Here is a 72089-nt window from a genome sequence, read left to right on the forward strand (position 1 = left end):
TGATGCTTGTTGAAGGACACCAGATGCCTGGTTAAAGAGACCTTTCATGGAAACCTTCAGACTTCCAAGCGAGCCACCTTGTTACCAGCCCAAGTGGAACCTCTGGCGGAGGAGTTGTGATTTGAGGATCCCTGAACACAGGCCCCTGAAATCCGGGAAACAAGCATGCGCTGCTGCATTCGAGCAGAGGCATTCCAATAATAGTTTCAGCTGGGGACCACAGTGCAGTGACTCACGTCCTCAGAGCACGTCTCCCAAGCAGAGAGGCGTGGGCGGGGACACTCACACTGCCCTTGGGGGATTACCTGGAGAGGCCAGGAAACCAGAGCTGAGTACAGACAGACTCGGGTGCACAAGGGCAGCCACGCTGACTCACACAGGAAAGCGACAAGGCTGTGACCAAATTTGAAAGAAGCGTCGCCTAGGTCAGGGAAGCTCTTAGAGAAACAGGAAGTGTGATCAGCAGGTACCAGGCTCAGAAAAGGAAAATTCAGCGTGCCTGCCTGCCTTTGTTCTCCCTGAAGTTTATCAAGATGAATGTCTACTGAGCACAGCGCTGCACTTCTGAGAAATGAGACGCAGCCACCCTCTTCGGCATGGGCCCCCACAGACACCTGCAAGGCCTGCCGGGCTCTTTTGGGTGGCTCCTCTGCCAGCCTCACTACCACGCTCACCTGTGATTGCTCTCCCTAACATCTGGTGACAGCCTCACCTGTTCAGTTGTATGGGTGGCCAGCTTTGAGTGGGTGCTGCTCTGCTCACCAGGAGGCCAGGCACCAGCTTGAACCACGCAGAGGAAGGGACATATTTTCTAATGCCTACCCCAAAGGAGGACAACACTTTTTTCTAATTGTCACAAAGACACTCTACATGCAATCCATGGCCCTGTTTACTGAGCACTTACTAAATGTCTAACTCTGTTAGGAATCTGATGCATATCTTCACGTTTCTTACAACAATCTCAAGAGGCAGATTCTTTTGGTATCCCTGTTTTATGGACTGAGGAGCTGGAAGCACGGAGAGGTAGAGCAATCTAACACCTCACAGTTATATGTATCAGATTTGGAATGTGAACACAAGCCATGCTCCCTCCCAGTATGATTTTGTTTAGTCCTAGTTGATAATGATGCTGATTTAAGTTCTGGGTAGTTGGGGTGCTTTTTTTTCTTTTTTTTGAATAGTCTGTACTCTGAGGGTTGTTTCCATCAGCCTCTAGAGTGAAGAGAGGATAGTGGGGTGTTGGGGAGTTCTTGGAGAGGTTGGCTCCATTATTCTGGGGCTAGGCTACCCCAAGGCCTACCTACAGGCAGGATGAGGCTTCAATGTCCCTGGCTGAGCAACAGGTTTGGGTAGGAGGTCCCCAGGCAGCACAAAGCCAGGTGCCCTCTTGATAAACATAGACTTGCCGCCACCCTGTTCCCCCAAGGCCCTGAGTGTGGTGGGCCTTTCTGTTATGCACAGTATTTATCATGGAACTCTCCAGGAAAGATAGCAGAATAACCTGCCACTCCAATGGAGTTGCCACTCTCAACAGCAAGCTTTACTCCAGAGGTTCCCAAGCATCGGTACCTTTAAAATCATATTCCTAGTCTGGGAATTAACATTCCGACATAGGCAGTGCCTGACTCTTCTTCTGAAACAACACTTTGGGACTTTCATTCTAGGGGATATAGGTCATCTTCCTAAGTTAAATAAAAGGAGGAAGGCTGACACTGGAAGTTCCCTTGGTCAAATGGAAGCCAACAAGCCGGTGTCCTAGCTGATCACCACATCTTTGTAGGATACTTTTATTTTTGTAAAGGACCTGGGACCAGTTTGCTCACAACCACAGCTGAAGGTTCCTGGAGGGGGGCCTCAGGCAGCCTGCAAGGGCATGAATCGTCCTAAAGAAAATCCCAGGAGAAGAACATATGAGTTTGAAGAGCCTAGAATGTACTTGGAAAGGATTTTTCCCAATGGTTCTGCAAAACCAAAGAGTTTCATGTATGAAAACAGAGATATAGAAAGCGAGAACAGAAAGAAGGGCGGCTTACGGCTCTGAAATTCAGGCATGGAGGGTTCTTTAGGCTGGAGACTGAGGCAATTCCTCTAATTTCACATCCAGCCTCCCTCCTCCTTACAAAAGGAACAGACTGGACCTGGGTTGTGATATGAAAAGCAACATGAAGCTTTGTGGCCCAGAAATTTCTCTCCAACCTGCCTGACACTTTATCCTTATATGGTTTCCCTTTGCCTCTGGAAGCACTGGGAACTGCAAGACTACCCACATGACAGTGCCTGGGGAACACCTTAATCCCTTCATCACCCGCCATCCTGGTACGTAGGGATAGCTTGAGGAGAAATCAGATGAATAATGGGATGGGAGGGGGCTAATGAGATAAGACAGGGCACCTAAAGGAGAGGAGTGGTCTCCCATGTCAAAGACCAGTCCTGCTCATGCCCTTTATCCTTATGGATAGAGTTGGAATTGTCCCTGTCCTCCCCACCAAGAACTAGGAGCATGCATTCCCCAACTTGCTCCATTCCTTAGATTCAATACTATAATTAAGAATCCAAACAGCTGGCCCCAGCTGGTGTGGCTCAGTGGATTGAGCACTGGCCTATGAACCAAAGGATCACTGGTTCGATTCCCAGTCAGGGCACATGCCTCGGTTGCCAGCCAGATCCCCAGTTGGGGGTGCGTGAGAGGCAACCACATGTTGATGTTTCTCTCCCTCTTGTTCTCTCTTCCTTCCCTTCTTTCTAAAAATAAATACATAAAATTAAAAAAAAAAAAAAAAAAAAAGAATCCAAACAGCTGGCCACATCATATATTCTGGCTTCTTCCTTTTTCAAAAGAATGGGGTAAGTGTGCCATGTGTGTGTGTGTGTGTGTGTGTGTGTGTGTGTGTGTGTGTGTGTGAGTGTGTGGTGTGTTGGACTCTGTAGCTACAGATTTCCTTCCCTTTATGCACCCCTTGGGCCCTTTCACAGGTTTGGACAATGCCAGGAACAGCACAGACAAGAGGCAGCTGACTGGGAATCTGTCTCCTGTGAGGAGACAGCTCTGAAGTAGAGCTGGAGCTACAACCAACAGCCCTATGAAAGGAGCTGTTACCTGTAAGATGTCAGAGCTAGAACTCAGCCACCTCTCACCGCTTGGCAGCTCCCTGCATTTCACACCAATCAGCAGGGCCACAATTGGCCGAAGGAAGAAGGAGCAGCTCCCCAATACTTTCTTCCCAGCTGTGAGCAGACACTCGGGTTCACAAAGCTTATTGGAACAAAGGTAGACAGTGATGCTGGGTGAAGGACAGCCTCTTGGGCCCTTTGTTCCTTCAAATGTAAAACAAATCAGGTGATCACAGAAGTTACTTTCTGGTTCTAAAGTTATGTAAAGATGTTACTACTGTTAATCTGCTACATGTTTAGAAGTGTGCATGTGTTGACACATCATATAGGTGTTTAACTTACATGAATTCAATTATGTAAGTTCTGTCTTTTTCACATACTTAAAAATAAAAATGCTGCTGTAAAATCACATTTTGCATACACATACATAGTATATATACAAACACAATGCTGGGAAGTATTACATGCCCAAAATCTTGTAAAATTATATTTTATGAATGATTTAAATATTTTTCTAACTTGCCTTTGATTGCACTTGACTTTAGAAGCTAACCCCACAGAAAGTGAGATTGCACTGTAATTATTATTGCATTGCAAGGGGGGCAGAGGAACATGAGGAAAAGGATATGGGTTTGAAGACAGATTGACATGTGTGAATACTCAATATGAATTTCAGTTATGCCACCTATTAATGGTATAATGCTGGACAAGTTACTTAAGTTTTCCTGTCCCAGTGCTTTCATCATCAAATAAGAATAATAATATCTACTACACAGGATCATTATGAAGATGAAAAGACATAGTATATGTGATATAGCGCCTGATATTCATCATTTAGTGTATACATGGTACAGCTCGCATATATCCATATACCCACCGTTATTTTACACAGCCAAAACAAGCACCTTAGCAGCCACTGATGCAGAGCAGAAAACTGCTCTGATGAATCTCTCAATACTCCTAGAACATGCTTTCCCAAAACGTGCTCCAAATTTAGCAAAGGATTCTGTAACCATATAAATCTGGGACATTCCACATGGTATATCATCGTCGTCGGCAGCCATCCGTCTCGAGAGACCATGGTGTAGCTTCTTAAGAGTCTATCTGCACCGCCGAAAATGGCTGTGCAGTCCGACTCGGGAGTGACACGGTATCTGTCTCCTCCCGTGTTGAATCGACATCTTGCGATGACGCTGGAGTGTCCTCTCCAGTGAAGCTGAAGCTACAGAGCCTGGGCAGGGTGATATGGAGGGTTTGCTGTTGCCCATGCAGCAGACCCCCCCTCTCTTCGCAGCTGAAGGGTCCAAGGGAAAGACGGAGTCGATACAGCTTGGGTTCAGGTGCGCCGCAGGAGTTGCCGGTGTTGACTACAACATCAAACCGCCTTAGGGACTCCGGCTCCGGATTTTCTGTCGGGGTTTACTCCCTTAGCCTTTCCCCTGAAGAGGTATGCTGCAAGGCAGCGGAGGTTTTTTGGAGTCAGAGTTTTCCTTCTCTGATGTGCCCTGACTGGAAGATCGAACCAGCGACACTTAGCTCGCAGGCCGACACTCAATCCACTGAGCCAATCCAGCCAGGGCTACATGGTATATACTCCTTGAGAATCATAATATACCAACATGTTGAAGGATTTGAGATGCTCTGCAGCAAAAATACTTGTTTAGCTTGGTTCAGCCCAGTTTTCTGATATGTTGTGTCCTCTAACACTTACTAATGTCCCTGGGACCAGGTCCATGTAGCCCAAATACACTTTGGTAAATGCTTCCCAAATGTACAATTTAAGAGGGCCTGGTCACTCTTGGCATGTGTTACCTTCCAGGAGCCCTTGGCTGGGCAGATAGGCTCATGCATAGCAGTTAGGCATTAGCACAATGAAAGTCAGTGTTTCTGGATACCACTAGCATCAAAATCACTCAAGATGCTTTATAAAAAGGTATACTCCCTGGCTCCACCTCAAAGCTGCTGAATTAGATAAGGAGGTCAGAAGCATGCATTTTAAGTAGGCTTCACAAATATAAAATTTATGTTTTAGATGCACTGGATAGGTATTAGGAGTTAAATTCAGGCCTGTGGTAGTAAAGAGTCTTCAGATACTTCTTCCTCTCATCTCCAAGATTCTAGAACTGATTTAATGCGTGATCCAGGGCAAAAAGGAGTACTTCCCTACTTCTTCACATTGGAACCTCTAGTGGGCAGGCTAAAGGGGTGTCATCAATCATAGCTTAGTGTGGGGTCATTTAATCACATTGCTTTCTTGTTCCTGGCTTGCTGAATCCCTGGCCCTCATAGAATAGGCATCTGGATCCCTACAGGAGCTATCTACCAAAAGGTGGTTCCACTTGGGGAAACTGTACTCTATGGCCTAGTTCCTAATCACAGACACTTCTCTGCAGAAGCACTCAGGTGATATTGATGGAGAAAAGCATGCAGCCTCTGGGATGGAGGTGTGAAAAGGAGCAGGATGCTCTTTAGTTATAAGAGAGGTTATGTTAGAGGTTGATTCCATGCATTAGAGTCTTTCTGTTATTACTATTAGCAGTAAGTAGTAAGGGCATCCTGGAAAGCATAACAGGCCAGAGTCTTGGCTCTAACCTTTTGGAACACAAATGAGTCTCTCCAGGAACTAGATAAACCCAGTCTCCAATTTTACAATGCAGAGATGTCTTCTAGGTTATGGACCTCATAACCCCTTAAAATGTAACTACATACCTCTGAAGTTAACCTAGGAGCTTATCTCAAGATGGAACTCTTAAGAAGATAGGAGAAATTCTGTTGTTTATTTTTTACACTGTACTGTATAAGTTGTGTGAAATTTCATCCTGGCTCTGGGAGCTCTCTGGGGGGGCAGGGTGGGGGGGGGGTGGGGAGGAAGGAAGAAGAGACTTTGGCCCCTGAAGCACACTGAGCAAAGGACATTTTGGGTCATGGAGAAAGGGGCACAAAGACCCTCCCAATGTTGGCCATGCTCCTATCTCTTTTTCGCTGAGGTGCTTCATTGAACTTTTTTGAGTCTTTCTTCAATTGAGGACCACTTTCAGCTCTTTCTCAAACTCTATCTTCTTTTTCTTCTTCCTGGCAAGAGGGATGAAACAATACAAGAAACCCATTAGGACTGAGGGCCATGAGGGAAAGCATGCTCCCAGAGGTAGCTTAACACAGTGTTGAGACAGTACATAGGGCAGGCGACTGGCACTCCCTGTGACTGTGTACCAGGTAGCCCTTTGAGCATCCCCTACCTGATGTTCCACTTCTTTCCATCACTGCCAACGCCAAGCAGTGAGTATAAAAAAATCCAGAAAAGTTAATGGTGATTCATAGGAGTTTGAGTTTGTCCAGGAACTATCTGCTTTGTACAATACAGAGGGAAAGGGACAGTGATGGGGACTAGGGACTTCAGACCATTCCCCTGCTGTTCATCTGTAGACTCTTCAAATGTTTGTTGAACAGAATTTCTAGTTGAATCATATACATAGTTTTGGATGAGAAAAAGGAGGTTGATACATGGGGGGAAGGGCAAAGTAATTTTATAATGGCATCACTGTAATCTGACAAATACACGAGCAAATAACCTTCCCTTCTACATGTAGCTAACTGTCTTATGACACTACTCTCAATTCTTCCTCTACCTCACTCTACACCACACATGCCAGCTATTACTCTTCTTTATTTTGCAATGCACAGGATAACTGGACAGCTTCTCACATAAGGGAAGGACATTTTTTTTCTCTTTTAGCTAACATTTCCCTTTAAGGAGCAGAAAGAAAGAAACATCAGTGTCTCGTTCCCATTACTCTGATTACATGTTCCTATGACTCATATCCATTGGATACCCCAGGCACCTGCTAAGCAGAGCTGAAGAGACACATTCTGCCCACAATTGTGTATCAGCTGCCTCCCATTTGGAGAGTTTTGTCCTGAGTTTCTCTCTGTTCCTAAGCTATCTTTGACATAGTGACCCATTTTACCTCTTTCTGCCCAGAGGTGGCTGTTCCTGGAGGGTAAGGGTAGATGAATCACTGTGTATCCATAATAATGCAAGCGATCCCTAAACATCAGACACTTTGCACTCATTCAAAGTCCTTGAACAGGCTTTGAAAGAGCCTTAATGGAGCAGTTACCCCTGGGTTAACACCTGGTATGAGGCTGCACTGCCTGAAATATAACTTCACAAAACACTTCAAAGCCACTGGAGATACAGGTTTGGAACAGAAAGACCATTTCCCTCTAACCACTCTAGCATAATTCCTTTCAGTCCAGCAATAAGTCCAATGTACCAGCAGAACTCCAGCATCTTTCTGGGTTAGCACAAAGCTGCCATTTTGTCATGGCTCCATCTGAGGCCTCTCATTATTTGGCCTAATGTTACCTTATCTAATAAATCAAGTAGAGGCTGGTTGCCTCCCCAAAGATGGATTTGCTTTGCACATGCAATTGAGCAGTAATTTATACATTGCCTGGAAACCAGCAACACAAACACTATTAAGTAAATGTTCTATTGAAGCCAAATTCTCCCTACTGTTCATGAAAAGAACTTGGATGCCCACTCTCAAATGTCAATCATTTTGAATCATGCTGCTGTCAAATTTAGCTAATTTTTTTTCAAAGTAGCATCTGCCATTAAGCCAATTGATGCCTTTGGGCATATTATTCCTTTAAAATGTTGTACTGCATTTGAATAGAAAATAAATGTGAAAAAAAATGTAAGTCTATTTGGCCGGTTGGTTATACAAGATCCAGGGTTAAGTGTTTGCATTTCAAGTTACTATTTTTAATCAAGAGTTTTCAAATAATTACAGCCTAAAGGAAACCACAGTAAAAATTTTAACCAGAAATTTACTCACAGTAATGGATAATTACCAAAGAATAAATAAATAGCATTTAGGAACAGGAAAGAAAGAAGAGTGACGTTGTTAGAAGCTGCCAACTTCGCAGAGCAGAATCTCTGCCCCATAGCTCCTCTCCTCCTCTGCTCTGTCAGCTCCTTTTCCCACCTCAACCAAGAACTCAAGGGCCTTCAGCCCTTCCCCTCCATTTCTATCAAAACCTGCCCAATAGAAGAAAATTTGAAACTCATTTCCATTTTGGTATAAATGACTGATAACTTAAGTGTTACACGTTTTCTATTATTTATTTATTTTAACATACTAGATAATGCTTTAGTCTAAAGAAAGAAGCTCTAATGAGGATGTTAGCAGACAGACAATGGAGAGGATGGTTTTTGTCAGTGAGGGTGGTGGCATTGGTGGAATGTCTTCTTAGCCCAAGTGAGATCTTAATAGCATAGAACTATTAGAGCTATTAATGAAGATATATCAATATACATGGGCTAAAATGAAATATTTGACCAAATATATTGTTTTAAAATAGTAGTTGTGTTCCAGGAATTTAAGTGCCCTTCCCAAATGGAGTCAATATAGCATAATATTTTTGCATTTGTAAAAATTAACAAGAATGAACATTGACATGATGCAAGCACACACATGCACAAACACATACATGTATACACACACAATTTTAAAGAGCTTACCATAGTCTTACATTAAAGAGGTTAAAGAGGAATGAGGCAGAGAAAGAGCTCTGAGATTCTTGGAGGAGCTGGGAACCATAGAATCATGGACACAAGGACATTGGTCTCAGGTTCTCCAGACACTTGGGGAGGAAGAAACTTTGGGAGAGGTTGTAAAACTAGGTAACTAGCAGGTCACTGGTGACCTTTATTGGAGAAAGTTTCAGAAGCCATTGTTCTAATAATAAAGACCAAATATCTCAAGCCTCTGGGTAATCTGGCCCCTCCCTACCTCTCATCTCTCCCATCTTCCACCCTCACCCTAGCTCTTAGTGCTTCAGCCAAGGGTCTTTGTACTTGCATTTTCCAAGTTTAAAACACTCATACTTTCCTCCAAATGCTCTAGTTAACTCTTGGTAACCCTTCAGATCTCCACTCAGTGGTCACATCCTCTGAGAAGCCACTCTGACTTTTCAGAAAAAACAAGGTTCCCTGCTGTCACAACTCCTATACTTTCTCTTCAAAACCAATACTGGTTTATAATTGTGTTCATGTGACAATTGACTTATGTCTGTCTCCCCCACTGTTCTCTAAACACCATAAAGATGGGACCATATCTCACTGGTTTACCATTGTATCTCCAGTGCCAACTACAATGTTTGGCAAATAATATGTGCTCAATAGTTGTTCATGATTATGTGAATGAGTGAATCAATAATTCTTCTCATCAATTGCTATAGGTCAAATGTTTATGTCCCCACAAAATTCATATGTTGAAGCTTAGTCCCCATTATGATGGTATTTGGGGGTAAGACCTTTGGGAGATAGTTAGGTCATGAAGGTGGAATTTTCATGAATGGGATTAGTGTCCCTAAAAGAAGAGCTCTCTCTCTACCATGTGACAATACAGCAAGAAAAGGCATCCAACTGCAAACCAGGAAAAGAACTCTTACCAGACATCATATTGGCTGGCATCCTAATCTTGAACTTTCCAGCCTCCAAAACTGTGAGAAATAAACTTGTTATGTTTAAGCCATCAGTCTATGGTATTCTTTTATAGTAGCCTGAACTGACTAAGAGATCAAGGTAGTTTAGGACAATCAACAAGCAGTGAACCTTAAGCAACTGACTTAATTTCTCCAAACCTCCGTTTCCTTATCTCTAATATGGCATTAACAATAGCATCTATTTCTGAGGATAGTTTTGAGGAGTAAATTAAATCACATGTGCAAATAATTTAGCACATATCTCACAAATAAACACACTCAATAAACATTTCTTATTATCATTGTTACAACTTACCTCTTTTGAAGGGTCCTTCAGCTTTAACCATGCTATGAATCTTACCTAATCCTAAAAAAAGAAAAACTTCCTTGTGTTCTGGATTTGGTTACTTTAATCATCGATATAATCTGGCCTGACCAGACAGCTCAGTTGGTCAGAACATCATCCCAATATGCCAATGTTGCAGGTTTGATCCCTGGGCAGGGCACATACAAGAATCAACCAATGAATGAATAAATAAGTGGAACAGCAAATCGATGTTCTCCCTCTCTCTCTCTTTCTCTCTCTCTCTCTCTCCCCACTCCCTTCCTCTCTCTAAAATCAATTTAAAATTTTTAAAAAAATAAAAATCAATATATTAATTTTTTTTCCAGTTAAAAAATCCTAGAGGAAACAGCAATGATTCATCAACTTGTAATAATATGCATAAATTTGGGACATGGCCATAACTGTTTTGTGAACTTGCTTTTAATGTACCAGAAGTCTTCATTCTTATCACCAGATTCCAGGAAGTGCAAAGAGGGGATGATCTGGAATAATAAAACTCCTTTTTCATTTGCAGTCCTAAAGAGGGGCATATTCACCCACATCACTTTAAAAAAAAAAAAAACCTTACCCAAGAATATATTTATTAATTTTAGAAAGAGAGGAAAGGAGACAGAGAGAAAAAACAAAACAAAACAAAAAACATCAATATGAGAGAAAAACATCAATCAGTTGCCTCCTGTAGGCACCTGGGACCAAAACTGCAATCCAATGTGCTCTGACCAGAAATCAAACCTGTGACCCTTCGGTGCATAGGTTGATGTTCCAACCAACCAAGCCACACCAGCCAGGGCTGTTTTTTTTTTCCCTCCTGATAGTCTAACAACAGGGCAGATATATATGCCCTAACTTGAAAGAGAAAAGCAAAACAAAAACGGGAAACCAAAAATAAGATATTTATATTACACAAGTGGAAATATTAAACAGCGGTCTTTGTGCCACTCAGTGATTTGCTAACTCTTTTGTACATCTTTCTGGATTTCAACCTACGTGAAAGACGTAGTGTTCATTACCAAGTAATGATAAACTGTGGATGACCTTTTGCTTCCAGTGAAAAACATGCTTTTCTGCTCTCTTATAATATGTAATGGAGAGTTTTATGCCCATTTTATGCATGAGAAAGTTGAGGATACAGGAGGGAAGATAATTACCTAATAATTATACAGCTAAGCCAGCATGAAACCAGTGCCAACGAAGCCCAAAGTTTGAGGCCTCATGATCAGACACCCCCCTTCTCTTTGCTTACCTGTCAAGTCCCGTAAGTGTTAGCTATACTTCATGTTTGTTTCCCATAAATACATCCTTATTGGTAATGTCAATAAAGTAAATTTCATCACCCACTTGGAATGGCTCCGTCTTCATCCCGGCAGTGTTTTGCCTCCCAGAAGAACAGAACAATGCACCATAGTTTCCAAGTGCCTTTCATTTGTCACTGGGACCTTTGCTATTTGGATCATACTTCCTTCTTCCCAGACCTTAGCAAATATAACATCTTGGTCCAAATAATTGTCTCTGTAATGGAGGTAATTGCAATGGTAGGCACCTTTTACCCAAATTCCCAGGTTTTTTCAGTGCTTTATTTTAGGCTGACCCATACTGCCTCATAATATTTCAATAACACCCGAGGATAGAGGGTCACAAAGTGTCAAGAAAAAGAATTATTAAATCAACAATCAATGTTTGTATAAAGCATTACAGTTTACCAAGTTTCAGTGCTGAATATCTGATGACTTTCAGTAACCCAGTGAGGTAGCTCGGCCAGGTTTCATTATTCCCATTTCATAGATGAAAATGTCATTCTGTCCGTTCTTTTGATTTCAAATTCTATACTAGAGGTACAATACCATAAGACTCCTGAGTCCTTTATTATTATTTTTACTATTATTCTCTTAAAGGGAATTTGCCTGAAGTTCCATCTACATGAACAATCGGAGAAATCAGAATTGGAATCATCACCCCAAATTTACTTAAACTAAATTTACTTATTATTTTCCATATATGCTTTGGACAAGTTATTTTAAACACAATTGTACATCAGTAAAAGTCCACAGGAACAATGAACACTCCATAGGCTTCTACTGGAGAAAGTGAATTCAGAACAGACCTTGTTATGGTGTCAAAATGAAACAATGCCTGGGCAAGTTCCATTACTGTTCCACAAACAAAACTAAGGAAATGGGAGAAGAAAGGAAAAAAGTAAAGTATATTTATGTCCTGCAGGGCTGGAGCTCTAGCAGGAAATTCCGAGTGAGAGTTCTTGCCAGGGCCCCACCACTTGAGCCTGGAACTGTGGAGCCTTTGCATGGCCATCTCCAGCCAGGCACATCGATGGCCCGTCCATAGGCTCCAGAGGCTGAATGAGCCTAGGCCTCTCCTAGCTTTCCTGTCTGTGTCTGCCACCCACACTTGACCACTCCATCTGTAGGGCAGCTTCCCTACTGGCTCCTACAAGCCCTGTAGACTTTCAGGTTTAAGCAGGAAGAAAGGCCTCTCGCCCCTCACCCTTCCCATTACTCCTACGTATATCATCCATTGATGCCTGCTTGGTACGTCTTTGTTCGTTACCTATTGCCTAGGAATGGACAACCTGAGTCATCTTCTGTGCCGGACATACAACAGAAATTCTCAGACTTTATTGTATATGAATTACTTAGAATGCTTGTTTCAAAGGTACATTTGTGGATCCTACCTCTGAAAATCCTGATATAGTAAGTTTGGGATGGGGCCCAAGATCTGCATTTTAATAAAACACTCCAAATGATTTTGTTGTAGAGAATCCAGGATCACAGTTTGAGAAATATCACAGTGAGTATTAAATAACTGAATAAAAGAATGAATGAATGATAGTCTCATGAAGGAGTATAGATGGTTGAATAGTGTTTCCCACATTTGCCTCACCATAAGAATCACTGGGATACTTATTAAAAATACCAATTCCCAGGCCTAGGAATCATAATTTCCAGGGAAAACATCTGGGAACCTAGATTATTAAATAAGTGACTCACAAGTGCTTTCTAAGGAGGCACTTTGGAGAATACCACCAGAGGCTGTGGTCTCCGTCATTCCCACCACACTCACTTTTTTTGTCCTTGGAAGCAGTCACCTCCGGTGCTCACATCCAAGCAGATACCTGAAGTTCCTGTTGTCTTTGCAAAAATGGTTCTTTCACTGGAGTGCCATTTTAGAGAAAGTTGGACCCCCCAGTCATACCCCAAATGATGCTTTAGCTATGGATCCAAATGAATTTTAATATAATCTGGTGAGATTTCAAAATATTTAAATAATTATTACCATGTGGGCACAGTACACCTAATATATATATAATATCAATCCCTATTATAATATTTTAAATGTTAGTTTTTCAATTGTGTAAGCTTAATAGAGCTAGAGAATATTGATGTATTTTTAAGATTCTCTTCTAGTTTCTCTCTCACATCCCTGAAGGTAATAAGGTTTTAGATTAGTAAATATCTTTAAGGTAAAGCCTGGTCATTTTGTCCAAGTTTGGTTAATACAGCTTTCCCTGTTTAATTTGTTGCATGCTCTATGCCCTGACATTTTATTTCTTACCAGACCAGAAGTTTTTAAGTGTGTAAACCTATTGTGCCTGGGGAAAAATGTTGAACTTTTGCCTTTGTAATAAGATATGCTCCAATTACCAACTTTAGCAATTTAATACAGTTGAATAATAACTGAATGGGACACTTTGTCACTCAGTCATTATTCAAGCTCCTACTGGTGGTGAAGTGAGGAGTTAGTGGAGGTCAGCCTATTCTCTGGGGAGCTTGGCCATATAAATCAACACTGAGAGAATTTTCTTAAAAAACAATGTTACAAAAATAAAATTCCAGGAAACAATTCGAACTATAGATTTGGAAAATGCTATAAAAGCTCAAATTCACATTTTTAAAAATGGCATAGAGTGTTTAGTGTTAATTTAGGTTATTTTTATACATGAGAAGTATATTGCAAGGATGAAGCAATCACCAGGATAATTCAACCTAAGCAGTGCTTTGTAGGTGGACAAGATCCAGATGGATGAGATCATTTTCACATGGGTCAGGGTTGAGTGTAAATTCCCTCCACCCTACATTGCATGCTACTTCGTATTCTGAAAAAAATTTCAGTATTCATTATAAGCTTTAAACACCTGTATCTTGCTTTGACATGTACAAAGACATTTCTGCTTAAAACTACAAGGCCTCTTATTTATGTGTGAATCTTGAAAAGTCAAAACTTTTTGTTTATTTTAGTCTTAGTTTTTTGTTTGTTTGTTTCTTTGTTTTCCGATATACTATCAAGACATTATTTCCCCCTGTATCCAGGGCCAAGGTTTATTTGCCATTAGGCTATCACATGCTCACTTTCAATTTATATACTTAGTGTATACCATGTGTCTAGACTCTCATGCAAGTTAATCAAGGGAAAAACCAGGTGGCCTGGCAGTCTTAGGGACTGGGGTGTGGTTACCAGGAACTAGGGCTTGGTCATTCGGAAAAGCTGCCTCTCCCTCGGGAAGGACACCTGGTTGGGAAAAGGCTGGGACACAGTGTCTGGTCAGTGTGGCACTCTTCCAGGACATCTGAGCCCTTCTTCCTGCAACCCCACAATCCTCAGTTTACTCTGTGTAGGTGAAAAAGGGACCACACACTAAACCTGACCAGCTCAGTGGAGGCTGACATGGTGGGCTTACAAAAGCAGAGACCTAACGTAACCACATAGGATGGTCTGAAATAAAAACTTTCTAATTAAAAGCATTTTATGGCAGGTAATCGTGTCCTAGGCCAGTATTTTTTCCTAACAAAGGTCACTCTTCCCCTTAACTGAGCCTCTCTTTTCTTTCTTTTCTCTTTCTTTTCTTTCCTTTTTTTTTACATCTACAATAACATACTTTTGGAATATCAAAGTAATTTCCGTTTTTTCCAGACCTGTCACCAGAGCAAAGACCACAAATCCCCTCGTTGTTATTATCCTGTTAATTGTTAAGTACTAACTATCCAGTACTCACCTAGGTAAAAGAAGTGTCTATTCGTTTTACTTTTTATCAGATCTCAGAGATGTCTTTGCTTAGGTTCTCCAGCCTCCTTAACCAATGAATTAGCCTCCTCCTTTGTAATGTATAAAATAAGCTGTAAAACTGTCATTTTCCGGAGCATTTTCTCAATCTATTGAGATTTTGCTTTCTGGTAATTGTCATCAGTTTGGCTTAAATATAGTCATTTAAAAAAAAAATTCTTACAGGTTTGGACATTTCTTTTGTTGATATCTGTGAGTGGACATCGCTACCAAAGAGGTCATAGAAGCTTCCTGACCTCATATCTGTACAGCAAGGAAGGACCTTACCTGCTTCCTAAACTAAAGATCTTTTCCTTCCCAGGGATGCTTAGAGGACTCAGAAAAGATGAAGGAGTGCTAGAAAGAGTTCTGAAAGGTATAGGAAGCCCTGAGAGCCACGTACCTCATTAACAGAGGCCCAGCTACTTCATGGGAGCAGCTCCTCACCATTCAGCTCCTCTCCTTCCCCTGCTCCACTGTACGCCAATACCTAGGGTCTTATTAGCCACAAACCAAGTTGAGGGACAAACCACAGGTCAACCAAACCCCCAGGTCTGGACTGATAAGTTAATTAAGGAACCTACAGGGGTTTTTACTATTATTGATAACCTCTGACAGCAATACTAACAAAAATTTTTACCCCTTCTGGTGTATTGTGGATAGAAATGCTTATAGAAAGGGTAAGTATTCAGTGCAGTGAATATATTTCCTTGATAGTAGATCTAGCTCAGTGAGATACTCCCTAAAAGTCACAATAGATATTGTTTTCACATGGCTACAGATGTAAGTTGAAAAACACTTCTTAAAGCACTAATTTTCTCATCTCAAAACTTGTTAGATGGCCCACAGCAGGGGCTTTTCTCCATAGTTCTGTGAATAGACAGAGAAAATCCCAGGCTTTGCCTCAGATTTCAGCTCAGGAGACAGCACCGCTTATCTAGGAAGATTCAGTGTCCCTGATCCAAAGAATATTCAGCTTTTGTTCCAACAGAAGTAGAATCCTCTTTTCACTGTCTTGGCCCACCGTGAACTAAGTCTCAGAGAAAAGGAAAGAATGATTGCTCCATACAAGAGCTACCAGGGGCAATTGTAAGCCATGCTTTGGCAAGTGGGAGCCTCCATTAGTATCACATGCCTCTTGGGAAGCATCTGAAATGATCTTGGTTATTATCTTCAGCCATGTCCAAGCTATAACCTTACCTGACTCAACTTTCTTCATTCTGAGCCTGACCTGCTGACTACACTGCCTCTACAATCAGCAGCAGCACAAGTTTCCCCTTCTGATTCATGCCACATTGCCATTTCTAGGGCCATTCTCAGATTGTATCTACCCAGCCAAGCCTTGGTCTAACCTACTACAGCTGATTCTCCAGGCTGAGCACATGTCTGCAAGCTTAGCTCAGGCCCATGCCCATCAGGAAGGTCTGACCTCATCCTAGGCCCTTGCTCTGGCTCAGTGCCTCTGGCATCTGTTGCACAATTGGGCACCATGGGGAGCACATGACTGCCATCCACAAAGGCAAAGATGGAAAATATGAGCCACCCATTTGGCAACAATGTTGGCATCTTCCTCCATTCATTCTGCCAAGTCCTGACCAAAGATCCTGGCCTGCTTATTGCCCAATACAGTCTGTCCAGACTCAGGGTGGCTCAGGTCATGGTGTGTGGCCAGCTATAAGGTTTGTATATGCAAGAAAAGGCCAGAGAAGGGGATCCAGACTCCATATCAGCTTGTGTCCCCCCCACCCCCACCACTCTAGACCCAAGCTAGAGGGAAATCTAGAACCTTCATGAAATCTAACAGAAAATTTGTTGTTATTATTATTTAGAAATGACAAAACAGAAAATATTCTCCTTTAAAAATTTTTTGGTTTTCATATAGAAAAACTGAGGGTTTTGTTTTTTGTTTTTTTTCCTGTCCATATAAAGCATGTGTGATCTTTTTTCCAGGAATATGGGAAGCTGGAAAACAGGTGAAGAAAATTAAGGAAATAGAAGAGGGTATATGTTATAACATAGAAAAGAGCTATGCCAATGCTGCCTACAAGAGTATTGATCCCATGCCCCAAGTGATTTTAAAAGCATCATGAAGAAGCCAGGAAGAAAATTAAGCACTTGCATATTATACACTTATCTCATTTATCCTCTTCCCAGATCTTTCAAGTTAAGTGTTGTTTCCCCCACTTTATAAATAAGGAAAATGAGGCATCCTCAAAGAAGCTAAAAGATTGTCAAGTTTGCAAAACAAACAAGTGGCTGAACCAGGAGTGGAACCCAATCTCCCAGCCACCAAAGCTCAAAGCTGCCACTCATAACGAATTGTCATTGGGGCAGGGGAGAGCAATGGGGGTAAAAATGGGACAACAGTAATAGAACAACAATAAAAAAAGAAAGGGGAAAAAAAAGAATTTTCATTAGTTTAGACAACTGTCTTTTCCCTAAGGCATATGCCAAAAGAAGTTTATCAACATTCCAAGACAATGTCATCAGGGAAAGCATGGTCAAGTTACCATTGAAGGAGCCCTTCCAGTCCATTTCCCAAAACTAGTGTTGGGAAGTGAGTTCGGTAATTGGTTTACTTTTAATAGATTATTTATTTTAAGCTGCCCAGCCTGGTGATGCAACAAGCAGGGAAATGAGCTTGGTTTTAAGATAGATTTCTAATCTTCTGGGAAGTGTTTCTACTTTAATAAGCTTTGCTCCAAGGAAATTTTTAAGGATCGTCAGTCACAACCTGCTGAGCTGCCAGCTCTGTAAACACACACATGCCCATGTGCACACATACGTGCGTACAGGAATAGGGATTTTGTAGTCAGGGCAGTGAATGCTGCTTTCATCAGGGAGCAGTCCATTACAGTCAGAAGGAAAAAGGCTTTTTGTGAGAAAACTTTTCTTTTTCCAGTTGGGTCCAGTGATTGGGGCCTGCAAATTAACTGACAATAGATAGGTTAACAGGAGAAAAGACAAGGTTTGTTTATACCTACACACAGAACTACTCAGTGATGAGTAACTCACTCAATTTCCAGGAATAAAAAGGAGTTAGGACTTCAATGGGAAGGTATGGAACGTTCTATGTGGCTTTTTGATGATAATGGAAACGGGCAGTCTGTCTCCAGAGCAGCTGAATTCCCAGGAAACTCCATTGGGGTTGGAGGTTAATGGCAGGTGTATATCCTGAAGGTTATGTTTCAGTCAAATAAAGGGAGTTAAGATGTTTTCTGTACCTCCTTTAACTCAAAAGTTTTCACTTTAAAATCCCCAGAAGTTTCACCAAAAAGGAGGAGGAGGAGAAGCAAGAGCAGCAACAGCTAGGTTGGCTGCTGTGGAGAGAGATTCTGATCAGAACTTTCAAGGAAAGAGACATGCAGAGGGGGAGAAAAACAAAGATTGGAGCAGACTCTAAGCCTGATTTCTGGGTCCATAGAGCAGTCAGTCAAGATTTCTATACATTGGATTCAAAGCATCTTTAGTGAGGTCAATAGTGGTCATCTCTCAGTCATGGGTATTTCCTGGAGCAGAGTGTGGAAGAGGGAGGTGGTCTGGTAAATTTCTGAGTGGCTGACCCACATTGTTGTCAAAAATCCTTTGAAGTTACATGAAGTTTTTCAGCTTTAGCTTACAGTACTTCAGGAAAAATGTGGTTGTACTTTTCAGTGATGTCAAATCAGAAAAGTAGGAGAAAAATTGGAAACATTATTTATCAACAACATGTGTAAGACAGCAGAGTGAAATTTACAAAGAGATGAAAAATAGCTCAAAGACAATGAACAAGACTCAAATCAGATAACACACAAGGGTGGGTTATTATTTTCCATTGAAATAAAATTTCTCTCTACAATCACCCCCATTTGATCAAAGATAATCAAAGTATGGTTATTCTTGTTCACAAAATAAATCTAGTGTCAATAAATTTGGCCTGATCATTTATATAAATGAGAAAAGAATGGTAATTGACCACATAGGCCTTTTTAAGTTTGCTTTGCTAGAAACAGAACTTTTATAAGGAATCTCAGATTAAACTTTTAAATGTGTCTCGATGCTTGTAAGCCAAGCCAAGAACTTGCTGAGCTTCATTGGCAGTACATACACATTTGGGTGATTTCCTTTTTTCTTGAGGTCTCTGTCAGAACATGGAGGCAGCTAGAATGCACACCTGGGGACTTCCAGCCAAGATGGAGGCATAGACAGACACGCTGCACCTCCCTCCACAACTAAAAAGGAATACAACTACCTCAAAACTAGAAACAACCAGAAGTTCCAGAATATTAAACTGCATGGAAGTCCAGCAAACAAAGACATAAAGAAGAAACACTCATTCAGATAGGTAGGTGGGTGGAGGCGGGGCAGAGAGGATGTGGTGTGGTGGCGGCGGTGGCAGGCCAGCAAAAAGCACAGTCACACATTTTAAAAAGTCAGGAGGGACACCTGGGGAGTGTTCCCAGCTCCTCACTAAACCTGCAGCTCATGGTCCCAGCACTGGGGAAAATCAAGCCTCATTGCTTCTGACTGTGCAGACCAGTTCGGGTGGAGGCAGACTCTGCTAATCTCAGCAGAGTCTGCTAGTTTAAAGCACCCCCATGGTCCTAGAATGTCCACAGACCCACCCACTCTGGGAATGACACCCAGGGCAACAGCTAGAGAGGTGCCAGTCCAGTGCAGAAGTGGGAGAGATGCCTGGAAAAGGGGTGAGTGCTGGACGGACAGCACTGTTCCCTCTTGGACCCCTCCCCCACATACAGCACCACAACATGGTGAAACAGGTCGCCCTGTATGAAGGATATGTAAGGCTCTGCCCCTTACAACATAACAGGTGTGACAGCTCCATCTGGGATGTGGGGGCAAACAAATACAGGAGCCTGTCAGAATGAGGAGACAGAGAAGTATGGCACAAAAGGGGGAATGAATCAAGGTTCCAGTGGGAGAAATAAGCGATGAGGAGATAGCCAACCTAACAGATGAGGAAATAGAAAACCTAACATATGCAGAATTCAAAACACTGGTGATAAAGATGGTCACAGGCTTGATAGATATGCTTGAGTATGGCAAACGCATAAGAGAAGAAGTGAAAGCTATGCTAAGTGAAACGAAGGAAAATCAACACAAAACCAATGGTGAAGGGAAGGACCAGGGTTCAGATCAATAATTTGGAACATAAGGAAGAGAAAAACAGTCAACCAGTGCAGAATGAGGAAAAAAGAATTGAAAAAAATGAGGAAAACTTCCCAAATTTTGCAAAGGAGATGAACATACAGTTCTGGGAAGCACAGAGGGTCCCGGGCGAGCTGGACCCAGAGGGGACCACACCAGGATGCATCATGGATGCCAAAGGTGAAAGATGAAGACAGAGTCCTGGGGGCAGCAAGAGAAAGGCGAAGAGTTGCCTACAGCGGCGTGTCTATAGGACTATCAGCTGATTTCTCAGAGGACACTTTGCAAGCTAGAAGGGACTGGCAAGCAGTATTCAATGTGATAAAAAGCAACCTGCAACCAAGATTACTCTATCCAGTAAAGCTATCATTTGGAATGGAAGGGCAGAGAAAGTGCTTCCCAGACAAGGTAAAGCTAAAGGAGTTCATCATCACCAAGCCATTATTATATGAAATGTCAAAGGGACTTACTTAAGAAAAAGAAGATAAAAACTATGAACACTAAAATGACAACAAATTCACAACTATCAACAACTGAATCTAAAGACTAAAAACAAAATCCAACTAAGCGAACAATAGGAACAGAATCATAGGTATGGGGATCATTTGGAGGGTTATCAGCTGGGAGGGGGAAAGGGCTAGAAATGGGGAAATGGTGCAGGGATTAAGAAGCTTAATTGGTTGGTACAAAATAGGGGGATCTTAAGAATAATATAGGAAAGGGTGAAGCCAAAGAACTTATATGCACCACCCATGGACATGAACTAAGGGGGCTGGGATTACTGGAGGGAAGTGGGGTACTGGGCAGAGGGGAGCAAAGGGGGAAAATATTGGAACTACTGTAACAACATAATCAATAAAATATTCTTAAAGAAAAAGAATGCACATCTGGACTTTGGGTATATGCTAACCAACCTGGCCTTGGACTTAGCTGTTCCCAAAGGATATATGTTTCATTTTTGTTTACAAAGATATAATCTACTAAATGATTGTGATTTCTAGATTGCTTAAGAGAAAAGAGATAGGGGTTCTTTATATCCAGAAAATAAAATATTAAGGAACCAGAAATAGCTCAAGCAAGCAAACAAACCAAAAACCCATAAAAATTATAGTCAGTTTTTATCTGTTCATTCAGCCCATGTAATTAATTCTTGTTCTGCTTGATCTTGGATTAGCAGTTACATGAACTACAGTTCTGGAAGGCTACTCAGTCCAACGGTATGATCTCAAAGTTATTTCAGCAATGTCATCAGAAGCATGTACCCCAGAATCCGTGTCATAATTTTTTTATGGTTCTTTGAGATATCACTTTTGTTTAAGACAAAGTATTTTGGCTTATAGTTGATTGTAAGAGGTTTTAGGAAAGCACCCGAATAAAATAATAACTAGACATAGTGAGTAATAAAAAAAAACTTAAAATGTCTATGTTTAAATTTTAAGGAGAGTTCATTATAAAAAATAATGCAATTGACAAATTTGGCTGTTTCTATGACATACAACCTTTCAAGATAATAACTGGAATTATGACTGATAACAGTTTATCTGGACATATTATGAATGAAAAATTGATAAATTTCTAGGAATTTCATAGAAGTTCTGAAATAATTATTTATATTAATAACATTTAGCCCTACAAATATAATCTAGGAAAGGTTAAGCACCTCTTCTTATATGATTATGCTTTCTATGCAATTTAACATATGAAATAAATCTAATTAGTTTAACACCTCTTTAAAAATAAAAAAGATGAGAGGACAAATCCTTTGAGAGTTTCCAGGGACCCTCTTGAAAGTCTCAAAGTCGGTTTGAAATCAAGAAGATTTCATTTATAATTTGATTTTGGGAAGGTGTCCAAAATGTCAAAAGGTTTGAATACTTGGTCTTCTTAAATAATCAAAGACATGATAAAGCACTGGAGATTATTCAATAAGAATCAGAATCTTTGTTTCTTAGGTGGATTACTTATAAGGTAAAGAAAATCTTTTACAATCTCTTATTAAGAACAGACCAATAATCTAAGAAACTTTGTTTTTTTCTAAGAGAAAGAGCTTTTAATATTAAATATTTTACATCTGTACACTGTTGATATTAAATCTTATTTTAAAGCCTTGTAAATAAAATCATTCAGTCTTAGCTAGTTTAACCACATGAGATATGATTCTCTCTCTCAGCATACCCTTTTCCCCCTCTACAACTTTCTGTATCCATTTATGTTTTTGTTTCTCACTTTTCTCTTTTTCATTCTGGAACAGTCTTTAAATAAAATTAGGACAGGTTTACACTTTTTTTTTCCCCTTTACAAAAACAATCCTGTATTCTTTGAATACTTTGCTTTCAAAATTTTTTCTTCACCCTTGTTGTCTCTAGTAGTTTCATTTATACATATTGATTATAATTTTCAATCTTTAGTAACCTTTATTTTCCAGAGAAAACTAAGACGTAGACAATTGCGAACTGACATATACCAACATTCTGTACTGTATTAGCAAATTTATCAATATATCATCTAACAATTTCCAGAAATGTGTCCTAATAATACAATTTCTCAATGTGATAAAACATGCTTATTAATAGATTTAAATATTCTTAGTCTCTCTGTATAAATAACAAGCCAAAAGTAGATAAACTTAAAGCTATGTTCAGTAATAAACATTTTGGTATTTTATCTTATTTAGAAATGATCTAGATATTCAATAGATAACTATCATTTACCCTAGTATAATTCTAAGGTTTCAAGTCACCAAAAAGACTTTGGTAACTACTTCTAAGCAGACATATTATAAAACACAATTATTGTTGAAATAAAGTTTGTAATGAAACTGAGGGTCCTTATAACTTTGATTAAATTTAGCTCTAAATCCTAGAACTAGATATCATATCTCCCTCTAGATACCCTTTGTAGACCTAGACTTTTCCCCAGATAATCAGGAACTCCCAAAGCAGAAGACAATAGCCTGGACCTGACTAATATTCAAAAGGTCTGGACCTCTGGCAGGAAGAATAAAGATAACATCTTGACCTAAGTTGTTTCAGCTCCTGAGCCCTATGGTGGAATAACCCACTGTCTACTTTCCCATGCAACCAGACAGAGAAACACCAGAAAAGACCTCAGAGCTGTCCTCAATACCTAAAGAAATGATGTCTTACTTACCCTTGCATCACCTCCAACCAGTCAGTTCCCAGTTGATCCCAAATTGTCTAACCCACTGTATCTTCTGATTTTGCCCTATATAATCTGTAACCTACACTCCATCAGGGTGTCCGATCTTTAGAGCATTCGATCCTCGTACCAGATTGGCCAGTTCTATGATAAACCTTATTTCTATACTGCAAACTCCTGTTTGTACATTTTTTTGGACTGGTGAGAACAGGTAGACAGGACTCAAATATCCAGGTCCCAGCAACAGTAAGAGAAGTGATTCAATTCAATTAAAATAAAATCTGTGAGTCTTATAATATTAAGCATCTAGTAGATATAATATTAGCTATTTGGTTAATAAACCTAAGTAATCTAAAAATATATGCTTGTATAACAATGATGTTAACAAAGAAGACAGTTTTTTTTTTATTAAGCCAACAATATTAAATGAGTCTTATTTATCAAAGATTTACCTAAATCATGTGCATTTGAAAAACTTTTGGAACAGTTCCATATTTCAGAGTTTTAGGAATATTTAACTTATATAAGAATTTATTTTTCTCCAAGACGATTAACACAGATATTTTTTAAAAGTAATTTAATAAATTAATTTACCAATACCATTCTGAGATAAGAAAATACCACATATGTATGACACGGATACAGATACATAGACATACATAGGCATACATGCAAATGCAAACAGAGACCTTATAATTTTCACAGTAACACAAAACTCACTAGTTTGTGAGTTAGTTTTCGTCTCTGCCCCACTTTTAATTCAAACTGCGTTTCTAGCAGATGGAACAAGTATTCATTCCATATGAGGGCCAAGCTGTTTATCAATATTTGTGGGGTAGACCCTTTAGAACTTTCCTTTGCCCTGATGTGTAATACAAGAGGCTGCAATTCAGTCGCAGGTGACTGTCTCAGCGGACTGAGAAGTTATGTGGATTGAGAAGTGAAGTGCTAAGCAAAAGGTTATGGGGAACTTGTTTAGGTGGCATATTGATGATTGGCGCCTATTGGTAGGAGAAATACATTTCTCATATTCTTTGACATGAAGCAGTAGTATAAGTAAAAACAAGGCACCTCTCAGGCTGCCAGCCAGTTATTTACTTGGATGTTTGCATTTTAAAGGGATGGTTCTGTGTCCTTGAGAAGACAATTCTGGGTGGTAGAAGATTTACATACATCTCAAAGAGAGAGGAAGGATGCAACTTTTATTTATTTATTTGTTTGTATTTATTTATCTATCTGTTAATCCTCAATTGAGGATATGTTTATTGACTTGGAGAGAGAGGAAGACAGTGGGAGAGAGAGAGGGAGAGAGAGAGCTGGGGATTGAATCCGTACAAGCTTGCTATGTGCCCTGACCAGGAATCAAACCCGTCGTCTCGTCGGCAGCCGTCCGTCTCGAGAGACGATGGTGTAGCTTCTTAAGAGTCTATCTGCACTGCCGAGAATGGCTGTGCAGTCCAACTCGGGAGTGATACGGTATATGTCTCCTCCCGTGTTGAATCGACATCTTGCGATGACGCTGGAGTGTCCTCTCCAGTGAAGCTGAAGCTACAGAGCCTGGGCAGGGTGATATGGAGGGTCTGCTGTTGCCCATGCAGCAGACCCCCCTCTCTTCGCAGCTGAAGGGTCCAAGGGAAAGACAGAGTCAATACAGCTTGGCTTCAGGTGCGCCGCAGGAGTTGCCGGTGTTGACTACAACGTCAAACCGCCTTAGGGACTCCGGCTCCGGATTTTCTGTCGGGGTTTACTCCCTTAGCCTTTCCCCTGAAGAGGTATGCCGCAAGGCAGCGGAGGTTTTTTTGGAATCAGAGTTTTCCTTCTCTGAATCAAACCCGTAACCTTTTGGTATACGAGTCACATGGCCAAGGCAGATACAACTTTTAAAGTAACTGCTCTAAGAGGGTTTTTAGAGGGCACATTTGCCTATTACCAGGTTTTAGCTAGGACAAACAGCAAATTCTCCTGATAGTACTGAACTTTTGCAAGCAGACATTTTAAAGGGGGAGGGATGTAGTTCATGGTCACAATTACTTGAGTTGAAAGTGTAGTTTTTAACAGGGCCGGCTGAGGCCTAGTTGAGAGGAGGGGTCAGAGCAGCCTGACTGAGGAATCTGAGGCCTAGCCAATTACTATTTAAGTTTTTCTTCTTAAATGCAGCACAGTCCCTTTCCAATGTCCTGAAAGTACTTTGAGATGAACTGGGTTTTGGGGTTGGTAGGAAAGATGGGTGGGCTTTGGGTTACTCCTAGTGCTACATTTCTGTTTTTGTAAAGACTTGATTAGTAAGGCGGGGACAGTTCTTTTTAATTCTTCAAAGAGTTGCTGCCTCCATGAATAATATTAAGGGGCCAGCCAAACTGTCCAACTATTTTATTTTGAATTCACTTATTTATATCAAAGAGAGTTTCAACTAAGGTAAAAACAAAGATCCCTTGGTTCTGGGGCTTCTGCATTTAGAGCTCTGTCTTTGGAATGTTTTCATACATCATTTGACAAAGGCGTTAGATATAGTTCTTTCCTCAGAGGAAAGGCTTCTATCAGGCCCTGAATATCAGTCTCCAGTTTGGCCATTTGCAGGAGGGAAGTGTTGGAGGGGAGTTTGTGGTGGGTGTAGACTTAAATTGTTGTTCTAAATCTGATTTCTGTTCTTAATTTTGTTAAGGAAGCCTTTTAAGTTAGTCACGATCTTTTTGTGTGTGTGTGTTCTTTCAATTTGATCTTCTTATTTTGGTAAGAGATATTTACTTAGGATGACAGCTCTCAAAAAATTATTTCAAATATAAAATTTTTCCAAATCAAAGTATCTGTTGTCTGGCAACTGATGATTTAGGATCTCCAAAGGTATACTTTTTCCAAAATGTGACTCAAAACCAATAAGCCTTTTTATGACTTAGCCATGTATACAAGTCATCCCTCCAAAAAGATGCAGAAGATGAAGCCTATGATCCATAGTCACTCCCAACAACAGCCAGAGACAAAAAAAGGAATATTCTTGCCACAGGTGATGAGAATGACATTTGTGGAAACTTGTCTTTGGTTTCCCATAAAAGTGAGAGGTCTCCAGTCACAGACTTCCTTACCGTGACACTTGGCAGGTGATACTGAGATGGGGCCTCCCAAAACCAGCAATACAATGAGAAAATAAGAGGAGGAGGCCCTTAGGGACTGAAGACACTTTATTTAGTTTTAGTTGAATCCTCTAAGAGCTGGTAATGGTTAGCAGGATACCAACTATAAATGGGGTACCCAGTCTCTTCATATTTTTGTCCTGCAAACTACAGAGTCTCATGCTCCCAAACTCTTCTGAGCACAGATCCAAAAATTTAAGCCTCTGGTCAGATAGAAAACCAAAGAGTGAGTGGTCTCACTAGGTCCAAACTATGCTTTTAGGACAAAAGGAGACACTACACAGTGGCCATCCTTGGGAGACAAAGGGGCTATAATAAAGAGTACCCAAACCAAGAGTTACAGTACACAATGAACTAGTCACAGAAGTGTTTTCTCCTGCTCATCTAAATCTTTCAAAGAAAAGGAGAAGCTCTTATAGCCTTTGTTCAACCAGACCTTGAGCAGATATACGGGAACCTGAGTGGTAAGGAAATTCACCTGTCAACATGGTCAGTGGTCTTAATATCGCAGCTGCAATCTCCAAAGGAAACAGGTGTCACAATTATACTGCTCTTATCACCAGAACTATCAGGAGAAAAACTTTTCCTCTTCCAACTGGTATCTAGTGGTAGGGGGCTTTGCAAATTAACTAACAATAGACAAATTAACAGGAGAAAAGACAAGAACTATTTATGGGTGCAGGTGAAAGTACTCACAGAGATAATTGTGCACCTGAAACTTCTTTAATTTTGTTTACCAGTATCACTCAAATAAATTCAATTAAAAAAAAAAGGTTCATGTACCAAATTTAACAAAGAGGTGGTGGTGGTGGAGGTGGTGGAGGTGGTTAGGGCTTCAGTGGGAAGGTATGGAAGGTTCTGTTGGGCTTTTGGTACTAATGGAAATGTGCAGTCTGTCTCCCTGGCAGCTGAATTGGCAGGAAACTCCCTGAGACAGGGATTAAGGGCAGTTGCATTTTCTGAAGGCTCTGTTGTAGTCAGATAAGGGCAATTTTGATAAGATTTATTTCTTTGTGCGCTTTAGCTAACATGTTTTGTCTTTGAAATTATCTTTATACCAACTCTGAGGTCTGAGTGGGTCCCTACAAGACTCAAGACACCTATCATCACAAGAACTTTAAAAAAGGAAACCCTCCTGGGTCCTTCCTGAGGCAAGTTTTGAGGCAGTATTTCTGTGAAGGGCTTGAGAGCTGTGGGAAGATTCAGCGAAGCTCCTGGTGACAGAGACTTAGCTGCCTAATGGGAAGGCACTGTGGGTTATCGATGTCCTCTCTGCACAGGCTGAGATCATCCTGGGCCTCATTCCAACAACACCGGCCCTGGCTTCTGTGCCCACAGTGAAGGCTGCTGTTTCACTTCATTAAGCCCCCAAGATTCAAAGCCCGTTGCTTGCCTTCAGAAAAATCATTGCACAATATTTCAAGACTTAAGTAATATCAGTTTCTGAACTGTGTGTATGTATCTATATATATGTATAATGTGTGTGTGTGTGTACATATATATATACATATGGCTTTTGCCTTTTATCTAGCACAAGCAGGAAAATAGACTTTATATTTTTAGGTCACAAATTCATCGTATAACCCAAACACTGACTTCTAAGGACATGTTGTTATCAGTGGAAATATCTAGAAGAAAAGGTATAATTCAAAATACTAATTTCAAAAGGCAGTATTCCATATTCTCTATCACTTTGAATTAGTGCTATGAATTAGTGCTATTTGCCTGCAAGGAAACATGCTTCCTGTTCATTAAAGCCATCTTCACAACCTCAGGAACTTTGCAGTTATTAAGATAATTAAGGATATCTCCTAAAAAAAATTGTGGTTTCAAGTTCATCAATTTAAACTGATCATACAAAATACAAAATGTAGAAAATAAAATAAGGCACCAGGCGATCTTTTCTTAAAAGAAAGAAAACTCCCCCCAAAGAAAATCAGATATATGTCTGCAGAATAGACTCTCAGAATGAAATTTCTTCAGCATTAATGGGCATCCTGGATTTGGGGCTTACTATCCTGCAGGGACACTGGAAATCAATAGCAATGGCAAATAGGAACATAGCTGGAATGATTTAGAATTTGGAAAGCTTGTTTATAGAACTAATGTAGACATTGCTAATTAGTGATTCAAATGCTGGCTTCCCAAAGTATTATCAAAAATAGCCTATTGGTACTGAATAATACTCTGTTGGGGAGGGGGACTGTCCTGTACATTGCAGGATGTTTAGCAGCAATCTAGACCTTCTCGATGACAGTAGCACCCCCAGGCATAACAATCAGAAATGTCTCCAGACATGACCCAATGTCCTCTCAGAGGCAAAACTGGCCCCAGTTGAGTGAGAACCAATGCTTTCCAGGTAACAGAGAACTCTTTCTCAACTGTCTCAGTAGAGGCTTGGAGCAGGGAGGGCAAGGCTGAGAATATTTTTGAGATTTTGTATTCTGCATTTTTTTTCAATGTGTATCTTTCAGTGGTGGGGTAGGGAGTTCTGGTTAGGTTGGATGAGGATCATAATACAATATTTAGGCTTAGCAAGCACAGTAAGGTGAATATTCTGAGATCTGGGGTTTGAAAATGCGCATATTGGTGTAAAATTGTCCTTTGATGTTTTCTACATATGAGTTTAGAGAATTTTTGGAATGAAATAATGTGATTTGTAAACTGTTGTCTTCCTGGGCAGTAGCTTCTGGAACAATAAAGTTATGCTGATGATGACCCTGGAATAGTAAAATCATGTTAATATAGGCTGTGTGGATATAAATGATTTTGGTTCTCTGTGGATTTCTTAATTCTTTGTTTTCCCCCCTCAGATTTGCTACCTGCCTTTTTGCCCACTATTGCCACATTCAGAAAAGCCAATACATAAAAGACCAAAGAGGCAGAGGTGACAGGCATAGACTCTGGAGTCACTGTCAGGGTCTTATCCTTATTTTACTGCCCTACTAGCTGTGCAACCTGAGCAAGCAATGCACACTCATCAAACCTCAGTTTTTCCATCAATATATTGAAGTTAATAATAGTATCTCCCCATCAGGTTGTGGAGTTTGAATGAAATAATATATGTCTAATGCTCTGAACATAATATGCACCTGATGGGTGTGAGCCAACTGTGGAAAAATTGTCATAGCCACAGGGAACCTATGCTTGGGTCCTTGCACTTTTGGGGACCTCCTTCACTTGCTTTCCCATTAGATCTAAAAAAAGACTAGTTTTAAAAAGAAACTAAAATGTTCTCTCCACCCCCTAGAAATATCATGGGGTGAAAGTATCTAACTGTTCTAAGTTCCTCCACCCATACTTCACTGAGCATTGTCATTGATTGCCACTAAAATGTGTGGGGTGACTTAGGCTGTAGTTTAGTAATGCCACGTCTGTGAAAGTTGGTGAACAATAAGAGTACCATGACCCTAACTTGGGATAGGTTAAAAGTTACTTTTCTGTAGCTCATCTACTGGAATGTCCATCTAATCTATTTTCCATGGAAGATTTTAAGACAGTACCTTGCTTTAATGACCATACCTTAAATCCATTACACTGTGGAATTCTACTCTTTGCTTTCTCCTAATTCTGAAAACAGCTCATATTCTACAAGTGGTAGACTCACTTGGATTGTGCCAGGTGCTGATCTAGGCACTTCAAATTATTTTCTCATTTAATCCTCACTCTATAAGATAAACACTGGTATGAGAAATCTGACCTGGCTGATACAAGAATGGAGGCAGGATTTATTTCTATGTCTAGTAGGCTCCAAAGTTGATGGTTCTTCTATAGCATCAGGCCACTAAATATTTCCCAAAACAACAGAAAGAAAAACATAAAGATAACACAGCAAACACATCCTAGTCATGGTTTTACAGACCTTGGGTCCATGTACAGTATTTGGCACATGAACTATTTTCTGGAATATTGACAAGGAATAGACAATCTTGAAAAGTGATATATCTAATCTGACTACAGGATGACTAAAATAATTGAACAACAACCTCATGGAACCATAGTGCCAGTCCAGGTGTTTATCTAATTTTAACAAATAAATGAAGTCGACCCAATTAATTCATTGGTTGACTTTTAGCTGCTATTGATGAGATTGGGAGGGAGGGAAACCCTTACATAACCTCCTAGCCCCCAATGCACTTTGAGGGTTCTATACATTTGGCATAGACGTATTTATACATCAAAGTTTATGGGCTAAGAGATCTTTACTGGATAACACTGTGAATGGGGAGTTACATTGGGATAAAATGCCTTCAAGAAGAGTGAGTGTCTTGAAGAATAGGGTTTCTGGAATAGTGTCATTTTTTTCACAGTGATGATGATGTTATTGTGTTTAGGGAAGGTGATTCAGTAAATGGACAACTAAATGCAATTTGATTTTTAGATCTCTAAAAAATTCATGTTTTAACATGAATATGAGTTCTTTATTCTACCAAAGCTCTGCCCAGTGCTATAGATCTGTGATTCTAAGCAAGTTACCTGATTTCCCTGGGCCTCAAATTTTCTCCTGCACATAGAAAGAGGGATTGGATGTATGATCCATAAGGTCCCTTCCTGTTCTTCAGTCCAATTGATTTAAAAAGATGTTATGTTATTAACTGACTAGTGCCCTCTACAGGCAGCTTTGTCCACAGTGTGAGAATTCATAAAGGGGAGGTTAGAAAAATTCTCTTGGTATATTTTTGGGACTTAGTATCTGACATGATATTGATATTGTGATATCCAATGATCCATGATTGTGAAGCAATTAAAGTTTTAGATTTTGTCTAGACTTCATTTTACAGATAAGAAATATGAGGACTACCATGGCTATGAACTTTTCATTTCCTTTGAAGTAAGGCTTTGAATACAAGTCTCTTGATATTCAGTTCAATAGTGTCCAATAGCAACCTTTGCAGTCTTTCACAGTTGTCTTCAAAATACTTTTCCTCCCCGTGTCAGATAGCATTGGAACTCAGCATTTTCTCAGTTTTCTATGCACTTACTACTCTTAAGAGTTGCTGAACTGTGGATTTTTCCATTAGAGTAGGAAATGGCTGCTTCAACGTTGCCTGGTAATTATGTGAGCACCTTGTTGTAAGGTTGCTTTTGTGCAAACTTTCCTGCTACTGATGTGGAGGTCATTTACTGACATTGCCAGCAGAAAATGTATTCATGCTCAATATCTGATTGATTCACTTTCACTTCAAGGACTGCTGAAAATTTTAATCCTTCATGGTGAGACCGCCTCAGAAGTTGGGACACACTATTCATTTCCAAGGGGAAGGACACAGAAAAATGTCCTGGACAGCTTGTGGTAAAAATTTGAGTCTGTTTAGGCCTATTTTAAATTTTTTAAAAATTAATTTATGTTTTAATTTATAGTATTACAAAAGTATTTGTGCCTTGTAGAAAATTATAAACTTACATAAAGAAAAATAAGAAAATGACAGCACCATATTCCTACCACCTATAGATTACCACTGTTATCACACCTGTGTATATATCCTGAAACTTTTTCTGTGCATATATAAATATACATATACATATTTTTACCAAAATGAGATCATACGCTATATTTAATCCACTTTCTTTAGTTAATGATCTCCATTTTCCTTGCCAATAAATTTTCATCTTATCTAAAATCCAGTCTGTATTAAAATGTCCCTGCTTGTCCCCAAAATGTCCTTTATAGTTGGTTTATGCAAACCAAACTCAAATCTAGGACCCTGCATTGCACTAATTATTATATCCCTTAAAAGTCTTTAGGGTGATTTTATTTATTTATTTATTTCTCTCTCTCTCTCTCTTTCTCTCTCTCTTCCCTTTTCATGAAATTCATTGAAGAGAGCAGGGCAGCTTGAAGTTTTGTGTGTATTTTTTCTCTCTCTTTTTTTTAAGATTTTGTTCTTTACATAAACCAGATTTTTAGGAAATTGCCCAACTTTCTGCTTTATCTTCACCTGCAAGAAATACTGCCTTAATGGCATAACAGATGGTCAACTGTTTAAATGTAAAGTTTTTAGGCTAAAATGGAATCTGTAAATCTGATTAAACATCTCTATTTTCCTTGAATTTCTTCCTCACATTCCCTTGCAACCTCCAAAACAAAAAAAAAATAAGTCAAAACTATGTCAAGCCCTGTGATAATCTATATCTTCCTGGAGCTTAGAGTCTACGGGGTGGAGTTAGACCTTAAGTCAATCATTAGCATTTAATGCTTAACTGAATAATGACAAGTACAAATGCTGAGAAAGCAAAATATAGAATGCAAGGTCTCAAGACATGAGAGATGGCTCAGGGAAGAAAGGGGCCCGATTTAGCATATTAGGGAAGCTTTTTTTCTGAGGAATGACATTTAAATTGTGGTTAGTGAAGAGGAGATCAGGGGAAGACTGTTCCAGGCATTGGGCACAGCATTTGCAAAGGTGCTGATATTTAGGAGTAGTACCTAGCATTGCTGAGATGATGAGACTAAAAGGAAAAATGGAATAAAACTGGAAAGTTAGACAGGGGCCAGCTAATTCAGAGGCCTCAGACCATGTGAATAACTTTTGGACTTAATTATATGGGCAAAAGGGAGCAATAAAAAACTCTAAGTAGAAGAGACAAATAACCAGACTTAGGTTTTACTAAGATGATGCTGACTATTGTGTAGAGAGTATATTGAAGGGACGGGAGTGGATATAAAGAACCAGTTAGAATGCCATTGTGATTGTTCAGCTGAGAGATGACGGTCCTAGAGTGATGGTTAGAATGGACTGAAGTAAAGTGATTTTAGAGATATTTAGCTAATTAGAAAGTGGTTTTAAAAAGACTCAGGGACTGATTGGATAGAGAGGGGTGAGGGAAGTGGGGGCACTAAAAATAATAGGACTGTTTCTGTACAAGTGATAACAGTTCAATTCAATCTGGTATAAGCCTAAAAGGAAATTGATTGATTCAAGTGCAGGAAAAGTCCTGGGAGTAGATCAGATGTTTCAGACATGTCTGGATCCAGGAATTTAGATAATGTCTTTAGGAGTAAATCTTTTCAGTTCTTTATCTCTGGAAAGGTCTTTCCTCATAGTGGTAAGATAGCTCTGGGAGCTCCAGTTTTATATCCTCATAGGGTAGCAACTCCAGCAGAAGAGAACTTCTCAATATTTCCAGGAAATATCCTAGAATTGAGCCTCATTTGATAATCCTGGGTAACATGTCCACCCTTGGAAATAAAGTGCAGAATCTCCTCCACCTAAACCGCATAGACCTAGGGTGGGGAAGGAAATTTGAGAAGCTATTACCAGTACAATGGTGAGTGAATGCTAGGCAGGCAGGAATGACAGCACCTATTGCAAGTAACAACTAGGATTTTTATGGGGTGCAACTGAATGAATGTTATGGTCATTTGCTGGAGGAAGAGTAGAGTGTTGAGGGGAAAGATCACAAGTTCAAGTCTGACATGTTCTTTTGAGGCCTATCGAGCTTATTCGTGCAAATATCAAGTAGGCAGATGGATACATGAATCTGAAGCTCAGTAGAAAGTTCTTGGCAGTAGTTTAAGGTTTGTGAGTTATCCATGTACAGGATATGGATGAGATCATCTGAGATATGCGTCAAATGAAAAGAAGAAATTTATTAGCTGGGTAGTAGAAGGGGAGGAGTCTGCAGATCAGAGTGCAAAAGAAAGTCTAGTCAGCCAGTTGAAAGGAAACCAAGTGCGAACAGTTCCATAAAAGTCCAGGCTGTTTCCTGAAGGTGAGTATGAAATGTCTACTTGTGTGTCATGCATCTGAGAAATAAGATCAGATGAAGAAGTGTCAATTGAATGCAGCAGCATGAAGATCATTGGTAAGCTTAGTCAGTGGTACAGGTTTACATAGAGTGATGGAGAAAGAAGCCGGGTTTTGTAGGAGGTTAAAGAGTGAATAAGAATGAAAAAGATGGCAGTGATGAGAAGTTTGCTATAAATGGGCAGAAACTGACAAAATAATAGCTAGAGTGGGAGATGGGAATCTAAGGAAGGCTTTTTTTGTTTTGTTTTGTCTTTTTTTTTTCTTTTGTTTTTTGGACAGAAAGACTTCAACTTACTGAGGAGCAGAGTTGGAAATACACAAGCTGAAAGACAAAAGATAGGATCCAGAACACAGTGGGTGGAGAGACCTTAGAATGGAGGGAAGGACCGCATCCTTCACTATAATTGGAAGAGAAATGAACACTGTTGCATGAACATGTTTAGATCCCATGGCCATAAATTGTGTTCCCAGGTGATGGCTTCTGCTGTCTCCGTGAAGCAGGAAGTCCTCTCCTTTAAGTGAGGAAGGATCTGAGGTTTGAAGAGAGTAGAAAGGCTTGAAACAGGGTGCAGGAAAACAAACTGGAGATAGAGTGGGATCTCTCAGAGCAGTGCCTGTGGTCCAGCAGAGGCTAAATTTGCCTTAATTTGATCAATTGGTGATTTCCTCCAGCAGTTCCCAATAATCTGAGTGCTGAATGTAAGGAGATGGACTGTTGGTAAGCCGATAGGATGGGAAGAGCACAGTAAAAAGGAATTGATGGTAGAGCAACATTATACATGAGGTCCAAAACTTTAATTGCACAAAATGGAGGGCATTGTTATGCCTAGATCAGTGAAATGAGAACAGGGGCTGGGTGGAGGGTCTCAACTGGATTCACATTATCACAGAGGTGCTCTTATGGGTTTTCACTGAGGGTACAAGAGAATGATTGAAAGGATGAACCATGGAATTCATGGGGGTTAGGGAGGGAAATGAGGAGTACAGGTGTTCTCAGCAGTGGGAAATAATAAAGGGCTGGCCATCAGCCTTAAAATCACCCTTATGAGGGAGAGGAAGCCCTGGGCCACGAAAGTGCACTGACCAAGGTATTGGAAGATCCATGGGTTAGCCATTGGCCTTGCCTCTGCTTTAGACTTTTTATTTTAAGATTGGAAATAATGGTATCTTTCTTGCTCACCTCACTGAGCTGTTGTCAGCAATCATCTGAAATGCTATAAAAGTGTGAACTATATTAGAAAACAGACCCAAAGATCTCTTTTTTTCCATTGTGGTACAGGGAGGTTGTGTGGAAAGAGAGGTGGTTACCAGAGACCTCACCACTGAATAGTGCTGGCCTCACACTTGTGCTGTGCATGGGTGAGGGGAGGAAAAACAAACTTTGTATACTCTGCCTTAAGCTGTTGCTATGTACTAACAAGCTGTTCTACAGTAGTTCTGAGGTTCTATTTTAATTTTTTTTAATTGTTTGTTTTTATTCCACAACAATCTAACCTTCCTGGATCGTTCACACACATTAAAACATTAGCTCAGGGTACATAGCCTGAGGACTGATGCTTCAGAGCAGAGCTACAAAGGAGGTTACCCAGTCTCTCCCCAATGTAGGCACTGTGTTTTTAAGCCCTCACTCCTATCCTCTCATCAATCTCCTTTTCCTATTAACTCCCTACTCTGGGAAAACAAAACAAAACAAAACACTTTTCTTCTTGAGCTTGTCTCTATTGCAGTAAATGGGACCACTAGTCACCCAGTTGTTCAAGCTGAAACTTGGGAGCGACTCTGTTCCTGACTTTCCCTGATGTTCAAATTTACTGGCAGGTGTGGTTGATGTCACTTCTAAGAAAAATTCACATTTCATGATCTTTACTACCATAGCCACAGTCCAGCAACCATCATCTCTTACAGGGAAAACTGCAATGACCTCTTAGCTGGTTTCCCTGCTTACATGTTTGCATGCCTGTAATCTTTTGTCCCCTCAACTAATACCCTAGTCCTCTTTTTCAAAGCATATGTCAGATGTCACCTACAATAAAATCTGCCCCCTCCTTCACTCAAGCTACCCTAACCTTCCTTTGAGACCTTGAACTTGCCGAGCTCATTTTAGCCTCAGGTTCTTTGCCACAGCTGTTCTCTTGCCTAGGAATGTTGTTCTCCCTGATCCTCACATGGCTGATTCCTTCTTGTTATTAAAATCTCATATTGCCACCTCCTCAGAGAGTCCTTCCCTGACCACCCAGTCAAAAGCAGGATGAATGATTTCATCTGTCTCACAGAAATATACACATTTATATCCTTTCCCCTGTCTTTTCTTGTCCACCTCTCTTTTTCTTTTTCACCCTTAAAAAAGTTCTCTTTAAGCCATCTCTTAAATTAGCCTGTGGTTTATATTAAGCATCACCTAGAATTCCCTAAGTACTACCTGTGTGGTTAAATTAGTGGAGCAAGCATTGCCTTGAGGGTCAAACATATTCCTCCCTTCTGACTTCTTTTCCTCTTTCTCTCCTTTCTTCCTTCTTTCTCTCACTTCCTCCACATAATTAACTCATAGGCTTCCATGATAGATCAGAGTCATGAAGAAAGGAGTTCCTGATCTGAAGTTTAAAGACTTAAGTAACATTTTATTTTCCTTCTATTTATTTGTTTCTGAGCCTCCGTTTGTTGTTGAGTGAGATGGTGAGTGTTTCAGTTATCTACTACCAAAATAATGCTCCATCACAAACCACCTCAAAGCTCATTGGCTTAATGCAGCCATTTATTATTTCTCATTTCTCTATGGATCAGCTAGGCAGCTCTGCTGATCTGGCCTGGGCTCATGCATGGATCTGCCACTCAGCTGGGCTAGCTGGCCTAGGATGGTCTTCAGCTGAAATAACTCACTTCTGTTCCATATGGTCTCCTGCCTCCCAGCAGGCTTGTGTTTCTGGTGGTGACAAAGTTCCAAGAGATAAGTCAGAAACTATATTTCAGGTTTCTGCTTGCACAAAGTTTGCTACTATCCCATTGTCCAAACAAGTCACCTGGTCAGGCCCACTGCTCAAGAGCACAAATACAGAGATATAAAAAAAATCCATGGCCAATAATGCTATGATCCACCACAATGAATTAAATCATGATGATGTAGAGCCTCCTCCTTTGGGAAGCCTTCCCTGATTTCTCTCAGCAGACTTGAGCACTCCTTCTGATATGCATCCAATATAAAAATTATTCATAAATATTTATTGAATTCCTAACACTCCCTAGACTCTGGGTGCTGGTGTGCTGTACACAAAGCAGTGAATGTAACAAAGTTCATTGCATTGCAGTGGCAGAGGACAGAGAGTAAATAAGTAAATAGATGAAAATATACACAATTCCACATCCTGATATAGGCCTTAAAATATTACTTTGTAGCTCTTTATGAGCATGTCAGTCTCCCCAGCTATGTCAGGATCTCTGAGAGAAGGAACTCAGTCTTTTCATCTTTGCATCTCCAGTTTCTAGTATAGTATCTGGCCCCATAGGTGCTTAATAAATAATGAAACTTTTGGTAGGCAAGGAGCCTTGCAGAGGGCATCACGCACAGACAGTGTGGGCTGAGAGGTGTAGAGCCGAGAGCTTGGCCATGGCAGTAGCTCCTCATTCTTGGACTCTTCTTTCTTTCAACTCTTACATTTTCCCATGGGAAGACACAGGGACTGCCTTTTCTTCCTGACACTCTTCTCTATATATACATCTTAATAGGGACCCCCCCCAACACAGATGTCTATCAGCAATTCTGACCAATGGTTCTCTGGCAGCATTTGCCTAGTTTTACCTCTCTCATAATGAACGCAAAGACGTTTTTACTTCCCACTTCTCATCATAGATGGTTGTGACGGTAATGTCAGAGAGGACACATGGCTCTGGGCGCTTGGGTCTTCCATTTGGGATTGTGAAGGCAGAAATTAGTCGTTTGAACAGAAAGGCTCCACATTATCCCACCCTTCTCAATGTGAATGAGAGATATATTTGGACTACGATTCACAAGTTTCTCCATCAGGTTTTAGATTTCCTTCTTCACCTGGCTTGGTTCTAGAACCTCTATTTAAATGTTATCAGGCTTCTTTCCAAAGACTAATATGCCTATCTAAAGACACCGGTTGATTTAAAAAGTACTGATGTGACTTCTTGTCAAGCTTTTAATTGCTCAGCCACTTCATTTGGGGTATTCACGCAACATGAGTCTTCGTAGAAGGCAGAACCTGCCTCCCACTTTGGAAACTGAGAAGGCCAAATTCTAGCATTCTTTCTGCTCACTGGCAGGGGTGGTGTGTGCATGTGACCAAGCCCAGCCAATTAGGTGCTCCCACCTGGGACAGTGGCACATTCTCCCACAGTGACTAACATAGCAGGGGTAACATCACCAGCAAGTGTCCTATAAATAGCATCCAGTGGGTCTATCTGTTATGGGCTGAGTTGTGTCCACTCAAATTCTTATGCTAAATACCTATCCCAAGTATCTCAGAATGTGACCTTGTATAGAGATAGGATCTTTGCTGAAGTGATCAAATTAGAAGATCATTAGGGTGGGCACTAATTCAGTGTGACTAATGTCCTTTTTTAAAAAAAGAAATTTGAACACAGAGGCATGCACAGAAGGAAGACAATATAAAGAGACATACAGGGAGAATGCCATGTGAACATCAAGACAGCCATCTATAAGCCAAAGAGAGAAGCCTGGAACACATACTTCCCTTACAGCCCTTGGAAGGAACCAGCCCTGCAGACACCTTGATCTTGGCTTTTTAGCCTCTAGAACTGTGAGACAATAAATTTCTGTTGGTTAAGCCTCCCAGTACGTGGCACTGGTTATGCCAGCCTTAGAAAACTAATACACCATCCTTACCAGAAAATTCCTGTGGCATAGATTTGGCTATGCTCCTAGCCTCATTAGATTCCTGGTTCTCCATTTTTCAGAATTTTCTGAACTAATTCAATATCTCTTCAAGAAATTCTTTCCTTTTTTTTTTTTTTTTTAAATAAATCTTAGCAAAAGTTTGTTGTTTCCAACTAAGAAATCCAAACAATACAAATACCATGTTCTGCAGTTTTCCCTCTAAGGGAATTCTGGGTTCCTTGTTTTTTCTTTCTCTCTCATTGAAACAGCTCCTGCTTCTGAGCTCCCTAGTCCAACCAAGGTTCTGTAGGATTGGCATTGCTCTCCTTCCTCTGTGTTGGTGGGCTTTTAACTAATGGAGCTCTGCTCCTGTTTTTCTCCAGTTCATACGAATACAGTTTTCTTATGTGACTCACCAGAAGGACTGATTTGTTGATCCTCTTCATTTAAAGCAACTAACATCAGAAGCTGTTCAAGTCATACTATGGAGGGAGTGATGTGCCCTTTGAAATACAAAATACTCTGTAAATTTCAGCAGGCTATCCCCAGCCCCAGCACCTCAGAGGTTGACATTAAAGGGGACACTCCAATTTTATTCTGCTCTAGAATTGTCTTTACAATTGACTAATGTGGCTTAGTCACATTAACACCATACCCTGAACTCTTGGCTTGCCAATGTATTTTTATATGCTGTCTAGATTAAATCTACACTAATAGTGTTCCATTTCTTATAAACACATGACACTGAGGCTATGTAACCAGTGGTTGTGCGAGACTGTCTTATCTGATCATAGGTCTGCACGGGCTCAAAGGGCTGGTGAATTGAAAATTTATTTTGGTGGTTGCTCTGATATTTCACAATTCAAGAGATAAAGGGGTGGGGTGGAAATTGTTAAGCCCAGGCCTCTACTTCACATTCAAAGTAGGAAAGAGGAAAAAGCCAGCAGAGTATGGTGCCAGTTTTTGTTGCTACTTCTATTTCTCAAAAAAAGAAGGGGATTCACCTTTGTTAGGGAAGAACCATGTGCTAGACACAGTGCTGACTGCTTCATCTTCCCTTTTGTTCTTTGAGGTGTAGCACAGGTCCACTTGGTTTACAGAATGAAGTATCAATACTTGTATATACCTGGTGTGTATTACTTTAGAATTTACAAAGTTAAAATTTATCGTCTCATCTAACCCTCACACTAACTCTGTGAGTAAGACTATTAAAACATCCAGTTTAGAGATGAGAGAATTGAGGCTCAGAAAGTTAGAATGGCTTTTTAAAAAATTTTAAAGTCAGAGACAGGAGTAAGCCTAATCTATTATTAAATCTTTTAAGTCTCTTACTTTATGAGCAAAATAGTATCTTGTTTTAATATAAGTTATTTTATTTATACTTTAATTATCCCTGAGGCTCTTCTATATTGCTTTCTTGCCTATTGCCTATGCTGATATTTTTCTTTTGGGGGTTTATCTTTTCCAAATTGACTAATAAAAACTCTTATAATAAGGGAGATACTGATTTTTTATATCTATTATATATTTTTCAAATATGTTTTCTAGTTTTCCCTGTGGCTTTAACTTAGTTTATATTTTTAGGATTTACAGAAATATAAAAATATAAAAAATTTGCTCACCTATTTCCTCATAGTTTGTGCCTTGGAAAAGGCTCCTAAATACATTTATTTCTACCTAATTGATATTTAACTTCTATATTTAATTTTTAGTCCATCTGGAATGTATTTAAGTGTATAATGTGAGCTAAGGGTTCAAGTTGAAGTTTTTCAAATGAGTAAACAGTTATCTCAGCACTATTTATAAGTAATGTGTTTTCCTTCATTGATTTGATCTTCATCACACTTTAAGCACAATTTATGTTAGGGTTTGACTCTGGACTTTCTATTCACTCCCCGTGAAATGTTAATCCTGGTTCCAGTTCCAGTTTCCTTTTCTTTCTACCCCGTGACCATCGCACAACCCCAGTCCTAGAGGGTAGAGCCTACCCCTCCTGTCTCAGCATCACTCTCTCTTGTGTCCCCAGAGACCTGGCATCAGCACCTAAGGCCTCATCACTTGTTCTCCTGTTCCTCCCAGGCAGAAGAGCCATGATTCCAGGCCCCAAATCAGAATGCATGGACTGAGAAAAGATGCTTTCTTCAATTATATGTGTGTGCATGAGTGTGTATGTGTGTGCATGTGTGTCTCGGGTTGGTTCTCTGTGTCCTATAGTTCCCCAAACTAGAGACACTTTCTACCTGTGACTTGTGTTGCTTAACACAGTGTCTAAAATCTGAGACAGACTTGGTCACTGCTCCCATTCAGAAAACTCTTCCTTATTCAAGAGAAGTTTTGCTCCATTTAACATGGGGTTTTGTGAAGAAGATTATGGCACCCTCATTTTCTTTAGAAGTGTGAACTCATAAGAAAATGTGGAAATACATTAGAACTCAAGACCTAAGCAACTGCATGTATGGAAACTGAACATTGATTTGGGGAGTCAGAGACCAATTTTACTGTTCTCTTAAATTCCTGTGAAATACCAATTTCAAGTCACTTCAAATCATAAAATGTTACATCTGAAATGGACCCTAGTCATTTTCTAGTCCAACCTCCTTATTTTTGCTGATATGGAAACTGAGGCCCAGAGAGCATATATGACCTTCTCAATAGGTCAAAGCCAGGGTTTAAAAGGGTGGCTCAATGCACTACTCTCCTCCCCCACAGCCTTGCTTAATACATGAAAGTTAATTAAAGCAAGCAAGTCAACTCATCTCACTTGTATTGAAATCCAAAACCCAGGTTTGAACACATGCTGAAAGTGGAACAGTCCTTAAAATTCATTATTTCTTAGATTGAGAAAAATATATACCATAATGGCTATGAACATACACTCTTCTCACCCTTTCTTTCACTGACTTTCTGTTGCAGCATTCTTTCTCCCTTACTTCTTTCTCCTCCCTAGCTTCCCCCTTGTTCTGGAATCTCCTGTCAGAAATAAAAGTTGCTGCATGAGGCATCAAATTGGAGCCCCCACAGTACATTTGGCTATAATGGGTTTCCCTCCTGTGTGGGATGCAGTCATTTTGCAGCCTGTTCTGTCAACCTGTGGTTCTGGTCCCAGAATTCAAGCAGGAACGAGGTGAAGTGAGTTAAGCCAAGCTAGGACATGGGCCTGCTCATGCATATAGAATTCAAGTCTGCAAGCCACAAAACTGGTACATACATCAAACAAACGAGAGTCAAAGTCCTCTTTCCAGCCCCAACACCCTGCCATGTACTCTCGTTGCCCATGAAAAGAAAGACAAGGAGGACCTTATCTACTGAGGCAGAAAAAAGGAGCCAATGGGACCTGTAATGAACAGAATTGGATGAATTTGATCCTTGGTTCATGCACTCTCTCATATTGATTCTTGCATGGTCTCCTTTTATAGGTTTAGTTAGTTCTTTAATTAATTATGTTTAACAAGGTAATAAGTACCCAGAACTGGCCACTCAAAACAAAATCTCAGATCTTGACACTAATCTGCACATAACCCTTTCCCTTGGCAATAACTAGCATCCTAAGTGCCATGCTTTTCATTGCATTGAGTTTCTTTATATAAAAAGAAAATTTGGTTTTATTGCATCTCTGTAGTCATAAAAATGTTTTAATTTTAACATTATAAAAATGTTTTCAAATGAGTAAACTTTTCTTACAAAAATCACTAAAGAGTATTATGATGTATGTAATACTCTGAGACATTTTCCACTATCTATTCATAATATTTTCTATTGTAAATTGATCACAGTGTATTTGAAATATTTTTGAATACAAGAAATGGTGCGAAAGGAGATATTTTTATATCATCACCTGAGGATATATTTATTGATTAACCTAAAACTACAAAATGGCAATATTTTTCTTGCTACCGCTGACTGAAATTACATTGATTTCTTTCATGCTTTTCCTTAACTCTGCCCCCTGGTAAATAAATTTCCCTTCTCCCCAACCACCTCCAGGTATTGCATGAAATGGATCTAGTTCATGGTGAGCTCTGGGCAGAACCCTAGTGTTTTTACTTTTCTCTGATTGGGTTTGGTTCTTAGCTACCATAACCTTGGCTTCCCAGAAGTGTTACTTTCCTACCAGGTACCTCTCTCCCTTCCCTGGCCTTGGAGGACCCCAAAGAGGTCTAAGGAAGGGTTGGAGGGTGTTACTTGTTCATGATGGGAACAGTTTCACTCTTCCTGGTCCCATTGCTAAGGGACCCAAACTGGAGCTCAACTTTCAGTCTCCCATGAAAAGACTGCTCTCAAGTCAAAGCCAGAGAAAACAGAGTATGCCTCTCTCCTTTGCCTTGCTCAATGACTCTTCCATCCTCTTGCGGTTTCATCCATGTAACACAGAATGCGACTTTCAAGTGCACTTCTTGGCTGCCCTCAGATTGACTCACTTAGAGATTTAATGACATCCTTCTTTCCAGGGCATCAAACTGTTGCATGTGACCTAAAATGCTAATCTTTTTTTTTATTCATCAAATATTTATTGGTCACCTATTATGTGCCAGGCACCATTAGTTATGCATATTAGGCTTTGCATGTACAATGGCAAATAACATGTTGCTCTACTCTAAGAGATGCAGAAAAGTGCATGAATAAATGCCACAGAGGCACTTGCAGCCAGGGTCACATTATGACTTCCATGGGCCCTAATACTTTTGCCTTCATTGGCCACTCTCTCCATAAAAATATTTCTAACTCTTTTTATTACATTAAGCTGCCATTGGAATTCATTTAATACCTGAAATGTTCCTATTTCAAGGAGCTTAGTATAGGAACACAGGAGCCGCACTTCCCCTGTGTGCCCTAGAGCTCTCCCTAGTAGCTGAACATGGGCAAACGAATGAGAAGCCTGTCCTCCTCACCCCCTAAACTGGCATAAGACATTTGAGTCCCCTGGACTCTGGCATTGTCCACAGGCTTGTGGACTCAAATTACAGCCAGTACCTCCCTAGGTTGTGTCCTCACCAACAAGGTAGATTCAAAGAAAAGGAATTTAGATTAAAAAAAAAAAAAAAAAAAGGTTCTAGACCCATAATGCCGTAACAATCCTTCTTTGCCAAGTAAAAATTTATGGACTCGTAAGACTAAAGTCACTTTTAATTTCCAAAATATTGTTGCAACCAGCATAATTCTCCCTAAGTAGGTGCCAAAATAATTTTCCCTGAGTCCTCTTAAGTGCTTTGAGTTGATAGAACTATATCCAAAACTGTAGCTATGCAACATGAGAGGAAGACAAGAAGGAAACATTTCAAATGAGATGAACATCAATGAGGAAGGAGAGAGACAACCTCCTGACCCATATATACCATTCTGGTTCAGAAACATTATTTGCTTAATAAGAACTTTAGCATAGAATTAAAAGCAATAACCAAAAATTATGATGTCTTTTTGCATGGAGGAACAAAAGTTGAGAGCCTCTCATTTTTTTTCATTCATATAGTTTGAGGCCAACAAAGACAGCATGATTAAATAGTATCATATACAATTAGTGGATGAATATATATGAAAGCTGATCCAGAATTGTCTCTTACACTATAGCATTTGGGTAACCAGTAATGAATGATAAAAGGTCATCTGACCGTACAACACAACATTGTCTTTTTTCTTAAAAAGAACCATAAAATTATGTTTTTAAAAATAATTTTAAATTTCATAGGCATCTAACCTTAAGTCATTGGATTCTGTATAAAGAAAGTGTCAGCTCACTTAGTCCTGGAATGGGATTCCAGGAAGAGGCAAATGCTTTGGTCAGGGCATGTGGATAGGTGACAGATGGTAGATTTTTGCCTTTCAACACATAACTGTAACCTTATTCACTGTCTGAGTTTATTTTCAATCCCATATACAAGGACTTGTTGTTAATAATAAGCTCTCCTCCAAACCCATTTCCAGGAAAGGATTCTCTATGTGTGTCACCCTATAGCACTTCCCGGTTGCACAGTGTCCATGAGGACTCTCGGCCCCAGGGGCCAAGTGTCAAGTTCCAATAATGGGGTGTGTGTATGTGTGTGTGTGTGTGTGTGTGAAATTTCTGGTCCTTGTTACTATTTATGGCCTATCTAGTTTAGTCTCAGATGCATCTCAGATGCATTACTTAGAATTTGCAGCCTTTCTTCTACTTTTTCACCTACACATATTTCTCCAAGCCATCCCTAGTTGTTACAAAAGGAGAGAAGAAAAGAAAATTTTTTTCTCACAGGTTAGGGTTCTATCTTCAAAACTTGGTAATTTATCCTCAAAAGTAAACAAGCTACACCCACCCCCCAGCCTATGAGGTGTATGAACATAAAATGGACAATCCTAAGTTATTCTTGGTATTGTGTTCGTGTTCTGAGTCAACTCTTACCTTCTCTTTATTTTGAAGCTAGTGAGTGATGGTCCCTAATTCCATATGAGACCATGTAATTCCACTGGGCTTTTCAGAAGGATTGGGGGCAACATAGAAACATGAATTTGAATGAGCACAAACCCTAGCTATGTGACTCCAACTAAAATGTGAAGCAGAAAACAGCTCTCAGATTTATGAACATCAATTTACTTTGGGGAGAAAAGCTGGATAAAACTTGGAGTTTGGTCTCAAAATAGCCTGGACAATTTTAGTTTTCTGACAGCATTTGGTAGCAAGCCTGTTAAAGAACACCATCTTGAAATTTCCCGTTTGCATTCTGTAGATAGCATATCATCTGGACATGTCCAGTGTGGCAGAAGCATTAATCACCAAGGCACACCTGGCATGGAACAGAAATGTGAGGAGAAAAGGAGCTAGAGTTTTATATGGACCCCATATCTTAGGTTTTCTACATTTCTGCCTATTTAATTAGTTCAGTGTGAACCTAGAAAGACCATACTAGGGTGCAATGGTGAAGAGCATGAATGCGAGAGTTAGGATTTGATTCTGAATCCCCTACCATATACTGGCTGTGTGATCATAGGCAGTTTCCTTAACTTCTCTGAGCTTTAGCTTTTTAATTAGACAAAGTATGTTAGGACTAGCACAGTACCTGCACATTTCGAAGTTTAGGGTTCTTCCCCTCCTACCCTTTCTTTTTCACTGAGTTTTAATAAAAATAATATATATGAAAAGTAGTCTACATGCAGTTCATTTTCACAAACTGTTAGTTCATCTTTATCACCAAGGGCCCAATGATGTAGAACTTAAAATCATTATTTCTATTATCACTATTTGAAAAAAAAGGGCCATTTAAAAGGTGCTGTTTCTGATTCTAGTTATCAAGTCACATTAATGGAGACAATTTTTTTCTTTCATTCTGACATATTTGAGAGGCTCAGAAGATGTAAGGCTAGTGCTAACCCACCGTTCTCACAAAAGAGTTGTTAACAGGATATTCCCTGACTTGACAACGTCTTAGTGCTTGGCTGCTCTTGGCAATGACATTGGACTCTGTTACTCCTTCATGGACAAATCCCATACTTATAAAGGATTCACAGGATTCTTTGAAGGTTGAAGAGAAAGAGGACTGAAACTCTTATTTTAGATACTACAAGTTATTGTATCATCTTTGAAATATTACATTGCTTTTAATTTACTACTTTGACAGGAAAAGTCACTGGGGTGGGACCTAAGGGGAAACTTACCATTAGGTACATTTGAGTGCCTTACGCTTAAGAACAGGGTCAAGGCTGCCCGAGAAAAGAGTTGATCTGGCATTGATATTGTCCTTTCCTAATTCAATATCATTTACACCATGGTCATGCCCAATGGAAAGGGGCTGAGTATGTGAGGAAGGAAATTAATTACAAAGACTCTTGCTGGAACCCAAGGCATGGAGCTCCATGGCTGATGGAGAAGCACTCTACCCTACAACCTCCCCTGATCTCACATGGTTGGTGGCAGCAACCCTTCTGCTTGCACTATGCAGATGGACTAATACTTTCAGTAGCGACACAGCAAGAGCTGCCATCTTCCGTGAGTGACTGTGCTGTCCTGTGTGGACGTGGGTTCTCAGACTTCTCACGGGCAATGGCCAGGAAAGAAAGTATAGACTTCTCAGTGAGAATAGAAGATTGGAGTTATTATAAATTGAACATTCAAAGAAATATGAAGTTATTTTATATTCCAAACTGATGAAGCAGGATATATTAGTCATGCCTAGGTGCATTTGCATTAGCAGTCTTCATAATATCAGCTTCTAAGTCTTTCTGCAAATCTTTAAACTAAAGAATGTGTGAAAAATGAAAATAACTAGGAGCTCACATCTCAGAAGGAGGAGTAGTACCTCTGTACCATAATACCAGCCCCGATTTCCAGAGGACTGTGTTAAAATAGAGTTTAAGGCCACAGGTAACTTATCTTTTGAGCTGGACAATTTGTTTCCCTTTGGTGACTAATTTCCAATCTCTTTCTTCCATCAGTTTGACCTTTGGCCAATTTCAATTAATTATAAAACTTGTACTGTTTGAGGTTCCTGGTCTTCAAAGGAAGAAATGACGTAGTTTTAGAATAATCCTGCATCTTAGCATTCTTAAAGAAAAATCTAAACTAGCTCATTGGGAGTAAATGTGGTAGATATTCTTGTGATGGTACCAGGAACAGGCCAAAATCAGGGACCTCCATCCCATCTTTGTTTAACATAGGTTCAAATATGTCAGCTAAATTGATTGGTTGTACTGCAAATTTGTCAGGTTTTATATGATTTTAAATAAGTGGTCTGGGCAGGGAAAAATCTTTCCTCTTACAGAGAGATGTGGTAATATAATTGGCAATTTTATAATCTGACCCATATAGCATTTTTTATCTGATAATCTCAAAGCAAATCTCAGCATCACTACTGACCTTCTTTGCACTGCCATTGGATGGGAAAGATGCCAAACATTTGCTCACCAGTTGTCCACCTCAGCTTCCAGCATCAGCTATGAGAGTGAAACAAAAGGAAATTACAGAACCTGAATTTAGGCTCCTACCTCTCAATCTACGATTCCCACCAACATCCTCCCATCATCTTTGCTGGGCAGTTGAAGGATGGAGTTTAGGAGAGAATGCACATTCATGTGACTTGCTTGGGTGGTTCATAATTTGGCCCGTGGAGTGACTTCAGTTCTAAGAGACACCTTTCCTCTGAGGGCCTGAGAAGCTGCAGCATGATGAAGCTCTCTAGTATGTCAGACTTAAAGGAACCCATTGGGAAGCAATGCACAATGTGACCACAGTGTCATTAACACATTGGACACTTACTCATTTGCCTATTAAAAAGCCTTGAATATCACACTTGCCAGGCACCCATTCACTCACTAAGTTCTTTAAGGGTTGTAGGAAACACAGATATTACCAATTCTTTAAATCAAACCCCTCATTTTACTGACAAATTAACTAGCCCAAAGTCACATAGTTAATGAATGACAGGTTCATGACCAAGATCATGAGTTCACGATTCCTAATGTTCCTTCTATCACCCTACTCCTCCACTGTAAAGACAAACAAGGTGTACCTTTTGCCCTGGAGGGGTTCACAATGAGGGAGGGAAGAGGAGACTTTGTGCAAATGAACAATGGATATCCCAGCAGGAGGACAAGATAGGGAGGGGAACAGACTTAATACATGATGAGCAACTGCAATATGCAAAGGGTTTGATTATACATTTCTCCATGTAATCCTCACATCAGACTCATGAGGAGCATATAATCATCCCATTTCTTTTATTTTTGTTCCATTACAGTTGTCCCAATTTTTCTCCTGTTGCTCTCTACTGTCCCCCCACCACCAGTCCCACGGTCAATCCCTGCCCTGTTGTCCATGGCCATGGGTCATATTGTAAGGAAATTGAGGCTCAGAGGTTCCTCAATTTGTTATTAGCATGTGCATGGAATTCTAGCCCATCTATTTACCTACTGCTCTGGAAACCTAGAGTCAGTGGACTTCCAAAGAGGAGTGGTTCAGTTGGAAAAGGCTGCTTGATAAGGCGAGGCTTCAGTTGGTGCATTGCACTTGCTAGGTTCAGAGAAGCCTCAGCAGATGGAGAAAACACAGATGGCCTTTCTATGATTGCGTCACCACCCACAGAAGGTTGGAATCAGTTACCCACCCACTGCTTTGCCGTCTCAAATGTAAATTGCCTAGAAAATTGAGCATGGCAAAGAGAAATTTTGCATTTTAAACATGCAAGGAGTAACACAATGTATAGGGGGAGTTCTTGAGGATGTAGAAGACCCTGACACTCCTTTTGTGAGTTTTGCATCATTTCATGATGAATCAGAACAGCCATTAGTAAAGGGTGAGTTGATGGACAATTGAACAAAGCAATATACAAGTGCTGAGGGAGAGTCAGGCAGAGAGGGTGAGAACAGGTATGGCAAAGTAGCCTGTGGCAAGTTTCAGAAGGAGGAATATTCTGAGTAATGATTTGAAGGATGTGGCTTGGCAGAGCTGGAAGAAGCACTGAAGGGAAGGTTCTGAGGTTGGAGAAGGAAAATCACACTCTTGGTTGGAACAAAGAACACAAAACAGAGTATGGAAGCTAGGAACGAGGAGGCTTGGTAAGGAATATTTGTTGGGAAGTTTAGAAACTCATAAATTCAACCACATTCCCTTTGATCACTAACACACAGAGCCTTCAGACAAGCTCAAGGAGCCCTTTCCGTTTTGAATACCTGTCTGTTGAATTCTCTTTATAGATGAGGTTCTGAGTCATCAGGGAAAGAGATAAAGACCTTGTCAGAACTGAGATTTCTAACATTCTCTTTCCCTAACTAAAGTCGAGGTTCAAAGCAACAGACTGACTAAATACAAGAAAGCACTAAAGTTAAATTTTATAAAGGACCTTCAGAATGCATAGATTGTCTATTGAAATGTGAAGGGCATGACTTTCTCTGTGAGAAATTTTCATTAGATATGTATACATTTGTTGGGATGCTTCAACACAGGATCCCAAGTTTCCTGAACTTTTAGTGACTGGAAAAGGAGCAACTTGAATCAATGATTAGCAGCATCTCTCATGTAGAGAGGTGAAAATGTTCTTGAGGAAGCAATGAACAAATGGAGTGCCCTAAAGACAAGTGCTTCAGACTGAGATTGTAAATATCCTGTTTAATAACATAAGAGATTTGGAATAGGTCCGTGGATTTATTTAGAAAAGAAAATACTGTAATGTTTGTTGGCTGCTTTTTTCTGTCTTCTAACATATTTTTCAGGTAGAGAAAGAAAGACTGAAGCCTTGATCCCTGGAGAATGGTCAGGTTCATCATGGTCAGGTTCATCATAAACAAAGGTGCAGGTTGTGCTCTTCACAAAGGTGCCCAAGTAAGAGGACAACTTGGTGCTGAAATTAAGTTACCCCCAACAAATTTAAATTTCATCAAAGTAAGGACCTTGATCTCAGTTTCTTCCTATCACCAACATCTAAAACAGTTCCTGACCCATAGAAGTTATTCAAATGTATTTGTTAATTAAATGAATAAGGCCACTTCCCCATGAAAACCCAAGGCCACTACTGATGCACTCACATCTGGTAGAGTTCGCCTGCCCAGTAGTTATGAAACAGTCAGACATGGTCAGCGTGGAGAAGCCTGGAGCAGTGGCTCAGACAGGATACGAGCTGGGGACACTGCCAGACACTCAGACACTGCTGGTGCTCCACTGCTGTGCTCCTCTTCTTTCTTACCAATCATCTGTGTTCTGTTTCAGGTGGGAATGTATCTCCCTCAGCTTCTTGCTTTCATGGGTTTCAGGGCAGCCACGGAACTTATTTCATGTCATTGAGACATGCTTGAAAATCCGCCAGGGATTTCTGGGGGAGTTTTTTTGCTCCTCTGCTCCAGGGGTTGCCCCTTAGTCCTTTGTATCTTCTTTTAGCTTAGAGCTGTGATTTTTCAACTTTTTTTCATCTCATGGCACAAATTAATTACTAAAACTCTGAGGCACACCAAAAAATATGTATTTTTTTGCCAGTCTGACAAAAAATAGGTAAAACTTTGACTTGTTCACATCGGACACCTATTATTATGATGGCTGCTATCTTTCTTTCTTTCTTTCTTTCTTTCTTTCTTTTTTTTAATTTGACAATATAAGGAAAAAGAGGTCAGTGCTCCTGCTTGAAGAGTCGTGTCTTCCATGTTGTAAAAATTCTTGCAGCCTGCTGGTTGAAAATCACTGGCTTAGAGCAAAGACAGGAACTTGAAAATGGGGCAGGCATCTTGTGGCCATGCAGCAGTAAGAATGAGGCAAAAACCATGTGTTAAGGACAGAGGCAAAAAATACCAAAAGGGCCTGGAATGCTGATGACCTTACAGAGACCTTGGACTGCTCACCTCCAGACTAGAAATATGTGAGAAAAGCACCTTTCTCCTGTTTGGTTAAACTACAGCAGTTAAATTTCAGTTACATGCATCTGGACCCAATTCCTAACTTATACAATAAGCAACCACCAGGAATGAGAGCCATCAAGGGATGTTCAGAAACACTCGAGAATACAGGACTTCTTATATTCAAGATGGAGACTTGGAATAAGATTGACAGACATTTCAAGGACATAGTGGCTCCTCACAAGACTGGAGAACTTGGATTACAAAATAAAAAACTTTTCAACAGTAAAGCTTTTGGGCTTACTGAAATACACTATTAAGACAAGCTGTGGGCTTTGTGTTTTGGGGATTTACATTCTGACAACAGCAGAAATGACCTCCTAGTTGAGCAACTGTCTGAAAGACCATCTGTCCAGAACATCATCAACTGGAGCTGCAAAGATGTGATACAAACCAGTTTGAGAACGTCACATTCTTTCTGTTGCTTAATGCCACTGAGTTGAAATGAACCAATTTATTTTGAATGGTTGCTGTAAATTTGATCTCCAAATTGCTGGTTGGTAATTTTAGCGTCCATGATCTAAAAGTACCCTATGATTCTAAGGAGGAACTGTTGATATCATCACTGTCATCAAAATAACAACCTCATTTCACACGCTAACACCTTGAGTTTGTTGACATTATTGGTGACTGAGCTACACAACTATACTGCATTCCACAATACTGGTGTAAATTAGTGTCCCGAAGAGCTGTGGGCTCTTTGAAGTATATTTGGAGACTTTTTCTGCCCTTAGCATCCATGCAGCTAGAGACAACAGGGAGGTGTTGATTGGTAGGTATATTTTTAGTTGGATTACTTCAGCCCTAAACAGGGAGTGCTTCAGGCAGTAAGTAGTGAGGTACATCTGATTAAGACTCATAAATTCTGTTTAGGACCACTCCTATAGCTAAGTGGCTGGTGTGCTGTGTCTACAGGTGTGTGTGTTTTAGTGGATGTCCTTAGGTGACCCATGGAAAAATAATATGAAACTGTGACAGATGACCATCTTTATTCTGTAGAGCTTTCAAATTTATTTTTCAAAAGATATATTTCTCTGTTCTCCATGGCTCCATGAGGTAGTTAGTGCTGTATGCCAAATACTCCCCTTAAACATGAACAAACTGAAGGTCAGCTTCACTATGAGGCCAGTACTCAATTCTTTTGTAAAGGATCAGAGATTTATAAATTATATTCAGATGAGAAATTTTAAACATAAATTCTTTATTTTCTCTCTCAGATTTTATTTTGTTTGGGAGTGCTTCCTTTCCACAGGTAGCAGAGAAAAGTTAATGTTGTCACTTCAGAGTACTTTGTTGCTGCTGTTCCTTGGACGTCCCAGGCCTCTGTCATGATGACTGTTCAGACCTTGTCTCTGTTGTCCAGGCTTGTCTCTAGTGTGATGCAGTCATCTCATCTGCATCTAGCACCTAAGGTAGTACCTGTGATCTTCTGACATGAGGACCCAGTATCGTGAAATAAACTCATCTCACTTTTCAAGACTCCTATCTGTCCTTTTCTTATTCAGTGGTCCATAGTGCTTCTTGATTCTTTTATTGAGACACCTGAAGTTTCTAGAGCTCCATCTGGGCCTAGAAGGATATTGCTGGCCTTTCTAACTCCCACCTGGGTGGTGCCATGTTAGCCTCAAAAGGACTTTTGAATTTCCTAACATTCACCTTGAGATACTTGTGTCTACCTGCTCTCAGAGTTTCTCAGACTTTCTTCCACCAAGAATTTTGATCCTGATGGTGAAGTCATGTGCCTTTTCTGATATTTTGCCTCTCTTTCTTCTCCTTCCTGGATTCCGCTCCCTGGAAACTGAAGAGCTTGTTACTTTCCCTTTCAGTCAGGTGAAATTTTTCTTACATCATCTCTTCCTTCTTCCTTTCTCTAGGGCTTATAAGTAAAGCTCTGTAGTCCAATCTACCAGCCTTGACTTTCTGTAAGTAAAGAGAAACTTTACAGTGTATCTCTTTTTCTTTTTCAAAAGCTTGCCTTTCAAGGTTATTGTCACACTGTAGACTCATAATGTCAACTTTTCAGCTGAGAGTGAAATGACGACCTCTGAGCTTTAGTGTGTGCCCACCTTCTCTTTCCCGGTGCAAGGAAATATAAAAGCCAAAGAAATTTAGGGAAACAGAATTTTCTAGGAATTAATATTTGAAGGTAGAAGGAAGAGAGACTAGTTTAATATTTTTAAACCGTTCTCCATTGAGCTTATGGGAGAGCCAATTTTTGCATGTTAACTATATGCCAGGTGCTGATAAATGCTTCTCATGCTCTTCCCTTCATTTAACCCTCACAGAGTCTGAGCCCAGGGGTTCTGCCTTGACAATTTGCAGAATTACTGACTTATGATATTGTATCTTAAAGAGGACAGAAGGGTGGGTGAGGAAACAGATATCCATATCACCTTCAAGGATATTCACCATAAATTTCATCCCACCTGCTTTTCCTGTGTTTTTCACTATAATTTTCATGCCCCTTAAAACACACCTAGCAAATCTGAATATTCTCATTGAAAGGGAAGAATGGGACAAGTTTAGCAGATAGAGAAAGGCATAGAATGTTCACAAGAGACCAATTCCTGGGACACAAACTTATTGGTAAGTTCATTAATTTTTTCACCCACATCACTTTGAAAAGGATTTTAATGAACCATTTATTGGAAGTTTGTTAGGGGCCTATATTTTGGGTACTATATTTTTATTGGTTTCCTTTTTCTAAAAAGGCAAAACCAAAGTACACAGTGTTCAGATGACTTGCTTAAAATGGGAGGCATCTGAGTCACTGAAGTAAAGTTAAATTCTCTAAGTTTCCGGTCCCATAATATCTTCCTTTAAATATACTTTTGTCCCGTAGCTTCACTTTTTCAAGATCACAAGATGATTCTGTAGAACAAGAGAATCCATCTGACCCGCCTACATGGTAGTGAGACAACCCCCTTTAAACCCACCTTTTTCAAAGAAATCATGTTTGAAAGAAAGAGAGGTTGCAAGAATTTAGAAAAAAAAGTGTAAGTCCAATGCTTTTTGAAAAAAATCCAGAAAGCACTGTTTCTTGAAGTACAGATATATAAGCCCATATTTTACTATTGTCATGTTTTCTCACTCATAGTAGCTATACCTTAGTATGCACGATTAGGAAGAAAGAAAAGCAAACAGTCAAACTTGCCTAAAGATAAGTGACAGAGTGTCCCAGAATAGCAATGAAAACCATTAAAATCAGTAGTTGATGCATATAAAAACATCTTAGATTAGTTAAAAGGGCTTCTTTTATATAATCAAAGGTGGTGAAAAATAAATGGAATTAAGACTCCAAGCAGAAACAAATAGGGAGCCTATAAGAGAAAATGGAGCAAAAATATTATACAGGGAAACAAGAGTAGTTTTAAATACATAAAGTAGAGGCAGTTGGAGAAGTCAACATGACTGTTGAAAGAGAACTGAAGAACTTTTTTTTAAAGTGGAAAGATGGCTCGGGAAATGAAATGACTTCTTTGTCTCATTGTGTGAAGCAGGATAAGTGGGGACAGATGCCAGAAACAGGCACATTTCCCAAAGGAGGAAGAAATAAAAAATTGGTTTCCTGCCAGAACAGGTGGCGTGCTGACATGTGTACATCTGACAGGCAGGACTCTGAGGCTCTCCAAGGGTCTGACCAGGCCAATGTGAGATTGGCTCTAAGACCTCAGGGAAAGATGCCATGGGGGAGCCCCAGTGATAAGGTTTCAGATGATTTTGGATGCAGGAGCAGGAACAGTGGTGGGTAAGGAAAATCACATAGCAGCCTGCCATTGAGCACAAGGTTGAAGGGTGGCCTAAACTCATTCATAGTTCACAGTTTGATGTTTTTAACTTTCCATTCTAGGAAAAGAACCAACTGTCTGTTTAGTTTCAGGAACAGGCAGATATTCTCACTAAACCCCCTTTTGACCTCAAATACTGTGGAAGCATTATCAGAACTTTCTTCTTTTTTGGCAGCAAGGGTAATAGTAGGTAGTAAGTCGGTGTGAGGTTGAGAAAGGAATATGGGAAGTGGGGCAGGGGGCTAATGTACAGTGTTCCTACAAAGTTTGGAATCTTGTTTAACTTGAAAAACAAACTTTTTAAAAATATATATATATTTTATTGATTATGTTGTTACAGTAGTCACAATTTTTCTCCCTTTGCTCTCCTCTGCCCAGTACCCCCCTTCCCTCCAGCAATCCCACCCCACTTAGTTCATGTCCATGTCATGCATATAAGTTCTATGGCTTCACCTTTTCCTATATTATTCTCAACTTTCTCCTATTTTGTACCAAACAATTAAGCTTCTTAATCCCTGCACCATTTCCCCATTTGCCCGCCCCCCCACCTCCAGCTGATAACCCTCCAAATGATCCCCATACCTATGATTCTGTTCCTATTCTGGTTTGCTTAGTTAGATTTTGTTCTTATTTTTTAGATTCAGTTGTTGATAGTTGTGAGTTTTTTGTCATTTTAATGCTCATAATTTTGATCTTCTTTTTCTTAAGTAAGTCCCTTTGACACTTCATATAATAATAGCTTGGTGATGATAAGTTCCTTTACCTTTACCTTGTCTGGGAAGCACATTCTCTGCCCTTCTATTCTAAATGATAGCCTTGCTGGATAGAGTAATCTTGGTTGTAAGTCCTTGCTTTTCATCACCTTGAATACTTCTTGCCAGTCCTTCTTGCCTGCAAAGTTTCCTTTGAGAAATCAACTGACAGTCATATAGGCAACTCTTTGTAGGTAAGTCTCTGCTTTGCTCTTGCTGCTTTTAGGATTCTCTCTTTGTCTTTAACTTTTGGCATTCTAATTATGATGTGTCTTAGTGTGGTCCTTTTTGGGTCTAGCTTGTTTGGGACTCTCTGTGCTTCCTGGACTTGTATGTCGATTTTCTTTGCCAAATTTGATGAGTTTTTCTTCATTACTTTCTCACTTAAGCTTTCAATTTCTTGCTCTTTCTCTTTTTCTGGCACCCTTATGGTTTGGATGTTGGCACGTTTAAAGTTGTCCCAGAGGTTCCTAAGCCTCTCCTCATTTTTTTCAATTCTTGTTTCCTCGTTCTGTACTGGTTGACTGTTTTTTTCTTCCTTATGTTCCAAATCATTGATTTGAACCCCAGTTTCCTTCCCTTCACCATTAGTTTTGTGTGGATTTTCCTTCATTTCATTTAGCACAGCCTTCACTTTTTCCCTTACGCATGTGCTATACTTAAGCATATCTGTCAAGCCTGTGAATATCTTTATCACCAGCGTTTTGAACTTTGCATCTGTTAGGCTGGCTATCTCCCTCATTTGTTACGTTGGCTATCTCCTCATTGCTTAGTTCTCCCACTGGAACCTTGATCTGTTCCCCCTTTTGGGCCATACTTCTTTGTCTCCTCATTTTGACAGGCCCTGTGTTTGTTTGCCTCTGTGTCTTAGGTAGAGCTGTCCCTCTTGTTATGCTGTAAGGGACAGAGCCTTAGGCATTCATCAATAGAGGGCGACCTGTTTCACCACATTGTGGCACTGTTCATGGGGGAGGGTTCTGAGAGGGAACAATGTCACTTGCCCAGCACTCACCCCTTTTCCAGGCAGTTCTCCCACTTTGTATGGGACTGGTGCCCCTCTATACCCTGGCTGGTTTGGCTCAGTGGATTGAGCATCGGCCTGTGAGCTAAGTGTCGCTGGTTCGATCTTCCAGTCAGGGCATATCAGAGAAGGAAAACTCTGACTCCAAAAAACCTCCGCTGCCTTGCGGCATACCTCTTCAGGGGAAAGGCTAAGGGAGTAAATCCCGACAGAAAATCCAGAGCCGGAGTCCCTAAGGCGGTTTGACGTTGTAGTCAACACCGGCAACTCCTGCAGCGCACCTGAAGCCAAGCTGTATTGACTCCGTCTTTCCCTTGGATCCTTCAGCTGCGAAGAGAGGGGGGGTCTGCTGCATGGGCAACAGCAGACCCTCCATATCACCCTGCCCAGGCTCTGTAGCTTCAGCTTCACTGGAGAGGACACTCCAGCGTCATCGCAAGATGTCGATTCAACATGGGAGGAGACAGATACCGTGTCACTCCCGAGTCGGACTGCACAGCCATTCTCGGCGGTGCAGATAGACTCTTAAGAAGCTACACCATCGTCTCTCGAGGCTCTGTAGCTTCAGCTTCACTGGAGAGGACACTCCAGCGTCATCGCAAGATGTCGATTCAACACGGGAGGAGACAGATACCATGTCACTCCCGAGTCAGACTGCACAACCATTCTCGGCGGTGCAGATAGACTCTTAAGAAGCTACGCCATCATCTCTCGAGACAGACGGCTGCCGACGGTGCCCCTCTAACTGTTGCCCTGGCTGTCGTTCCCAGAGTGGGTAGGTCTGCAGATGTTCTAGGACTGTGGGGGCCCTTTAAATGAGTGGACTCTGCTAAGAGACTGGCAGTTTCTTCCTCCGTCCCAGCCCCCACTGGTTTGCACCGTCAAAAGCAATGAGGCTTTATTTTCCCTGGCACTTGGACCGTGAGCTGCGTGGTCTGGTCTGGCACTGGGAAAGCTCCCAGGTGTCCCTCCCAACTTTTTCATATGTGTGACTGAACTTTATGCTGGTCTGCTGCTGCTGCCACTGCTGCCACCACCACACAGTATCCTCTCTTCCCCAGCTCCACCCCTCCTACCTGTCTTTATATCTTTGTTTGTTGGACTTCCATGCAGCTTGATTTTCAGGAACTTATGGTTTTGTCTCTAGTCTTGAGGTAATTGTACTCCTTCTTAGTTGTGGAGGGAGACGCAGCGTGTTTGTCTAGGCCTTCATCTTGGCCAGAAGTCGAAAAACTGACTTTTAATATGACCTGTGATTGGGACTCTGTAAATAGCATACTTACTCAATCATATATATATATATATATCGTCGGCAGCCGTCCGTCTCGAGAGACGATGGCGTAGCTTCTTGAGAGTCTATCTGCACCGCCGAGAATGGCTGTGCAGTCCGACTCGGGAGTGACACGGTATCTGTCTCCTCCCGTGCTGCCTGCCCAAATCATGGTGGGAAATTTTTCTGCCAATCATCCAATTGACCATGATGTAAGCAAGAAATAAATCTTCTATTGTATGAAGCCTTTTAGACTTCTGGGGGATGTTCATTACAATAGTCAACTCTAATACTATCTCAAAGTATTAGTCACTCCTGACTAAAAACTATATCATAAGGTTTTTGTACAGATTAAATGAGTTACTATATATGGAAACTATCAGAACAGTATCAGGCACAAAAGCTTTCAAAAAATATTATCTCATATATCATAATCAATATAGAACTGAACAGTTGGTTATATTCAAGAACCTCTCTTGGTCCATTAATTCTAATAAATATTACTTGCATTTTCTTAGCAATTTGAGCGTGGACTGGGCCACCTATCTGTCATAGTTGTTAAGTTGCTCCTATGATATGCTTCAAAATAATCACTTTGGGTCAGACCAGGTAACCAGTATGTTTGAATGGGTGAAAATCTGTGAGGACCTCAAGTATCAGGTATTCCAGCTATTCAGAGATACCTTTCCACAGGAACAGTAGATTCAGATGAACAACATGGCTTCTAGATTCTGATCAGGAATTTTATTTTAAAAGTCACACAGACTATTTGAACAGCTGTTAAGTTTAGAAATAGTATATGCAAAGGACTTAGCACAGAACATAGTCCAGTTTTAAGCATATGCTAGCTCTCTAATAAATGATAGCAACAATAATAACAACAAGCAATAATTATCACTATTATTTGAGCACTTCTTTTTTTCTTAAACTTCAAGAGTGTGTCTGTTGTATACTTTCTACCTTAGACTCTTTGGAAAGCTATTTAAAATACTGAAGCAGCTTTGGACTTGCTCATTACATAATGCCATCTCTTCTAGCATTTCATCTACATTTTCCATACTGCAGCCAGACACCATTACTTGTCTTTATGCTTGCTCAACCTAATGAGGCTAATTGGTTCCTGCCCTCTTTATATCACCCTTTATTTATCTGCAAACTCCACACTTGTGTATTATCACATATTATGCATTAGATATGCAATACTGCACAGAGACCTCAGCAATAATTAGGCAGTGGGAGGTGAGTTTGTCAAAGAAACATTAGTTTCAACTCTAAAATTCTCTTTTCTTTAGTAGGTTCAGGTCAATAGATAAAGACCTTAATGTTCCTTTAATGTGGAGATGAGCAAACCTGGCTGCTTTCAGGTTTGGCAAACTCTATCTGGCTATTTTTCAAGCATTATATGGCTGGCAACTCCTCAGATGTATTCTGCCAAATGCCTTCTCCCCTTAACCTCTAAGTGTGTGTATATTTCAAAGGGGATTAAAACCACGAATTTCTGACTTATTCATACTTAACTGATCAAAGTTGCCGCATTTGTCTTGATCAACACTTACTTATGCTTATAACTTCTGTTTCTTTGATCCAGGAAACCTGGAGTGGTTGGCGGTAACCAGCTTTTAGAGAAGAAACCAAACTGGTTGTCTGGGTCTGGAAAGAAGCTAGTTCACATCTGTCTTTCAGACAATATTTAAAATAATTTTTTTCCCTTTTGAATTATATGGCAAGGTAAAGAAAAGATAAAAACACATCCAAATCTCTCTTAGTTGATATCAACCTGAAATGGAAGGAACCCCAGAACCTCTTGATGGGAAGGATTGGAGGGGCAGCAATCTGTTTGGAAGGGTGTAGAGTAGGAGTCTTGTCCTGGAACCCAGTTTACAGCATTTTACATAAGTCTGAGAAAGTATCAACCATCCATATCAAGGGAAGGGCAGTGGTAATGGGGAGGGGAAGGCGGGGAGTGGAATATGGTAGTAATGGGAATTCTTGGTTCTCCCTCCAAGCCACTCCTCAGTACTCCTTCCAACCTGACAACATTACACTTCGTACCCAATATCTGTCCAGAAGTGAAAGGAACCACTAATATACTGGCTGGGCAAAGACTGACAATAAAAGACAAATCTTTGCTAAAAGGATATGGACATCAAGCATGCCAGACTCACAGGCTGGTTAAATGCCTGGGTTATTCTGCTGTGATCCATTTTTTTCCTGGCAACATTTTTTAATATTGGCTCTCCTCCCAAAGATGAAAGAGCATCATGTGAGTATATATAGAGGACATTCTCTCTGAAAATACTCCCCAGATGGCTGTATCCTAGAAAGGCAGGTTGAAAAAATCAGTAGATTTACATCGGCTGCCTGTTGTATGGTACAGGATGATCTTACCTTGAAAAGATAGGAGGTAGCCATGGGCGGTCATAAAAAACCAACGAGTGTGCAGAGATTGGTCAGTTTACAAACCAGTTTATATTAAATACTAATATTTAAAGATGTAGCCCTGACTGGGTAGCTCAGTTTGTTAGAGCATCATCCAGACACACTAAAAGATGTAGCTGCCCCCACCAATTTGCAGAAGAGACCCATCGAGAACAAAATTTAAATTTATAGAAGGGAAACATTTAAGACATCTGCTTATCAACAACCACTGAGTTTTGTTACATTAATAGGTTATAACTTCCAAAGAAAAAAATATTTTTCCTTAAATAAAACCAGGTGTGGTAGGCAGACTCTAATAAGGCCCCCAAGACTCCTGGTTTTATATTCCTGGTTTCCATGCCCTTGTGTAATCTGTTCCCCCATGTATGTGTAGCACTTGTGACTTGCTTCTAATTCAATAGAATATGGCAAAGGCGATGGGCTGTCTCTCCCATAATTACATTGTGGGATTGACTGTGGTGGGGAGTAGGGCAAGGATCAGCAATGGGGGAAAACTGGGACAACTGTAAAAAAACAATAACAAGGCAAAAATAATAAAATTCCATCTTGCTAGTAGATGGGCTCACATAGCAAGGGACAGAGGTCTGCTTCTAGGGTGGCTTCAAGCTGGCACATGGCAAAAAGCTAGGACCCTGAGTCCTATTACCACAAAAAACTAAATTCTCCCAACAGCTTGAATGAACTCAGAAACAGGTTCTTCTCCAGTTAGGCCTCCAGATGAGCATACAGCCCAGCAGATACCTGAATACAGCCTCTGAAACCCTGAGCAGAGGACCCAACTAAGTTTTGCCTTGATTCACAGAATCTGTGAGCTAATAAATGCATGCCATTTTAAGCTGCTAGATTTGTAGTAATTTGGTATGCAGCAATAGGTAACTAATATACCAAGTGTCTATCACACTGCTTTCTGCTACTTATAGGTTTCATACTAAAATAATGAAAAAGAAATCTGAGCTCTATAATCAACTGATGTTATTAAATGACACAATGAACCACACTTCCACTATTGCCGAGTTATCACCAGAGTAAAATGAGATAAACATTTGGTTAGGGGTATGTCTTTCCCACTTCTCAGCATAGAAAAAAAACCATGGTGAATGATGTTCTGTCCCTCGGGCATTTGGACACTGTGTAAGGAGTGTGTTTTGTTGGAACCCAATACACTGAAGCTTTCCTACCACAGAGGTCACTAGTTGAATTTCCATAAGGCCCCCATCCAAACATATAAAATAATTAAGCTAAACCATATGTGTTTGCATTTGCATCACCAATTGACTGTGAATCACAATTTTCAAAATCCCATTATGCTCACAATAAAATTCATACTTCTTACTGTGACATTCAAGGCCTGCAGAATCTGGCACAGTCTTCATCTCTGACCTCCTCACTAGCCTTCTTGTTCAGCATGTTTGCCTCACTGAGGTTCTATCTGTTCTTCAAGCACATGAACCAAAGCTATACCTAATTCTGGGGTTCTGTCTGGAAACTCCTAAGAATTTCCATGACTCAGCGGGGCCATGATGAAGGCTTAGTCCAGGAAGGGCTGGGACATTCTGAGCCCTTGAGGTCAGGCTGGGGAGCCCAAGTGACAACCAAAGAGAGATTCTGCATCTAACAAGATTTGGGGCTGGGAAGAACATTCCTCTTTTTTCCTCTTGGCTCTTACCTTGGGAGATTGTAGGGAGATCTTGGCAGCTCTAGCCTTTCACTCCACAAGCCACCTCCTCTCTTTCCCTCTCTTGTCTTACCGGTCCTTTGCCTCCCCTCCTCTTCTAGCCCCAAGAAAGTAGTTTGATTCATTCATCTCCTCTTCCAGGAGGTCTTGGCTCCTTCTAGGGCTCAAGGTTCTCCGGGCCTGTGGGGGGGCACTGAAGGGCTACTAACGCTCTGAGGCTGAAGGGAACTCAGACATATATTCACCCCTGAAGTCCCAAAAGGGTGCTGATTGCTGCTTTTTCTCTGCCTATTTATTGGTTTCCAAGGGAGCAAATCCTCAGCGGGGATACAAGATATATAAAATATATTCTTTCATAACTTATGTGGCTTTTAACTTATTGCTTCCCTTCCTATTTCTGCATAATCAGTGCTGTATACTATTTGAATTGATAACACATATCCCAGCCACCCTACCCAATTGGCTGACTCCTTTGGGGCACAGCGCCCTTCTCCCTGCCAAGGGATGAATAAAGTACTGAGATTTGTTCATGAAAAAAAAAAAAAAGAAAAGAATCTCCATGGATAACTCATCAGATTATAATTTTGATTGTTCCCTCCCTCAGCAAGGCCTTCTCCAATTTTCCAGAAGGCCCCCTTTCCTCCCAGGCACTCTCTTCCATATTCATTTATTTTCTTTCTTTCAAGATACTAATACTATCTGAAATGACTTGTTTATAGGTTTATTGACAAGATGATTCTGTTTCTTACTGGAATATGATTGCCACATAGTATATGATCAATAAATATTTACTGAATACATAAGTAAAATACAATTTTATTATTACATTAACAATCTTGCCAATACTTGATTTATTTTTTTCTTTGCTCTAAGTCAGCCATCATTTTTTGTATAGCTGACATATAGTGCTACAAGTCACCCTAAAGGAGTTGGAGAAGACATAGTTTTATTTTATATTTTAGAGATAGAGATAGAAAAAAGAATCCTGAGAGAGAGAGAGAGAGAGAGAGAGAGATGAAACAGAGGCAAGCAAACTATCAGACATGGAATTCAAAAGAATGGTTATAAAGAAGCTCAATGAACTTGATTAGCTCGGAGAAAACTACAATAAACTCCAAGGGGATTACAAAGAACTCCAGGGAAACTACAAAGAACTCCAGGGAAACTACAAAGAACTCCAGGAAAGCTATAAGGAACTTATGGAGAAATACACCAGCATAAAAAATGACATAGAAACTATCAATAAGAAGCAGGAAGAAATGAAGAATACAATTTCTGAACTGAAGAACACAGTAGACTCAATCAAAAACAGGCTAAACGAAGCAGAGGATCGGATCAGTGAATTAGAGGACAATGTAGAAAAAAATTTCCAGACAATACAACAAAATGAAAAAAGACTTAAAAAGAAGGAAGAGGGTTTAAGAGAACTGCTGGACAACATGAGACAAAAAAAAACAAAACATTAGAATCATAGGGATACAAGAAGGAGAAGAAGAGGAGCAAGAGATAGAAAACCTGATTGAAAAAGTAATAACAGAAAATTTTCCTAACTTGATGAGAGAAAAAGTCATGCAAGTCCGGGAAGCACAGAGGATCCCAATGAAGGTGAACTCAGAAAGGCTCACTCTGAGGCACATCATAATTAAAATGGCAACATTTAAAGAAAAAGAGAATCCTAAAAGCAGCAAGAGAAAAACAGCAAATAACATACAAGGGAGCTCCGATAAGGCTATCAACTGATTTCTCAACAGAAACACTACAAGCCAGAAGGGAATGGCAAAAAAATATTTCAAGCAGTGAAAAACAAAGGCCTACAACCAAGACTACTCTACCCAGCAAGGCTCTCCTTTAAAATGGAAGGTTAAATAAGGAGTTTCCCAGACAAAGGAAGACTAAAAGAATACATCTTCACCAAACCAGCATTGCAAGACATTCTAAAGGGAATGCTTTAAGAAAAAGAAGAGAGAGAGCAAGGGAAAGGAACACATGTACAAAGGGAAATGAATAAATACCTTTCAATAATAACCTTAAATGTAAATGGATTAAATGTCAAAAGACATAGGATAGCAGATTGGATACAAAAACATGACCCACATATATGCTGTCTACAAGAGACACACCTCAAAACAAAAGATTTACACAGACTAAAAGTGAAGGGATGGAAAAAATATTATAAGCAAATGGACATAAAAAAAAAAAAAGCTGGGATAGCAATACTTATATCAGACAAAACAGATTTCACAGCAAAGGCCATAAAAAGAGACACAGAAGGGCATTTAATAATACTTAAGGGGACAATCCATCAAGAAGATATAACCCTGGTAAACATATATGCACCCAACATAGGAGCACCCAAATATATAAGGAAAATACTAGAAGACTACAAGAAAGATATCAACAGCAACACTCTCATAGTAGGGGACTTTAACACTCCATTACCAACAATAGACAGATCTTCAAAGCAAAGAAACACCAAGGATATTGAGGCATTGAACAATATGCTAGATCAAATGGACTTAATTGATATATATAGAAGTTTTCACCCCAAAGAAGCAAAATATACCTTCTTTTAAAATGCACATGGGACATTTTCAAAGATAGACCACATGGTAGGACACAAAACAAGCCTCAAGAAATTCAAGAAAATTGAAATTATATCAAGCATCTTCTCAGACCGCAATGCCTTGAAACTAAAAATCAACCCCAAGGAAAAAACTCAAAGACATTCAAACTCATGGAGAATGAACAACATGATATTAAATAATGAATGGGTTAATAATGACATCAAGGAAGAAATCAAGAAGTTTCTGGAAACTAATGATCGTCGTCGTCGGCAGCCGTCTGTCTCGAGAGACGATGGTGTAGCTTCTTAAGAGTCTATCTGCACCGCCGAGAATGGCTGTGCAGTCCGACTCGGGAGTGGCACGGAATCTGTCTCCTCCCGTGTTGAATCGACATCTTGCGATGACGCTGGAGTGTCCTCTCCAGTGAAGCTGAAGCTACAGAGCCTGGGCACGGTGATATGGAGGGTCTGCTGTTGCCCATGCAGCAGACCCCCCCTCTCTTCGCAGCTGAAGGATCCAAGGGAAAGACGGAGTCAATACAGCTTGGCTTCAGGTGCGCCGCAGGAGTTGCCGGTGTTGACTACAACGTCAAACCGCCGTAGGGACTCCGGCTCTGGATTTTCTGTCGGGGTTTACTCCCTTAGCCTTTCCCCTGAAGAGGTATGCCACAAGGCAGCGGAGGTTTTTTGGAGTCAGAGTTTTCCTTCTCTGGGAAACTAATGATAATGAACACATAACAACCTAAAACCTATGGGACACAACAAAAGCAGTCCTGAAAGGGAAGTTCATAGTAATACAGACCTACCTGAAAAGGATAAAAGAATCTCAAATAAAAAATCTAACCCTACATTTACAAGAACTAGAACAACAACAACAAAAAAAAAAAAGCCCAGGGCAAATAGAAGGAAGGAAATCATCAAGATTAGAGCAGAATTAAATGACATAGAGACTAAACAAACAAATCAAAAGATCAACAAAAGTAGGAGCTGTTTCTTTGAAAAGATAAACAAAATTGACAAGCCTTTAGCTAGGCTCATCAAGAAAAAAAGAGAGAAGAATCCAAATAAACAAAATCAGAAATGAAAGAGGAGAAATTACGACCGATATCAAAGAAATACAAAGGATTGTAAGAAATTACTATGAATAACTGTATGGCAAGAAACTTGACAACCTAGATGAAATGGACAAATTTCTAGAAACATATAATCTTCTAAAACTGAATCAAGACATAGAAAGCCTGAACAGACCGATAACAAAGAGTGAAATTGAAACAGTAATCAAAAAACTCCCAGCACACAGAAGCCCTGGACTGGATAGCTTCACAGGTGAATTTTACAAAACATTTAGGGAAGAACTAATGCCTACCCTCCTCAAACTATTCCAAAAAATCCAAGAAGAGGGAAAATTCCCAAACTCTTTCTATGAAGCCAGTGCTACCCTAATTCCAAAACCAGGTCAAGGCACAACAAAGAAAGAAAACTACAGGCCAATAACGCTGATGAGCATGGATGCTAAAATCCTCAACAAAATATTGGCAAACAGGATCCAGCAACACATTCAAAAGATCATACACCCCGATCAAGTGAGATTCATCCCAGGGATGCAAGGATGGTTTAATATTCGCAAATCATTAAATGTAATACACCACATAAACAAAATGAAAGACAAAAATTACATGATCATATCCACAGATGCAGAAAAAGCATTTGATAAAGTACAACACCCATTTATGATGAAAACTCTCAGCAAAATGGGAATAGAGGGAGCATACCTCAGCATAATAAAGGTTATATATGAGAAACATGAAGCCAACATCATACTCAATGGACAAAAACTGAAAGCATTCCTCCTGAGAGTAGGAACAAGACAAGGATGTCCACTCTCTCCACTTCTATTCAACATAGACTTGGAGGTTCTAGACACAGCAATCAGACAAGAAAAGGAAATAAAAGGCATCTAGGTTGGAAAAGAGGAAGTAGAGCTGTCATTATTTGCAGATGAAATAATAGTGTACATAGAAAACCCTATAGACTCCACTAATAACATACTCGACATAATAAGTGAATTTAGCAAAATAGCAGGGTACAAAGTCAATATCCACAAATCAAAGGCATTTCTGTACACCAACAATAAAATGTCAGAGATAGAAACTAAAAAAAAAATCCCATTTACTATAGCAACAAGAAAAATAAAGTACCTAGGAATAAACTTAACCAAAGAGATAAAAGACCTGTACTTGGAAAACTACATATCTCTGAAGAAAGAAATGAAGGAAGATACAAATAAATGGAAGCAAATACCATGTTTATGGATGGGAAGAATCAACATGATTAAAATGTCCATACTACTCAAAGCAATTTACAGATTCAACACAATCTCTATTATAATACCAGTGACGTATTTCACAGACCTAGAAAAAATACTTCAAAAATTTATATGGAACCAAAAAAAGACCCTGAATAGCCACAGCAGTCTTGAGCCAGAAGGACACAGTAGGAGGAATCACAATACCAGACATCAAACTATACTACAAAGCCACTGTGATCAAGACAGCTTGGTACTGGCATAAGAACAGAAATATAGATCAATGGAACAGAATAGAGAGCCCAGAAATAAACCCAGGTCTATATGGACAACTAATGTTTGACAAGGGGGGAAGGAACATCAAATGGAATGAAAAGAGCCTCTTCAACAAATGGTGCTGGGAGAACTGGACAGGGACATGGGACATGCCAAAAAAAAAAAAAAGAAGAAGAAGAAGAAGAAGAAACTAGACCACCAACTTACATCATACACCAGAATAAACTCAAGATGGATCAAAGACTTAAATGTAAGCCGTGACACCATGAAAGTCCTAGAGGAAAACATAGGCAGAAAAATTTCAGATATTCCATGTAGCAATATTTTCACCAATACATATCCTAAGGCTAGGGAAATAAAGTAAAGAATAAACAAGTAGGACTACATCAAACTAAAGAGTTTCTTCTCAGCAAAAGAAAACATCAGCAAGAGGAAAGGGAAACCAATCATATGGGAAAATATATTTGCCAATGATACCTCAGACAAGGGATTTATCTCTAAAATATGGAAGAACTTACACATCTCAACACCAAGAAGACAAACAGCCCAATTAAAAAATGGGCAAAGGACCTGTACAAACACTTCTCCAAGGAGGATACACAGAGGGTCCATAGGCATATGAAAGAACGCTCAACATCACTAGTCATCAGAGATGCAAATAAAAACCACAATGAGATACCACTTTACACCTGTCAGAATGGCCATCATCAACAAATCAACAAACAACAAGTGCTGGTGAGGCTGTGAAGAAACAGGAACCCTAGTGCACTGTTGGTGGAAATGCAGACTGGTGCAGCTACTATAGAAAACAATACGGAATTACCTCAAAATACTAAAAATGGAACTGTCTTTGGAACCAGAGATTCCACTGCTAGGACTATACCCGAAGAATCCTGAAACCCCAATTCAAAAGAACTTATGCACCCCTATGTTCATAGCAGCACTGTTTACAATAGCCAAATGCTGGAAACAGCCTAAGTGCCCACCTGTAGATGAGTGGATTAAAAATCTGGTACATTACACAATGGAATATTATGAAACAGAAAGAAAGAAGGAACTCCTACCATTTGCGACAACATGGATGGAACTAGAGAGAATTATGCTTATACAGACTAATGCACAACACAAACAAATGAACAAAAATGAACAAGGAACAGAAAAACAATTATCAGGTGGGCGCGAGAGAAGGGGTAAATAGGGAAAGGGTCTGGTAAAGGAACTAGTATAAATAACCCATGGACATGGACAACTGGGTGAGGAATGACTGTGGGAGAAGGGGTGGGCTGGGTGGGGGGGAGCAATGGGGGAAAAAATGGGACAACTGTAATAGAAAAACAATAAAATTAAATTAAAAATAAAAATACCTAAATAATGTAAAAAATTTTTAAAATATAAATTAAATACTGGCCTCTAACAGAAGATAATCAATATTGGCCTCAACTCCAATTAAATCAGAATTTCTAGGGGCTGGGCTTGGGCTTGGTGTATTTCAAAAGGTTCCTAGTAAATTGATGTGCATCTAGGGTTGAGATCCCTTGCTAGCCTGAAATGTCATTACAGGGTTAAAGTGATGAAAAATGTCCCAGAACAGCAAGAGGAGGCACCAATATAGTAGGTTAGGGCTCTGGAGTGGAATAGCCTAGGTTCGAATCTAGGCCCTGCAACTTCCCTGCTGGGTGACCTGCAAGTGACTTACTCTCCATGTTTGTACATTTGTAGGTGAGAATAATAAATATAGTTGCCTCATAAGGTCCATGAAGAATTAAATGAGATGAGATTTATAAAATATTTGATGCAATGTCAGAACTCAAACATTTTTTTATTATTGTAATCTATGGTCAAAATTCTCAATATTTTATAAAAGAGACTAGAAAGTCTTTACATCCATTATATTAACAAATTATCTTAACTCTGACCACAGCCTTAACATAGCACATTGATGAGTTCAAGAACATTTAAGGAAGAAATAAGAAATAAAATAGGCTGAGATAAGTCAACCTGGGAGCAAAAGATCATTTTAATGGAAATTGAAATTGTGAGTGGTGGAGCCAGTAGCCTGCCTGATGAGGAGACCAGGAGCTTGCAATGTTAGAACAATCCTTCTGTAAAAAACTTACAGGACATTTAAATGAAACATAACAAAGATTTTCCACCTTACTTGGATCACTGTCCATTAGTGTGGACCCAGCCCTTAATAAAAATCAGCCTGAATCACTCTCTCTCTACTTCACCCTGGGTCTGATCACTTTACTCCAAAGTTCTCTTACCTGTGTCCTGCCTGATATTTTTAGAACAAGTCATTCAAAAGTTTCCTAAACTTCTCAAAACTAGCAGTTTGCCAAGAGTGAAACCATTAGATCATTTATACTCACCAGAAAAGCAGTTTATTCCTTTTAGTGTAGAGAATTCACTGCATAACTCTGTTTTCACATTTTGAAATTATGTCAAACATGGACATCTTGGAATAACATGGAACACAAATTCAGAAATCTTGGGCATATAGACCTGGAGTCACATGATGGAAGAGCTATAGGAGGCACAGGTTTTAGAAACATCAGGAAAACTGGTAAGAAGCAGTAAGAGCTCAGAAACAATTGATCAGCAATTTCAAATGCTCTGGAAAGTCAAGTACAGTAAAAGTAGAGAGGTGTCCTTTCAGCAAAACCACATTGTAGTCTTTGCTGCTTTTAATTTTAGTTATTGTAATATCAAGTTCTAAAATATATATTTGGTTCTTCTTTATATTTTTTTATGCCTTGTATGTTGCTAAATGCTTAGAAAATGAAGTCTGGAAGAATATCTTTTAAGCTTTTGATAGTGATCATATCTGGAGTAATATTAGGATGCCTAAGTTTCCATATTAGTCTCTTCAGCAGCACTTGAAATTTGTGTAATAAGCTCTTATTTTAATATTTTATTTAAAAGATAAGTTTTTTAGATAAAATAAAATGCATATTTTACAAAAAGACTCTGATCCTTCTGGAAATAAGAAAGGAGTTAAGAAAATGCTGAAAATCTTCAACTTAGTCAAAAAAGGGCTGTCACTAAGGATGAATTATAAATAGTTAGTGGGTTGGAAAAAGGCTTCTGAACTGGAAAGAGAAGATGAAACAGACTCCTGGTTAGAAAAGGAGGGCCTTTCTGGCTCCCCCTGGGAGGCTTTGAGCATCTCAGCTCCCCTTTCTTTCAAAAGCTAAGCAACGAGGTGACAGCAAATACTCTATTGTATATGTTTGTGGGGTGTAGACCTCCAAGCCTGGCCCAGAAACATTCTCCTCAGCAAAGATTTAAGTCTCCTTTTCACACATTGAATTGGTGCTTTTCATGACTGCAAAAAACTAGCGTTCAACTTTTTTTTCCCTCTTCCATCATTTAACTCGGAAACATTCCTTTCTGTGGACTTTCATAAACTCCTGCCCAACACCAGGTGCAAATTGAAAAAATCCCACTGGCCAATTTCAACATAGGGAGGCCTACTGTTCTTTCAACAGAACCCCTCTTTCAGGCCAGGAGTTCAGATCTTAGCCCCTGGGCACACAACTCAGGAGTTTCACTTTCATCCACAAGCATCACTCATGAAAAACTCCTTCTCTGTGGTGGCTGACTCCCCAGACCCGCAGCCTAGAGGCTTAGATACATCTGCCTATGCGAACCTGGGTACTTGTCAGGGAGAAAAGCCAGAGAGATTCTTGGCTGATCTTAACCTTCAAATGTACAACTGTCCCCAGCTCTCAGACATCATTTTTCACCCGCTGCGGTTTATGTGCAATTGACCTTATCATTTGGCAAATACTCTACTGCAAGTTAGTCTCCTTAGTTTGCAATTTAGAGACTATTGGGTGGTCTTTCCCCACTAAGGGCCCTACACAGATGGATCACAACATTAGCTCTTCCACCAATATCCAAGGATAACATAGGGGTGTTCAGAGACTGGTGGGTTCGAACCTGAGTTCAATTCTGATTTCAAGTCAAATCTACAGCATACTTGTGGCATGAGCAATCATCCGATTAAATTCTATTTTACAAGCCTTTACTGAGCATCTTACTTTGGTTTAATTATCTATGGTATCCTAAATTACAAACATCTATTATTAAATTGAATTTCTGCCTCCATATCCTGGGTAGGATTAGAAGATCAGAATTGATTTTCTATAATGTCTCCAATCTCTTTATATGTTTTCCATCTCTGCTAATAAGGATGGGGCACACCCAGCTATTCAAGTTCTACTGTTAGAATTTTCCTGATCTGAATTGATTAGAGTTGTCACTGTGGACTCAGTCAAAACATGGCATCCAAACTTCCCAACTGAGGTGCAGGAAGTGGGGGCTTAGAATAATGGTTTCCGGTGTTGTTAGTAGCCTGGGTCTACCCATCTGACAGATGAAAGAGGCAGTTCAGGTGACATCTCGGGAGAAGACATCAAATGATCAGACTGTAAACATTACATTAAGTTCCTGTTCTTACTTTTCAAACTAGGTGTATCAGCCAAGGTACTGAGTAACTCATGACACAAATTAGAAACTGTTTACAAAGGCATGGGCAGAGTTTCAGGGAACAAACAAGGGCAGTGCAGTGCTCATGGCTAGTAGCAACTAAGAACTATGGCTACCACTAG

General features: G+C 40.0%; 1 long non-coding RNA gene across 1 annotated transcript; it reads right to left on the reverse strand.

The window, feature by feature from the left end:
- Positions 1-5985: 5985 nt before the first annotated feature.
- LOC150008461 (uncharacterized) lies at positions 5986-49004 on the reverse strand. Its single transcript, XR_016511312.1, has 3 exons — positions 48913-49004; positions 47864-47940; positions 5986-6183 (listed from the first exon to the last, which is right to left on the reverse strand). It is a non-coding gene; the product is annotated as an uncharacterized LOC150008461 (long non-coding RNA).
- Between the last annotated feature and the right edge of the window lie 23085 nt (positions 49005-72089).

Source organism: Furipterus horrens, unplaced genomic scaffold (assembly GCF_987537825.1).
Source record: "Furipterus horrens unplaced genomic scaffold, mFurHor1.1.pri manual_scaffold_5, whole genome shotgun sequence".
NCBI classification, from domain to species: domain Eukaryota; kingdom Metazoa; phylum Chordata; class Mammalia; order Chiroptera; family Furipteridae; genus Furipterus; species Furipterus horrens.